The sequence below is a fragment of the Haliotis asinina genome, chromosome 2 (genome assembly GCF_037392515.1).
Source record: "Haliotis asinina isolate JCU_RB_2024 chromosome 2, JCU_Hal_asi_v2, whole genome shotgun sequence".
Classification (NCBI taxonomy): Eukaryota; Metazoa; Mollusca; class Gastropoda; order Lepetellida; family Haliotidae; genus Haliotis; species Haliotis asinina.
In genome coordinates, this window is record NC_090281.1 from 64,336,526 (window position 1) to 64,408,614 (window position 72,089).

A 72,089-nucleotide genomic window follows, 5' to 3' on the forward strand; every position below is an offset into this window, starting at 1 on the left:
AGGACACAGTTTCATCCTATAAGCAGATCGGGGCTCACAAAATCTCATGTTACCAAGAGGACAAAGCCTAATCCTATAAACAAAACAGAGCTACCAAAGTCACACCCTATAAGCAAGTCAGTGTTAAGAAAACCGCATCCTTTAAACAAGACGAAGTTAACAAAATCACATCCTACCAAGACGACGGAGTTAACAAAATCACATCCTACCAATAGGATGGACTTACCAAAATCACATCACAAGACGAAGTTAACAAAATCACATCTTACCAAGAGAAAGGAACTAACAAAATCACATCCTACAAAGAGAATACAGATAACAAAATCACATCCTGCCAAGAGGACGGGGTTAACAAAATCAAAATCTGTGTTTGGAAATGAGTTAACAAAGAAACACATTTCTGCAAACAGCGGGCACATTTGGCCCAATACGTGTACCAACTGTTTCAGACACGACTTCATGTATCTCATACAGAATGAAGACATATGTAACGAGACAAACAAGGACGCAGTTGATCTTATAATACTCATCCTGACAAGACACACTGGTATATACAATAGGAATGTCATACGATCAACGTGGGCTTCAGTCTCCAGGAACAATACTGGAAATGTTCGCTACGTCTTCTTACTAGGCAAAGATCCTCGTCATGAACTGATGGAAAACGTAAAGCTCGAAGCACTGTATTACAAGGACATTTTGATGGAAGACTTCAGAGACTCATATTCCAACCTGACGTACAAAACAATTATGGGTTTGAAATGGGCCTCCTCATTTTGTGACAATGCCAAATTTGTCATGAAAACGGATGATGACATGTGGGTTAACGTGCCACAAATACTACGACTGGTCAATCGGAATCGGTTATTTTTGCAGTCAGGTGTCGCAGGAAAGTGTCTACGTGGAAAACCGCATAGGCGTAAAGAATCGAAGTGGTACATTACATTCAACGAATATCCATTGCCTCTTTATCCACAGTATCTTTTGGGGTCTGGCTATGTTACAAGCATGGCCGTTACAAAACAAGTACATAACATATCACGCAATGTGCCGTTCGTGAAGTTCGAAGACGTGTATTTTGGTATGTGTGTTAAAGCCCTCGGGAAGGTGGACTTCATGTGCAAGCGAGCATTTCACTACACTGGAGAATTTAGGAAAAACCCATGCATTTTGAAATCAGAAGATGTTTTATCATGTCATGGTGTGCCTTTGCCACTGATGCAGGAGGTAATAAAGGAAGAATGTTAATTCATATTACAACTACATAAGTTATTGTTGTGCCTACATATGTTTGGTTTTATATCAATTCCATCTATGACAAATAACAGAAAATAGCGAATTCTAACACAAATATGCTTAGTCTATAATTTAAAAAAACCCCCAGTTTTCCTTATATGTTTATGTCTTAGGGACTCTGGTTCAGTATGTCTTCAGCTACGCCATATGTTACCGTCACAGAGAGAGGAAGCAATGCAGACACACCAATCAACAATGAGAACTCGACGGTAGTAATCACAGTTTATTTTACTGGTAAACTTTTTACTGGTGTCTATTTTTTCTGAATTCTATAAGATACCGTGCGTAATAGTTATGACTTTTTCTTCTCTGTGTTACCAATGACAACTGTCACCCTGTTATGTAGTGAGAGCCTTTGTCACAGTTGGTGCAGACGAAGCATGATGATTGGGAAGAAGCAGGGGCTGCTCCCTCTTTGTGGTGTTTTCTCGTTGCTCTGATGCCTGCTGGGTTCTGTCATGCGTCTGATTATTCCTCTCTGCACAATTTCACGCCACGACCGTCTTCCATTCGCCTTACATGACGGTCTCATGACTCATGAGTCTCTGACTCAGCATGGTGAACATGCTTGGGATATCTGCCTTGGCCAGGGTGTTGCAGTGCTGTACTCTGTAGTGCCAGGTGATGCCCAGAATATATTTGAGGCAGCGCATGTAGAAGGTGTTCAGACAAGGGTTTTGCCTCGCTGCTGAGGACGCAGGCTTGATTACACGCATCCTGGTATTGTCTGTAAGCTTCTTGTCTCACACCCTTTTGGACAGATTGGTCATGGTTTCTACAACCTCTCCTACACGGCGGTTGATTCCCATGTCAAATGACTTTGTTAGGACAATGTGAAAACTAGATACAGTGGCTTCCCCTTCCCACCGCACTTCTCCTACAGCTGACACGCTGTGACTCTGGGTACTCTCGGGCTACCAGTGTCTGGAGGCTAGTGAGGAGGATGGGGGCGAATATCTTTCCGATTATTTTCAGGAGGGAGACCCCTCTGTAGATGTTCAGTCAATATGAGCTCTGTGACCCTCCAAGAAACCAGGTTACCCTCTAGTCGCACTCAGGAAAAAATTTGATTTATATTTAATTTTAATTTTAATTTTTTTATTTTTTATTTTATTTATTTATTTTCATTTTGGGGGCTGCTTTGTTTTGTTTTTCTGGAAAGGGAAACAATCCAAAGAACCTCGAATACACGGAGTTGGCTTTGCAGTAACGAATAGTAATAGTTTACCGCCATCCCAGCCTTCGGCAAGATTGAAAGGAAGAACAAGGACTGGTTTGGTGCCAATTTGTGTGAAATGGAGCCAGTCATTGAAGTTAAGCGTAACCTCTTTCTGTCCACATGTGATAGAATCCCTGAAAAGGCATGAATTTCATCAACATCTGTACCTTCCCATGCCGTGTCTGACTTTCATTCATCTCTAGAAATGTTCTTCAGTCTTTGTAAATCTAACAATACCACTTACCATTTCCTCTGAAATATACAACTGAAACATATCTACAGTGTCTTCATTTGTAACATGATCCATTTTGAAAACTTTTCTGCAGTGGCCCATGCAAAATATTTGTCTGTGCAACACATGTGGTGGTGGACTTAAAGACCAAATGCTGCAATCTTTGCTCGTTAAAAAAGGTCTCTTGATCCACATTTTTTTTCTCATCAGACACAGAATGTTCACTGTCAAATGGTGTTGATTTAAGATAAGAATTATTTGAACATAGTAACTGTCGGAACTTTTGCATACGAGCATCATGCTCTTGTAGACTTGCTAAAAATATCCCAAAGTGCTGCTTTTCTTCTGTCAACGCTTAATAGAGACTGCCTTAGGGAATGTGTAGAAACACCCACATGGACAATTTTATAGCTAAATTGATATATCGATGGGACATGGCGGGGCCTTTGGGTACCTTGGCAAGATTAATAATTTATATACAATCTTAATAAATTGTTTTTAACATGAACTGGTGTGATAAAGGACTCCATGTGGAGGATTACATGGAACCGTAGCGATATCTGATGTACAGTTATGTTTTTATGTTCGGGCCTCTGATGGCTTTGGTAGCAGGACAAGGGCTAAATTGGTTTGTTCACTTGAAAATGAAAATTATCATTTCATATTGTATCTAGAATCAATACTTCTAGCAGTATGTTTGGGTCTTTGATGCTTCCACTGCAGGTTTAAATGGGTTTGTTCACTCAAAAACATTAATATTATTTGAAGATGTATCTAGAATCCACAAGAAAGGAAATAAATGCTTACTACAATACCCCCGAAGTAGTTGGTCTCATGTAGTTCCATTTTTGTGCAAAACAGTTGGTTACGCAATGGTTAATAGTGAACAACGTGTTAAGAAATGCCCTGTTTGATAACGGCACAAAAGTCTGTGAAGACACAGCGCACTCATGAATTAAAGAAACTGTTATCCAACGTTTCGGCGATTGCTATTGCAGCGTGTAAAATGGAAAGAAAATGTTACTTTGCAAACAAAAATGTTAACAAGGATAACTTCAAATTTTCCTAAACGCCTTTTTAAAATATCAAAGACACGTTTTACTTGTTTCACTATTGCAAAATCGGTAGAAAATGTTTTAAAAAATATCAGAATGACTCTTTGTACAATTTCACTGCAAAGCATGTGCAAATATGGTGCATGTTGACATCTGCGTTTTGGTTTAAAATGTTGTTAAGAATTCGCCACTTTTCCATGAGTTTCATCGTTTATTGAACTCATGCCAATAATCTTTTCAGCGTTGCGAATTTGTATTACAAATTTGTATTTGTATCATCAAGTCATGTGTAAACAGTACTGGTAAACGGTATATACAACTTTGCAGAAACAAGTTTACAACAGTTGGCTACATTTGCACTAGTGAGTCTAAATTCTGATGGGTAGTATAAATAGCCAAGTCGTACAGCTTTACCACTTGTTATGTACAATGTTTTGGTTTAAAATGTTGTTAAGAATTCGCCACTTTTCCATGAGTTTCATCGTTTATTGAACTCATGACAATAATCTTTTCAGCGTTATGAATTTGTATTACAAATTTGTATTTGTATCATCAAGTCATGTGTAAACAGTACTGGTAAACGGTATATACAATTTTGCAGAAACAAGTTTACAACAGTTGGCTACATTTGCACTAGTGAGTCTAAATTCTGATGGGTAGTATAAATAGCCAAGTCGTACAGCTTTACCACTTGTTATGTACAATGTGTGTCAATGCTTAAAGTGAGTGGCTGAGTATTCTGCATGTTCCAGCTATGTGGTGGCGGTCTGTAAATACTCGTGCCTGGACCTGACATTCCAGTGATCAACATTAGCAGCGATCTACGCAACTGGGTTTCGGTGACATGTTTCAACTATGTCAGCTAGTCCAACCATCCGATTCCATTAGCCGCCTCTCACGACAAGCATGTGTTACTAAAGATCAGTTCTAACCAGGATCTTTACGGGTGGCCGATGCTTAAACGACCCGGCACTGACCCAGAGACACCTCTCTCGATAATTATATTCATTCTGACTGTATGGCCGCAAGCGGTCAGTAAAACACCTGGTTATATTATGCTATATTGTCATATATATTTACCATATGCTAGTAACATGCAATCTACAGTTGGTCAGTTTTTCAGGCGTTCCTTGGCCAAGTGACGTTTGACCCTTTCCGCTATTCACATATTTCGAAAGACTGTCATTCTTTATGAAGGAGTGAACGAGTGAGTTGGGTTTCAAGCTGCGTTTAGCAATAATCTAGCAATATCACGGCGAGGGACAACGCAAATCTTCTTCACACATTGTACCCATGTGGGGAATAGAACCCGGGTCTTCAAATGCTTTAAGCACTAGGCTACCCACGAGTTTTAAGAAGAAAATACACGCTTTCACCATACTTCCTGTTTTCCTCAGAAACATCAAAGCGACATGTAGATGATTTATTTTGTAATATCTACCATAGAAATAGATATAGATATCCACAATAGATATCCACAATCGACACCACTGGCAAGAGTTAAGACGTTTTCTTTCCGTGCTATTGACCAATAGGAAAGGATCTCAGATACGAAGATTTGACATTCTCTACCTCCCCAACATATGTCCAACAAAACAGCATATGTCAATCAATATAGAGCAACATGTCAAGGAGAGTTATTAAGACTTCATTGCCGGGGTATTACTTTACGATTTACACCTGCGTAAGCCGTCCTCCACTGTTGTAATAATGTTATGCTTAAACGCCCCCAGGCTTGGCTTCGAAGATGTTAATTCTGCGATTTGAGTTTTATTCGCATGGTGTGATGGTTTCCATTGACAAGGCGAACATTGAACTATACACTGTTACTCTGTCTAGCTGTCTAGTTGAAACACAAGGTGATTGTTGCTGGATTTGTTCACGCTTTGGTTGTTACGAAGAAAAGTTAAGGCGGTTTAGTTTCTTGGAGTCTTACTGATTGTATCAGGATTACGGAGGTGGCATGTGTAGTTATGGATATTTATACTAAATGGACAAGTATTGTTTGCTCTGACGTTGCTTAATTCGCTGGAACACAACGGGTGTGCATACTCAAGAGACGGGTGAGGAGGAGAAAGGAATAGATATAAGCAGTTCCGTGGAGAATATACGGTAAGTTTCAAATTCAACCAGTGTTGTACATGTATGATGTGATACTGGTATTGCTATTTTGGTTTTCTGTGGATTGTAGTTCTTTTAAAAATACAAACACATTAAAAATTGCTTATTTTTTTACAATGCTGGTGGTTAGGGAGTGTAGGGAGTAGCTAATGATCCGTCATAAGTGTGTACATGTACAATGTAGTCACGTTGATAATACTGTAACTTCACAACTGGAACGTAAGTCCAGTTTCATTCAAAGGGATTTTCATAGCAATACCATGCGTTTTAGTTGTAGAATATGTGTTATGTTAATGTAAAACTACAGTCGCCAATGGTTGACGAGATGACGTAAATCCAGTTAGGGTCCAGGAAGGTAACAAAGGTACTCTACGTTCCATGGTCCTAGTATGGTGATATTAGCTATCTATAGCCAGTGGTTTATATTACATTGTCTTTCATAGTTAAAACATTATAAATGCTCGTACTAGTTTTAGAATTTTATTCGTCATATTTTCATAGGTTTTCAGAGTTGACCATGGTTTATTAAATAGATAAGCCGTAGCCGGAATGTCATACAGGACATGTGTGATATCCGACAAATTGCAATGATACCCTACAACTACAAATCCATAAAATGTTTATTTAAGTTCTTTACTTTGAATATGTGCGGGATTCTTGTGTTTTCATATGACGAACAGCAAAGGAAACGCAACTCTGTTTTGTCATTTTTTTTAAATAGAAGAGGTACACATGAACGCTTACTTTCATGACATTTCGAGCTTTTTTCGAAACTTGTGTTTTATTTTGTTGTTCAGTATATTATATAAAAAGTCAATACAAGGAAATATTCTATCCTGCTTATCTGTCTTGATAAGATTCCATCCCTGACATCAAGGGCAAATCTGCGATGGATATTAAATGAACACATCATGGAAGATTAGAGGCAACACCTTGCGTTTGGACCCTTTCTACTTCTTTTGATGATTAGGGCTGTGTAAAACTAAACTCATTCACCCTTTCGATAATTAGGTACAGCTTAGTGTTTCGTATGTGAAGCGCCATATCAAATAAGCACAGGCTAGTCTCTCGGTACGACCCCACGACCAGGTTCATGTGTCCGAGAAAAAGTGTCACCGTTATTTTTTCTTTTTTCTTTTCTACATTTTTATCAAAATGTAAATATATAACTAGAGCGGAGTAAAATTATCAGTGCACATTTAGACCTGACATTTCCAAATTTTGCTAGCCTGTCGGGTTAGCTGGAAAGGTTGCTGGTGTGACAGAGATTTGACTGGTGAGAACAATATGCAAATACAGTTGTTCAGTAGCTGGATGTAGTCATCTTTGCTTTGTCGCAGTCACCACAAATATACAACTCTTCTAAAAAATGACGAGACTGTGTCATTTCAGACAAACTAGCCCACAAAATTATTCACTAGCCCGAAATTTCAATGTAGACACAGGTTTGATTATTAAGTTGCTAATGTGATGCACATTTTTGTAGAACCATGATCCTGCATGATTCAAAATTGTATTATAACTTTACAAGACGGAGACTGTGACAGTGACATATTTTACAAAATGACCCCATGAACATTCGCTTACCAGTCTGCTGACAACTGACAACAGATGGTAGCCTGGCTAGATCCTGATGTAAGGGCTTCACCATGCTTGTGTCTTTGTCTGAAAGGTCCATGGTAGAGCAATAGAATATACTGCAGCGCCTAATACGTATCCAGAACAACAAATTGATATTTATCGTTTCGGATGAATCCAGTGAAATTCTATTATCATCGTACTGATATTTGTTTGTCCCTCTGTTACTGGATGCCAGTGTCAACGGCACATCATGTTTTCCATCTCAGTTCCCTGAGGACCATACTACTCTGCACCCACGAGGCGCTCTAAGTTAATGTGACTTTCCATTTCCGTGGTACCCATTCATAGCTGGTGGACTGTAACGCACAGTTACAGTACTTTGTCCACGTTTACTGCACGTTGCTGCACCCGCAACTTGGTGTTCATGATGTCACCACCAGGTCCTTTACGTTCACAGAGTAGTGTACTTTACACGAGACGTTGATCGACACTGAAGGAGTCTGCACTCCAAATTGTGTACAACTGATCACAAGCAGGCTCCATCCCGGCACCTCAAGTTCTCTGGATCACCAGCCTGGACGCCTATATGTCTCTTCCTACTCTAATAAGATTGACAATATTCAAGGATGACAGCACAGATGTGCAAAATTTCACCGTCCAGTCCGTTCACTGAACAATGAGTTCCCTGTCGCGAGTACAGCAGGGTTAAAGAAATGCAGCGCACTTGACTGTAACATTTGTAAGACTCCAGTCATTGAAATGTGTTACGGAAATAGCAGTGCTGACGGGACTGTGTGTCGTCGAGGAAAAGGCCCGCAGCCACAGGCCCTCGCGTCTTTTCTAGGATTAAAGACAACCTTTTCTAGTCGGGGGTCATCAATAATGTTTAAAGGCTGCTTCTACTGATGCTGCTGTTGCTCGACTTTGAAGATCCGGGTTAGACCGGGTTTTCAGCAACCCTATCCATCGTAAGAGGCGACTCACGGGATCAGACGGGTCGATGCTCATGATGTTTGTCACTGGATTGTCTGGTCGGCTGCAGCTTTTTACAGCAAACATACATGCTAATGCTTCTGCTTGTCCAACTGTCACTCCAACTACGATCGCGACTACTACAATACCATGTAAACAACTATTAGCTGAAACAAAGTATAATTATATAACATGTAATAGAAGTAAGACCTCTTGTATAAAAACATTTACCTTTACCTGAGTGCAAAGTAATCACAAACCGAACCACACGACACTGTCTCATAAATATGCAGCATGTCGAGCTCACTGAATACTTTACCCAGCTACCTCCTCTTGCTCTATTACACAGCTCATAAAGAAGAACATAAAACACATGTGCAGCGAGTAAATCCACTCCAACACACACAGGTGATCAAACGCATGGTTACGTCGTCCTGGTGTAAGTTGAGTAGGTACCCGAAACTGCCACACTGCTGACAACGGTAGCCGTCACTGCAGTAAACATGTCAAACCGTGTCTACCGACGTTACAAGTAATCGATTCAAGTTAAAGTGGTATTGATTGTGTCATGCAGAGGGACTCGATTTAGGTTATAATATGGTCAGGTATTCTAGAGTGATGGTCAGAATGATTAATTAGAGAGTGTTTGATAGTTTGTCAAGATGATCGTCAGAGTGAGTGGATGAGTTTGGTTTAAGGCCGCTATTCCAGCAATATCACAGCGGAGAACGCCAGAAATGGGCTCCACAAGGGGTACCCACGTTAGAAATCCAACCCTGGTCTTCGATGTGACGAGAAGAATTTTTAATCATTTTAACTTACCATCCCTGAAAGTCAGATGGACATACACGTACGCTTAGTATACTCATTGTCACATCTGAAGTCACTGATCGGTATTCATCTCCAAGACAATAGCTTTATCTGTCTGAACGACGTAGTTGCATGTCCGGTTTAAACGGGAATTCTCAGTGATATTGTACCAATAGGAATGACGTTTGGAGCCTTTCCCACGACTGAAATGTACAATCCGTCATTGAGTGAGTGAGTTGGTTTAGTTTTAAGCCGCGCTCAGCAATAGTCCAGCTGTATAGTGACGGTCTGTAAATAATCGAGTCTGGACCAACAGCGTGAGTCAACAGCGTGAGCATCGATCTGCGTATTTGGGAACCGATGACATGTGTCAACTAAGTCAGCGAGCCTGATCACCCGATCCCGTTAGTCGCCTTTTACGACAAGCATCGTCGCCTTTTATGGCAAGCTGTTGGCCTATTCTACCCCGGGACCTTCAGGGGTCCTGGTATGTATATTCTGTGTAAGAAATGTTATCATTAGTTCACATACATACCACGATTAAATGTCGCTCCCATTGGATTTCCTCTTCGTCCAGAGCTACCATTTCAGGCTGATGTACGGACTGTGTACTGTATGATTAATCAAGTAAATTTGAGTCCGTGAATCTTGTTCGTTATCAACAGATGCCCGGAATAGACCCGTTCATAAAGACCTTTCGCGTTAATTAATGATGCTTCATGCAGCACTTTATTGAACATCGTTGTTTACAGATAATAATATTATCTCAGTCTATGTATTTATCGTTACGATAACGTGTTTGAAACAGAGTGCACCAGTACGATAATCTGTGGACACGATGCTGATGTTGGGTCACGAGGTTAAGCTAAGATTGACACCCGTGTTAGATTAAACAGAGTAGATACAGTTTATCTTGTAATTAACATAATTAAAGTTAGTGGGTACTGTTTAACGACGCTTCTAGTGATAACAAGACCCGAACTTCAGTGTGACGAGTGAACGCTTCAACCACAATGCCAGTTTATCGCTCCAAGGGCAAAAGGGCCTTGTTCAAGATTTTTCACGTAAATAGAACGGACTCATAGTAGGAAATATAAGCATAAAAATTATTGTCTTTTCTGAGTGAAACCAACTTCAAATGCTTAACAGGTGAAGTCCATTTATGATGCCCGAAACAGTGCTATTGTTGGAGAATTGCTAAAACGGCGTAAAAACATACTCACTCAATCTAATATCTAACACGGAGCGTATACACTTGTATCTATTCTGACCACCTGTGTTTGTCTCATCATGTCGCTGTTAACGGGTTCACACATCCCAGGCCCCACCCGCGGCCAACCCTTATTAGCCAGATAGGGTATACATTTCATCATGTCAGTAACATACCTGAAATATCATAAGTGCTCATAATATTACTTTACCACTACTCACTCACTCCTGCATATCGCGTCTCTCAACAAACCCGGTCTATAATAAGATGACACGTTACGAAATAGCTGCATGCGAATCAAGTGATAAACATGTCACTTTATTGTTTAGTGGAGAGGGTAAGCTTGTAAATGTGCCAGTCAAGAATATTACAATTTATATCAAACGTTTTGTGAGATATGTTTTATGTAATGTATAAATGCTGGAACAGAACAGCGCTTGTCCCATTGTGCTGCCTCATGAAACACTTCATTGCTCTGACCCGTGAAAGTCCCAAAGTAGAATAGGCCTTCAGCAACCTATGCTTGCCATCAAAAGGCGACCGTGCTTGTCGTAAGAGGCGACTAACTTGGTCAGTTGGTCAGACTCGCAGACACGTTGACACGTGTCATCCGTTCCCAGTTGCGCAGATCGATGCTCTGGATTATCTGGCCACTGGACTCGATTATTTACAGACCGCCGCCATATAGCTGGAATATTGCTGAGTGTGGCGTAAAACTAAACTCACTGATCATTCACTTACTTCATTTCTCTGAACATGAGCCTGGCATGTGAGTGACTAATGAGAATCTCGAACAAGGGTCATGCAGACCCAGGTGGAGTATAGAACAAGTATATTTACCAGGACAATTGCAGTTGACAATACTGTGATTGTACCGATTTCACCTTTTAGGATTAGATGACGCGGAGCTTTCTTGATAAATTTGCTCTTGTCCGCTGTCGATTGGTCTTAGCAGCTGTTTTGTCAAGTATTGTACAGAACGCTATCTTCAGTTTAGGGTATAGGTAACAGAAACACTCATACAAGTGTGAATGGAAGTTGCTTCAGTCTAATAAATACAAAATGCATGTGCATTATAACACGACATGGTAATCCAGAGACAAATAACTAATTCGATATTGACTTTATCAAAGATTCGTGCAAGAAAACTGTTAAGACCTCTACATGACGTACCCTACTTGTGTAATGGGTTGTCCGATACCCGTAATAAGTGACAAGCCACCCGAGAGGAGTATTGATTTTCACAATTACTTGGGTATATAAAGGTAGCTCACCCGCAATCCTCTAATCTGCCTTTTGTTATCGGGGTGATAAAAGGACTTGGTTTGTCGGGTAGAGTAAAGTAATGTAAACTGACACCGTATAACCGTTTTGATGTCGCCGTAACTACGTCCACAGACGCCCGGCCACTACAACACTACTTTACTGTCTAGTTCTACGACACCTTGGTTCTTCTTATACCGTACATTACTAACAGTGGATATTCAAAATGGAGTATTACACGAGACCACGTGAGTACGCTGAATAGTGAATGAAATTTCATGAAATCGTTATTATGTAAAGGTGAATCTTGTTGAGCTGGATTGAAAAAAGAATGATCAAGTGGATAGGGTGGAAAGGCCACCCTTCGATCCCTGGCCTGGCCTGTCCGTCCAGATGGGAGAAGGAGCTATGTTTGTTGTAGCCACTTGTTGCAGTGGTGATCGGCGTCAAGGCGAACGTTAGGGAAAGTTTCAGTATATTGAGTGGGGTATTGTAGCACTGTAGAACAGAGAGTGAACTTATTTTTACTTCGTTTTAAGTAATATCACGACGGGGGACAGCAGATATGGCTTGAGACGTTGTACCAATTCGAGGACTCGAACCTGGGCATTACGGGTTACGAGCCAGGCTGTCCCATTGCCCCACTGTATAGAACGAACATTGTTCTGGATTAAAATTTTACGGGTAGCGACTCACACGCACAAGCGCATAATTCATGCATGCATGCACATGAGCATGTACGCACATACGTGTATGTGCATTGCTATATGAGTGCAATGATCTTCAATGCGATCGTACCCAATACTCACCTCAACTCACTAAACCTCACCTCAACTCACTAAATCTCACCTTACTAAAACTCACCTTGCCTCACCAAACCTCACCTCGTTTTGTGTCATACCGCATAGCTGTAGTGAAACAATCTTAGAATGTTTTCCTGTTACTCCCATACGTTTGAAATCAAACGAAACTAATTGACGAAACAGGCGTCCCAGAAATAATGAATTCTGACAAATACCTGAATATAAGGTGTGCTTAAAGTTGGATGGCCGTTTCATTGTTTTCGATGCTTAAATATATGATCTCGTGTTTGTAAGAGGCGTTTTAGCGTGAGCTACATGGAAAGCAGTAATATCTCATCTAGATAATGTGAGTTGATAACATGAATATATATGCTAGCAGTCTCTGAATTACGAACTTCGTCAGAACGAGCTTCCTCACTCTTGTCAGGCTACCGCTGTTTAGTTGTTGACTCTGTGACGTGATCGTGAACAAACTCACTTCCATGTCTACCACTATTGTACTGTGAACAAGTGTACACCTTTCCTTAAATAGGACTATACTCGGGTATAGGTACCTAGACCTTCACGTTAATGTATGTGAACGCGACCCCAAAGGTGGTCCAACACTGTTAAGAGTTTTGTTTATTTGCAGAAACATAAAGCATGGGTCATCTCTCTTTCTGGTCTCTATTATTTGTCCAAATCATATGGTCGAGCATTTTGTCACAGCTGTAAGTTTAGGAACTCAAAACGGTACTTTAAGCCCACTTACACAAGGAAGCACTAAAAGACCAACCTTCTTCCGCTTCTTATGGAAGTTTAGTATCAAAGATTGGAATATCTTTCTTTCATATTAATACGAGGTTGTTAAGCGATAATTCTGGAAAGTATATGCTTATGTTATGGTAAAGTCCTTGTTTAATAATCTCAGACCGACTACATTCTTCAGACACGTTTTACATGTATGCGTTCATCTTCAAATCTGCAAGTATTGAAACTTCATTTATTTTAAACTACATCGGCATACATTCCACATAATACTGCTTTCAACTATACACATACAAACCCAGAATATATCGAAATACAATATTTAGGCCATCTACTGTCTTCGATGGAGACTAAAAGTTTACAAATGCATACGAAAATATTAACAAATCAACAAGTGATATATTGGCACTGACATAACGAACATCTTCTGAATTCTACGTGGATAGTAAAACCTTCTTCTTACCGAAATCCCGTGTCAAGGCCAACCGTGCACAAAAGGTGTACAGACATACATATGAAAAGAATTCCTAATTCGCTAACCCAACAATGATCGATCTTCCACATTAAGGACGTTGGGCTTGACTATGACGGAAGGCAAAAGAAGCGTAACTTTCGAAAATTTTCAATAATTATTTTTACTTAAATGTAAGCGTTCATTTTTACCTCTCCCATTAAAAGCTACACAAAAGAAAAGAGTTGCATTTATTTTGCGGTTCAGTATATTATGGTCAACAACTCTGCGGACTCTTTAGACTAATCAAAAGGAACGGCAAATACCGGGATGTTTGGGGAAAGAATTACTGCCTTGCAAAATAGACCACAAAAATATCTCAAAGTGCAATCTGGCACCCGTCAAGCTTTCACATCAAACGACGAAGGCGGTAGGCTGTACGTAAAGACGCTGGTGTCACCAACGCTATCACAACTTCATGCATGAGGACATTTGAACTTTTAGACAACAGAGTTGCGTACTACACCGGGCGGTAGCTTCAGAAATACAGACATGTCACGTGGTATGTCGAAAACAGATATGTCACACTGATTGCATATCAACATACCATCACTCGACCAGAAAAGTGTCAGTCTTGGTGTTACGTGGAGTATCAACGTGTCTGAAATTGGCTTGTGTGCTAAATTATGCATAGCCTTCCAGTCAAGCTCAACGCGACTGGCGTGTGTACATGTTAATGAATAATCTCTTTGGCCCTACACCGACCCAGCAACTATTTTTAAAACGAGAGGATTACCTGAAATCGCTGCTTGTGTTCTGACTAGTATTTATGATCCACGTTTGTAGCCGATCAGGTGTTCAAAAAAAACCACACCAATCCAGATATATTGCAATAGCCCATGGGTGATGATTATTACTATGTCGAGCTCAGAACAGGACTGATCTTGAGTGACTTGTCTTTGTTCCATTGAGAAGGGCGTCTATGTTGATATGTTTAGGTTCAGATAAAAGAGTATATGTTGTATGATATTCTAATGCACGCATGCTTACAATATGTGTTGGGATAGCATAGTGGTTAAAACGTCCGCTCGTCACGCTGACGACCCGGGATCTAATCCCAATGCAAAAAGACCATTTCTGGTGTCAACCTCCTCGATATTGCTGGAACATTGCCAAAGGCGGCATAAGAATATACTCACTCACTACTATATGTGTCACTTGCCTTAAAAGGGTGCAGGGCTGATGGGCACGATGCTGTGGTTTGAATCCAGCTCTTGCTCTTCGGTTTGTGTGCACCTTCACAGTTGTACAACCCTATTGTGTAAAATCAAGACAAAATGTATAAACTAACACAGTATGTAAAACTCGGATCTTTGGGGTCATTTAACAGCACAGTAATGCCGATAGTTGTGTAACATGCGTGCATAAAGATTCTTCATATAATTATTTTCGATGGTACCCAAGGAAATCATTTTGGTCCTCATAGTATGTTTACATAAATGGTCACATGGGTTGTATTCATTGTGTCCTATTCAAAGAGGTTTTGCCTTTTGGACCCTTTTATCCCACAACACGCATGTAGCGCAAAGCTACAGATTTAAAATTACCCACCGTTCGTCAGTCCACCCAAACAACTGTTGTGCGCGATATCTCATGAAGTGGTTTGTCACTTTTTATCGATATTAGGCACGGTAGCCCAAATTCTGCAGATATCGATTTCTTTCTTTCTTTCTTTCTTTCTTTTTCTTTTTCTTTTTCTTGTTTTTGTTAAGAGACCAGTTTTGTTTTTCAGATATGTCCTATTTTGTGGTGAATCAATAGCAAGTTATTTTTCTTTATGGAATTAATGTATTACATAATATCCTTGGTAGACAGATAGTTCGAGCTCCTTTTTAAATCTCATCTGAAATGCAGCAAATCCTGATAAACTGATAAAAAGTTTGAGTCATCACACAGAGGTTACGAGAGACGTGTTAACATGTTTCAGGAACACATTTTTAATGAATTCTTGTGAAAATATTTATCTTGATGTATCTACAAATAATATATTACTTCAAAATGTGAAACTTACTGTAAATATGTTCCTCGACACAAACAGCTTTGATTTAGAAATGGACGTGCAAGATGAATCACACCCATTCTGATCATATCGTATTTCTTCCAGTCAAGTCACAGCTAATATTGCTGCTAGTGAAAATGAGTAATGCCAGAGACATTTGAGACTGGATCCCGATTTTGATCGTAAATGTAATGAAATTAAGTTATTGTGTTTGATGCAGTTTAAGTCATATTGTGTTCATGTAAATGGTAACAGGACAGACATGCCATTCGCTGTGTATTCTGTAACATTCTTGTGATGAATTGTAGCAGTAGCAAACTTTAGTTCAAATGGAACCGGTTATTCTATTGTTTACCTAAATGTAAATAACGTCTTGTGTAGCTGGACAATTACTGAAATTATGTTTAACGTCATCAACGCATTTATTCACTCGGGACATATAGTGATCACTTGGTTCTCGCGACTGTGTAGGTCAGAGTCTTAATGAACAGTGACACAAGTTCTCCCCAAAGAGATTCTACACGGACAGGGTCCAGTGATATATCTTGGCTGCTTTCCTTAGACATGAGTCTAAGTATTTAACTGACCATTTAGTGTCACACGTAAATGGGAAAAGAGAATGTAGCACAGTTGAGCTCGGCAGTGTGACAAGAATGTTGTCCAGAGCAACCGTACATTGAGACAGAAAGTGGTCCAGAGCAACCGCACAATGAGACAGAAAGTGGTCCAGAGCAACCGCACAATGAGACAGAAAGTGGTCCAGAGCAATAACGCAGTGAGACAGAAAGTGGCTTAGAGTAGAGGGACAGTAAAGCAGAAAGTTGTCCAGAGCAGTTGGACAGTGATGTCATTGTGGTTCCATTTCTCCAAATCTTATTATAGAAAAACAACAACAACAACAACACTTGGCGCATTTTTAGGATAATCATCCGTATAGCTTAACTAGAAAATCGTCAAACACAGCTACCATATTCCTGATATATGATATCCGATACAAATTTGTCAATCTGATTATCATTACCAGAAGTAAAGCACTGCCTGTTCGGCGCTAGAAAGTTAATAGTCTTACAACTTATATGACAGGGTAGCCAGTTTTGCTAGGTGAACAGATGCAGGTTTATTACATAAACTCACTTGCATGGGGTGAGACCACATGTATCACATGTGCTTCGTTGTGGGGCAGAATGGAAGTTTTAAAAACTCTGAGAAGGTAAGCTGACCTGCCAAAGACTCTTGGCGCTCAATGTTGCTTAACTTCAACTGATTGTGACCTGAACTCTGTGCACAGGGCCACACGTCACAACTTAATATATACCGTGCCCAATGCAAATCCCAGAACCACCCGATCCCAGACTTTAAAAGTATTCAATTGTTTCACCCCCAGAAGTGCAACTGACAACCTGTCTCTGTGTCGTAAAATATTTAACAGTGTCAACGTTTTGAATTAATGTTTAGTGAAACAAAAAAATATCAATCCTTGGTGTGACTGAAGATCTACTAAAAGTACCCTTCTCATAACTCTAGATGTAACAATGTTTATTTTGTAACTGTGTGTCAAAGAACATTCTTGTTTGCATAATTGATTGAAATATACATTTCCCATGAATGCACATGCAGGGGTAAATGTAATGTTAGTATTTTGTGTTCTTATGTATTCATTGAATGAAGGAACAAATATATTCAGATAATGACATATACTTACATGACGTGATAGGCTTTGTTTGTCGTAATGAAATGTAACAAACTGCTCATCCGAAGAGATGCTATCAAAGATCTAGTGGCTCGGGTTTGTTTTCGTTGCAACGAATGTGATAACATAGTCATGTGCGTCATGTGCGGTTAATAACAAACCACAACATCGCCAGCACTGTTGAATCTCACAAGGTATTAACACCTAGGCTGCGAAATAGCATCATGTAAGACTCCTAGACTGTTGTACTCACATCCAAGGATACAGTGTAAATTATTCACATCCAATCCACCAACAAGGGTTGAAAAGTCGACCCTCGTCCGTCTGAAGACGTCTTTCATATTAATCACCGCCTCAGATACGACACCTAAGCTACAACTACCCATAACAATACTGAATAATTCACGCTGATGTTCATTTGAGCTTGTAGGATAAGTTTCCACGTTGTTTCAATCATGAAACTTACAGGTTGCAGGACTGTGAAGTGTCAAGATGTTATCTTGTGTTGAAATTGGCGGTTGATTGAGATCAGTTCCTTGAGGCAACAAGACATCGTGAAGTTATATTTGATCACCATTTCATCATGCCACCTCTAGCACATTTCCACCAATTTCTCTTAAAGGATAGATGGGAAAGAAGCGTAAGTAGATATTTTGTATTGCATTCTTATCGCGGTGTTTCATGTTGGTTTTTAGGTATATTTTTTCACTGTTATTTTTTCTGGCAGTGATGGCACGATTTGTAACGTTTGCCGTTTTGAAGAAAGCACCAAGGAATTTCTGGATAATTTCTGCTTTTTGAAATAAATGTGTAATATATATGCCCCTGTCTCAATATTCATGAAGTGTAAACATCTCAGTATGGGGCTTTCTACAAACAGCAAAATCAAGGCAAATGTTGATACTGATCCTCTGCCAATTTACCATAATGCCCTTTAATACTATGACGCTTTTACCAAGTTCTTCAGTCAAACAATTACTGTTGCTTCATGACTTCATGAGGACTATTCTATGGACATAAAACCTCTTTATTCTCGATGAGACATTTCGACATATAGTCTAATGCCAAGTTAAGCAAGTCGAAAGGTCGCCCATACAGAATAAAGATGTTGTACAGTATGGTTCAAAATTATTGAGAATAGCTAAAGCATTTCATATTATTAAACGAGAACAAATCAGATAAAATTGAATGTATTGTGAAAGTGAACTGACCTTTTCATGTTGTGTAGGTAACAATTTAATATTTTATCAAGTCTCCTTGAGCTTCACGGCACAGTCTAAGACGGGTAGGCATACTTCCTATCAGAGAGGTTAGTGTCTCGTGAGTTATGTTGTCCCAGTATCGGACCACTTCTCTCTTCATGTCTTCAATTTTTGTCAACCCCTTTTGATTCACACATTCCTTCATCATCCCCCAAATGTTCTCAATGGGATTTAAGTCAGGACTATATGCAGGAAATGGTAATGCAGTCACATTTTTCTCCTGAAACCACTGCTTGGCATGTTTTGCGGTGTGTTTAGGATCATTATCTTGCTGCAAAATCCAGTCATTTCCATAAAACACATGTGCACTTGGAAGGAGAAAATTATCTAATATGTTAGTGTAGCGTTGACTTGTCAGATTTCCCTCAAACACACACAGCGGGGTCGTTCCTAATAAGGATATCCCTCCCCATACATGAAACTTTGGGCTGTATTTAGGTCGTCGATACAACGGTGCTGACGCAGACTTTGTCCATATTTTCACATTATTGGGATATACCCATATTGAGCTTTCATCAGTAAAAATCACATTTTCCCAGTCAAAGTTTTCATGTGCCAAACACCTCTCAACACACTTGTCTTTATGTTCTTGTTTCATGAGAGGAGAAGGAATTCCAGTCTTTTTCTCCCATCCAAGATCAATCAAATTTATTCTAACTGTAGATTTTGATACAGCTGTTGATCCCCTTTCTATCATTTCATACCTGATGTTGGAGATGCTTGCCCTTCGCTTTTTAGACGCTAAACTTCCCAGCCGGACGCGATCTGAGAAGTCCAATTTTCTGGGTCACCCTGCTCCATTCTGGTGCCCAAAATCCTTTCCCTCTTTAATATTCTTCCTAATCCTATACACAGTAGAAAGAGGAGTTCCTGTTCTCTCTGCCAATGTATTTACATCATCAATTCCTTGATTACACAACTCAAAAATCAACCTTCTTTTATCTTCAACAGACATTGTTGACAGTGCTGAGGAAAATGACGTCTGCTACAAATTCAGGGGAGGTAACTCTAATTGTACTATACTCAGTAGGCCAAGATGAGTTACTTCCCTTATACCATTACTTAGTTTTAAGTATCAGTGAATCAGTTGAGGTGTTAGGATAGCTCAAAGTAAGAAGAAAAATTCTCAATAATTATGAACCAGACTATATATACATAAAAATAGTCTTCATCCTTCGTCTACAAAACATCTAGAATGCCCGTGAAAGAGGCTTAATGTAGTTGTGGGTCATCATGAAATAATGTAGGTAACTAAGGGAGTAAATGAATGAATGAATGAATGGCACAACCGGTTCAACTTTATTAAGAAAAACTATTTCCGAGGCTTAGTAAGTATGAACGGTTTACATATGTATCTAATTCAGTTCCCCCAGTTTTAGAAGACTGTAAATATTGCTCATGCTGGTGATCACTGAATTGTTTGGTCTAGACTCCATTATTTACAAGCTGCTGTCACATAGCTCGAATATTGCTCAGTACAAAAATCAACAACTTCAAACCAATGAACAAATGTAATCCCTTATCACTTTCTCCAATGATTAGTCAAGTATTAGTGGGGTCATTTGACTTATGTTCTTACACTTGCATAAAGGCAGCCCAGTTTACATCCCTCTGGGAAAAGGTTAACTGTATGTTGTTTAAGATTTAAAGCATAGAAGGTTACATTTGTGTAGCGTTCTATATCCTGAGAAATGTCAAAACTGAAGCGTATATCTGTTTATTAGCCACGTGGTCAACGCATGGGTAGTTGCATACTAATCTCGTACGTCACACATGTGTCGTACCGTGTAGACCTGTGTCATAACGACTTGATCTGAGATTCTAACGATTTGATTGGATAACCAATGACCTCTCAGTTACGTCACGTTGTGAGTGAGCTTCGTTTCCATTCATAACAAACACTTGAATTCATTCTACAACCTATATGCATTGACTGTGAGTCGAATCGAGACATTATATCCGTCGAAAGACATAAACGCAATGTTTCCACCAGTGACGTTAGCAAACCAAGAAACGGGGTGCTACGGAGTTTATTGTAGGAGGTTGTTCGAGTCCATAACAACAGACATATATCGTAACGTCGGTTTCAAAGGGGGGCAGACGTAGTCACTACAGTGTGACATCATGCAAAAGGTCTACAGGAATACAACATTCTTTCGCCACGTCTTTCTGAAACCAGTTTCGGTTTGAAACCATAACAATAACAAAAATACGCTATTTTGCCATTTTAATGCGTGTAAAACGTGGGTAATGAATAAAACACCACACCCAGTCTTATTACATACGAATTATACGGAACTTGTGATATTCCTGTGGTATCTGACATCCATAGGAAGGACATTGCTTTCTTATAATTCTTCTTTCTGTTGAAGTCACCTTCAGTTAAGGACACTTGTTTCGTATAATTCGTATGTAATGACACCTCGTGTAGTATTCTCTATATATCACCTCCTGAACATGTCGTCAGATTATTTCCCCCATGCATGGGTTAAAGGAGATTATTGAAGATCAATATTGTATCGATCTCTTTACTCAAACTAAACACTACCTCGACACCTATATGAATAACCTCTTCTGAGGGTGAAATCATTCAAATGAAACAGAGGAATGCACTTGTACGTATGTGCAAAAATTCACTCGACATCACAACCTCTGCACTTTAGACTTACCCAAGAGCAAATGAAAAGAAAAAAAAACACACAGACAATTGTTACCAGAGATTAATTGGGGTTGTTTTTGTGTTTTTATTCTAAAGGCGACGTTTTGACGTTTTGACATAGATTCTTGTTTCGTTGTCAAGCCAGTGAAACGTCGCCTTTCACAGACCTAACAAGTTGCATTTCCAGAAAAGTATCATGCTTCTAAAATTCTCATCAAAGAAGTCACGCGGAAAACGTGTGTGTTTGATCAAGTTATGTTACATCATACAAAGAACGATCTTATCCACTGAATTATTGACCTATTCACTACATTCAGCCACTGGACGGTCAACACGACTGTTTGCACCATGACCAATGCCTAGATTATCTACCTTGGTAATGTAATCCATATGTAACCAGTCATCATATACCTATGAGCTTGTCCTGTTTGACAATGTCTTTTATGAAGAAACAATATCAGTAGATCCCACCTTTGTGTACACTCATACAGGGATTGGTGGCTAGGGGTATATGGGAGATTTGCTGGAGATTATACCGGTCGATACGTTACGTGTCACTGACTTCAGTCCGAGTTGGATAGGAACATGTGAGCATTTAGTCACCGGGGACACACCGTTGTGAGTATCACTGTTGATGTTCGTTTTATGGTCAGGAACTTTATTGAGTGGTTATATGAAAGTATAGAATATGTGGGAAATATACATTTTGCTGAATATTGATCAGAGAGTATGAGCGGCGGCAAGTGGTTGACAAGCCACAAAACTTATCTGATTACCGTGTGTCGTTGTGCACCAGTGATCGCCACTTATTCAACAGTAAGCGTTTATTAGTTGTGATACCTTTGAGGGGACATTGACGGCTCAATGTGAAGTTGCAAAGACAACATTTTTTTGATAACTGGAAATTGTTGAGATGGGATCTTTTATGATATACTACAAGTTTTCATGGGAACAGATTGACAGTTAGACGAAGTTACTAAACTATGTCAGACGAAGGACTACCAAAACAACAAAATAACAAAGGATTTGGTGACTTGGTACTGAAGGATCAACGAGACTAATTAACAGTTGTGATATTTATTTCGGGTTACTTGACGCTCTTTTAATACTAAATGCTAAAAAAATGCGGAATATTTGATTCGTTCATATGACGTTCTCACCAATATTTCTCTCATCATTTTAGATGAAATGTAACGGTCATTAAATGTTTCTCTGTATTACGCGCTTAAAGCACATCGGTCATTTGCAACATTGTGGTTGAATATTGAAAGTATTGATTTAGATTCTCTGAGGCCATGCAGTCATTATATAAATGAAACTGTCAGCACATATGAATAATCAATAACTTTAAGGAGATTGCGTTTTGCCGCAAGTCGATTTTCTATTGGTATTATGAAGCTAAATCAGTAGTGGTACACCGTCTTAAGGTCATTATGCCCCTGCATCATCTGCAGATGTAGCTATTGATGATATAGTTACCAGAACCAACACATCGCACGTAATGGTCTTCACATTGAGCAAATAATGAATTTGACTGGACAGTTCATTTTTAGAAACCATTATAGTCCTGCCTAAGTTCTATATTGGTGTACTGCATGTATGTCTGCGCTGGCAGTCGTTTTACCGACAAATTATTTCGATATGTTGGGAAATTGAGTGCACCGTGTCTGTGGCATGTTTTTACGTTAATATCTGGAGTTGTCCGCTGCGCCTTACGTAACATCGGTAACTCGAAGTTCAGGAGACCATCCAGAAAAATATCGAGTTATCAGCAATTCCAGACACGTCTTGTTCTGATGAAAGAATCTACACCTTTCGATGGTAATTGGAAGTTGATCAGCAATACAGCTCGTTGACAGTTACTCTTTGCAAATCAAATTGTTCTTCAAAATTATGAATTCCATCAATCTACGCTTATTTCTCCTTTTCAGATTTTCCGTGCAGCAGTCATGGACAAGAAGAAGGTGTTATTCCGAAAGGACACCTCTATGTCCCTGGTGTCCAATGCTGATGAATATATCGACCGTTTCAATCAGATGACCACGCGCTTCAGGCTGAAGTCCCTGGTCACTGACGCCCTTACCTTAACCAGACAGAACAAGTCCGCTACTATTGACATGTTGCGTCAGGACGAAGAAAACCGACGGAAGCGGAAGGCCCGGTTTAAACTTGCCTTCCGGAAGATGCCCAGACTCTGTTCACTTGTTGGCGAACTTGCAACGGTAATTCCAAATTTTGAATCCCAAGAACCAATTGTGATACTGTGGTAATTGTATTTATCATTGAATGTAAGTGTTATTGTTATGAATATGACGTCAAGCAAAATAACCTATTTTCAAATAACGGATAAGACATCATGAATGTTAAAGTAAAATCAGGCATTTAACCTATTAAGTGAAATGTGCCGGACGATTGCTAAAGCAAGCGAAAACCACTTCATCATAGTCAAGGGTAAATCATGAGAAGCGCGTCCTTATAATTTTACTATCGAGTACGTTGTTGGATATATAAGCAGACTATAAACTATTCGGAAGATAACTTCAACGAAATGATCGAACTCAAAAGTATAGTATTACAAATACTTGGGGGACTCGACTCGAAGAGTTTAGACTCCGTATATTTTTCACTGGTCACCGTTGGTATTCACACCTGTTGGTATTAAACGTAGATCGGTTGCACACTGAAAAATATTATATGTTGGTAGACATGCGTAAATGTAAAGTTGAACTGGACATTCGACGTCAGGAAGTGTGCAAGCTGCGATTGGTGTATACTTCAAACATTACATAACATGGTTCATTCGTGCTTTACATGAACTTAAAGCCCAAACCACTTTCTCATGAATACGGGTGAGTTTTAAAAATGGGCTTCACATGATGCACCCATGTGAATCCGGGTCTAAAGTGTGACGAGCGAACGCTTTAACCACTCGGCTACCCCATCGCCCCCTCATGAATAATGAAAGGTTTTGTCAGTTTGAATGTGTTTATAAAACGAATATACTAAACCTGATTAATCGAGGAGGAGAAAAACTAGAAACTTTGAAATGAAGCTTGGTTGAAAAAAATTACCACTGCAGTCAATGCTCAGTGGCTATACACGGATCCTATGGTGCTATCTACTGGCCGATGCCAAGTTCCAGTTGGAGCCCTGTCTCAAGGACAATGGGCAATACGCTGAGAGACGTGCTAATCTATAATACAGCTTGTGTACTGTCACAGCGTGTCATGTTGACATCCTACGCCAGACCTTTAAACAAAACTGATCATATTGTGGGTGGCTGACGCCGGTCAGTAGCAATCTTTAATATCGATAACATATCTATGTAACCAAGTGTCACACACACTCAGATCCGTGTTGTATGATGTGTATCGTATAAACGTGAATGTATCAGAGCCATGAGTAATTAATACGTCAAATGAAGCGATTCCATATATCATTGTTCTGTTTCGAAACATAACTATGGTATTTATTATTGCAATCAAACAATGTTTTGAAACATCAGTTGATGAAGTTGCTTTCACTTGCCCTTTACACGACTGTGCTTACTTCCGAGTGTTCATATATCTGCTTTAGTGATGGTATCAGGTGTTCACGAAATGGTGTACATGCCAAGCCATGTCGGTACAACTGTTAAAAATACACACATGGCAACCAAAGTGCATCAGCCAGCTTTTGAAATGCAATCGACGTGCCAGCTATGACATATGTTAAATAAATTACTATTACTGAAAATTGTAAACATCTTTAAATGTCGTGTGATGTTGACTGGTGTCTTCGTTGAAACAATATGATCCATTATACTCAAATGTTATAATTGCGGACACGAAAGGCTGGAATACTTATTTATACACACAAAAGAATGATGTATGATATCAGTGTCATTCAGTCTTATGAATAGTGTTAACAGCGCATGTGTAGTCATTATGACACGTGAACAGACTGATATATGGCAACCAGTAGTGTTTGATAATCATACCCCATGACCGCAGGTGCATGCCATTAGCGAAGCCATAAATCACAACTAAATTCATATTCGACAAAACCAAAACCATCAATAAACCCCTACCCTTGGTTGTCAGCATAACCCGTACACATCGGGAAGCACAACCGCAATAAACATCCATCACTATTAACAAACAAGCGTGTAAAATAGCCCCCCGTAGAAACCCCATAAGCGAGCAATCGTTACTGTTCTCGATGGCACAGTCCACACGAAGAAACAGAACGATACAGTGAACAATTGTGCCATTCATACAATGCCCACTCGCCGTAACCTGAGCTGTGGGCTTGCAATTATCGAAGTATTTTCAGACACATTTAGTTGCGTTATTGATAACACTGTGCGTGATCATGCGACGGTTAGCAGATCACGACATGGGCATTGTTTCAATACAACATGGCGGGCGTGTGAGGCAGTGATTTTGAACGGATTCTATACTAACATGGACGATGAGGATCAAGACGATCACGAGAGTGACACGTTTCTGACGGAACCTAGAGAGGATGTAAGAAAACTAATATTCATCAGTGGAGAGTGTATCCCTACCATATGTGTCATTACATCTGTGCTGCTATTATTTACAGACCAGTATATAATGCATTTCGATGACAATGATAGATGAACGTTGCTTTTTGTCAGCCATTGCTGAATCAGGTATAAATCAGCATCGATGACGGATTGCGATAATTCATGCAGAAGGTGATTAACGAAAGGTTAATTTCATTAATTCAGTTCTGCAAATATTGAATTTTGTATACATAATTTTCGTGATAACAACTTACAGAACAAGGACGAAAACGTTTTTTACATTATCCTTTGGTACGTAATATGGAAAATCATGACCAGGTGAAATTTCATCGTATTCTTTCTGATAGAAAACATCGAATGGCCTTTCTAGCTTTAGAGCAGTTGTGAGAATTTTAATTACATTTACACCTAACATTTTTCCAGTGCTGGTGGATTTATATTTTATACGTTCACGTATGAATACCAGTCCATGCTCATGATATGTCCGAGGGGTATAAATGCTTCGGTAACTTAATTGACTATGTATTATCTTCTCCAGACTGAATGGACCATAATAAAAACTTTTATGCTTACAAGGGTTGTTTGGTAAATATTACAGCATTTTAAGGTGGTCAGTTTACGGACTATAATTCGCCAATCACAGGTGAACAATGGGTATCAACATTCTGTAAAGATATTTTGTTGTGTGTCAAAGTTTTACTTACAAAACTAAGACTTGAAATTATGGAATTTTGTCTGCATGGAAACCTACGTTGGTACACATTACAATGTATTTGTATTATACATTGCATAGTAATTTCAATACAAGAAAATCGCATTTAACATTCACTTGTAATCGTTTTGTTTTCTTCAGCCGTATCAACGTTTCCGGCGGTGTGCAATTGCTGTGATGCGACTTATCCAAGTATGCAAAGTCTGCAAGGAGTAAGTAAGACAACCTAACATTGTATCTCTGCATATTACATCTATCTATCTGTCTATCTATCTACCTATCTATCTATCTATCTATCTATCTATCTATCTATCTATCTATCTACCTATCTATCTATCTATCTATCTAACAGAGGAATCAGACGTTTATTCCAGAAATTCACACTTTTTGACAGAAAAGGTACTGATAATGTTATACATGCATATGGCCAGCGTGAATGTGTCCATGACAAAGAAATACAAATACATACTTTAAAGATGTGATCTGTATAAACATAAACCTACTTTGGTATACCTGCTTAATCGTAAAGTAAGTGGTTTACAACTTTATTTCAATATTGTGATATATTCATGTACTGACAGAATATTACCCACTAAATATATTTTTCCAAGGGTTGCTAAACTTGGGCATCTTAAGAGGAATATTCACATATTCATACAACATAAAATACAACCCTAACTTACTTCAAACACATTCCGAGTTGACTCAGTTGATAAGGAAAGATAAGGTAAACTTTATTGTCTTGCATTCAAAGAGCGAACAAAATGACTATAACAAAATTATTTAAACTATACATACACAATGTCAAGGTAATCATAATATAATGATGAATCATAACATAATCAAAGTATATGATATAATAATCACTCATGTCTCATCGTAGATTTCACCATTGCAATTTTGCAGGAAGATTTAGAAGTTTAATGCTGTGTTGGGCAAGTGGTTTTGAACTATGAAACAAATGAAATTGAATTTTAACCTCTTCTCACACCATTATCACAGGTAAAATATGAACAAAACAAGATTGATTTTTAAATTGATCTATGTTATAGTTCATGTGAAAATATTTTTCACCAGTATTATTCTCATTCATTTTAAGTCAGAGACGCCAAACATTGTTTTACTAAAGTCAATGAAAAGGAACACAAAACAATTGTTTAACAGCTTGGAACATGTACATATAGTGGAATGCGATTTCCGACAGCCGCCTTCCGACTGACTGTCGTAGGCGCTTTTAGTGGGATTACTCTCAACAGCTTATCTACAGTGCAGCCGTCATTGTATATTCCTCTGTAGTTACCAGGGTTGGTTTGACTACCTTTGTTTTCAAAAATAGTTTTTATGTAACAGCCTTGTCATTCTTGGGAGAACACATCTAAAACCAACTTAAACTATTTAACATAAGTTGGCAACATTACGTCAGCAGACATGGGATTGATTGATAGGGAGAAGGTGTATGCCATTAAGGTGACCCGGCTAAAATCTCAGATATAATCTTCGATCTCTCATTTCATCTAATACATGGGTTAATCAAAAATAAAATTTAAATGATATGGCATTATGTCAACCTTTTATCGAAGAGAACGAAGTACTGTAATATAAACAAGATATGACATTTAAATTAAACGGCAGCTACTTAGAGATAAAATGTTACTTCGTGGGAACAATATGTTTATCCAGTTCCCGCCAAATCTCCCCAATTTAACTCCCTAGTGAATGAACTGTACAATTTCCATCACTTTGTTTGTAAACATTAAACTCAAAGCATTAAAAAACATTTATCATGTTAACATGTTTACTGTCATATAAAACACTCGAGGAAATGCATAAACAACATTTTGGTTTCAGCGTTTTAGCTGAAAAAGTTAGAAAGGAATCCTGGTTTTCTCTGATAGACAACCTTGTCGCAACAACGGAGATTCAGCAGAAGAAGAGAGGTCCACGCCCATTTGTCACATTTGTGCCAAACGAAAAAAGAGAACTAGTTCAATTAACCTTTGACATTGGCGAATATAGAAGAGATCGGAGGGCCGAGGTAAGAGAGAGAGAATGAGGGAAGGGAGAAATACAGAGCGAGACGGAGGAAATAGACACAGTGAGAGAGACAAGGAGGAAGAAATGGACAGAAAGAGATGAGAGTGACGGAAAGAGAGATAGAGAGACAGGAGCAATATACCGAGATATATAGTTGTTATATGAGCAGCATAGAAGGAACCTACTTTCACAATATCAGGGATACTCTACAACATCTAAGTAGGCTCCCTGACAATATGTAGGCCATGTGCCGATAGCTATCAATAGATCCACCTGGCGTGCAAACACAATCGATGCTGGTGTTACGAGATAAAGTCTCCTTCCTCCCGTTGCTAGTCCCACGTCAATTAAACATTTATATGGTTTGTCAGCCACGCTAAAAGAAGATATTCTTCCAGAGACTCAAATAAGACGTAAATTCGATATTCTGTAACAACGGCAAAACAAATAACCACCAGACTTATCACATAGATATGTTGCACGACAATAAACATTAGTTCACGAGGTGTATGTTACGATTACTCAGGATTATTCAGTGATGTTTCATTGGCCGTCAGTGTTATATGCATCGTCTATTTAAAAAAAAAATCTTAAAATATTATTATTTCCCTCTGCCTAAAAACCCGTCAATGAGAGATGTGTCCCATGAACCTTTTGTACAACATACGAATGTTGTTCTTTGACAGCCGGGGAGATCATAATTTCATAAATCCATTACAACCATTGTAATCCATTGTAAACCCAGCATTGTCATAATGCCACCTTTCCAACTGGTGTTGTAAGAACACATGGTTGTATTTCAGAGTTTCGTGACGGACGAAGTTCGACAGAGCCTACAGCAGACACCGGGAACAAGGTCACCAGACCAGATCGCTGGGGTGAGGACGCATAGCTTGTGAAAAATTCTGTATTTTAAGGAAGTTATTTTATTTCAGAACACAATTCAATGCACTCGTCAGTATGCACATTTGATGCACAAAACTGCGATGTGCGGAATTGAGGCGTTACAATTAAAGATAATAATACATTTTCTTCCAACACATCAGTGTGTAAAACGTATCAATTCAATGTGCCAAGCTGATCCAGTGGAGCAGAGACGGAGGGGGACCCTTGTTGTCAATGTGTTCAATCATGATGCTTAAGACAAGGGTTCATTTTCCCACATGGATACAATGTATGAAGACAGATTTTGGTGTCCACCTCCGTGATATTGCGGGAATATTGCTAAAAGCGGCATAACACCAAGCTCACTGGCTCCGCAATCGCATAACTGACCACTTAACACCAGCGAAAAAAATGCATAATTATCGCACATTGGCCAGCATCAGGTTCATCATTGATTCTTAACGGATCGCGTGTTTTTGAAGAGGGTATCGGATCGATGGAGGCACAATGTTAACCACCAACAGACCAACCTTCATTAAGTACACAGCCCTGTCCATCATGGGGCTGTCTGGTACAGTGTTCATCACACCATCAGGCATCAGTTGCTGGGATCCCCGGAGTCTAACCTCTTCTTTCATTTCCGCCAGGTTATACGAGCAATGAAAGGAATATCCAAAGACTTCGACAATTACCCCCTGTATGTTCAGAAACAACTCGCACAAGCCGCCTTTTATGGCAAGTAAGTATGATTTGTAAGATTAACGGGTGCTTTTCAGGAAGAAATAGGAATTCCATGAACTTTGGGGTGTTATTTGTTTAGTAGATGTTACAGGACCACATTACATTGGTTGTTTCGTTAAATACACTTTGGGCATACCGTAGTTATTTTCTCTGAAATTTCGTATCAACTTTCCACGTTTTCGTGAATAAAAATCTGACCTTGTGTAACAGAATAAACGTAATCAGAATATCTAAACCCATTCTTTTGAGAAATCTGAATGTCATCATACACAAAATACAAGAATATTGACTGCGGATCCTGAACTTATATGAACCTGAGAATAGTGCTGACACAAAGTTATGGTGAAGGTACTGATGGATGATCGAGAGAAGTAATTGAAATGTATATGTAGATATTTTGCAACATATATAGATGAAATCGAGATTATTGTAATTTTACGTGTGACAATGCGGAGATTGGATACACGACAGTCTAGCACGTACACATACCTAAACAGTTCAAAATATATCCATATAGGGTATTATAACACGTGTTGCCTATTTCTTGCGACGTCTACCATGAAAGACTTTATATAATTAATATGAGGTATCTACACCACAGTCGTCTGGCTTTGAGTTCAGTCTCTCGAGGCTCGGTATCCCTCAAGGCATATTGCTCGCTTATTGCTACCTCGTCCATGTGATGTTTTTACTGACAGTAGGCCCTAAACAATGCTTGTGCTCACTTCTTACCACTGGAAGCTGTATGTTCGCTGACGAATGCAAACCTTTACTTTTACAGAAAGCTATCAATCGATACCCCAAAACGCTGTAAGACCTAAAGTTGCATGTTGCCTTAAAATGTCACAATAAAACCAACTCTTAGCTCCCCAACTCTGTTACAACTTCCAGCAAAAAGGTATGTGTAGCAAAACCCACTGACGCCAAAGTGGGCAGGATGCTGTGAACCTCTAGCAAGAAACAAACAGCGCACGGAATCAATATCTACCTTGAATCTTGCGGGATGGGATATTTTAATGTCTGCAATCTTTTACCAGTTCAGTATCAAGTATTGGGAATGTTTTATAAAATAAAAGAAAACTCAGACTTTACTTACAATACATAATGGGTTTCTGGGGGTATGTTTCAACACTTATCGAATTCATGTTTCTTCAAGCCTTTCAACTTTTTCCCAGATGTGAGTGATTTGGTCATTCTCAACGTCTCATAAAACATTCGCCTCCAAACTGTATGCAATCTCAACAAAGCGGCTTTTTACAAGCTTTATTATTCTTTTCTACTCGTTTCTGTAATGCAACTGCTGCACATTGTGGAGCATGTACTTTCGCTAATATTTGCACGTGGACAGTTAACAGAATGCATCTGTTTCATGCTCTTGTCATCAGAAGACACGCACACGCGCGCAAACACATGTGACTGGGCAAATAGACTGATAGATGAACGGATGTACGACCAGGCATAAGAGCATATATAATTTAAAACACTTTTCATACTTTATGCTGCTCATTTGAGATACCCTTCACTTAGATGTAGAAAACACTTCCCTATCGAAATATCCTTCCTTGTTTGTTCAATAGCTCTATACTGAATATAAACAAAAAAGAAATGCAACAATTTTGTGTCAAGTTTGTAAACAGAATACATAAACATGAACGCTTTCTTTTATGAGATTCATTTGTTTCGAAACTTGCGTTTGTTTTGCTGCTCAGTATATTTGTCATTTAGTTTATTTCATTCCTGCATGAATTAACTATTGGGCGAGAGGGACCCTTGAGATAATACTAGATACGTAATATACATACATATCTAATATATACTGTATGTATACAGTATATTAATGGGAAAACCCGTGAAGATCTGGGATAGACAAGTAAGCGATTCTTGTCGCTAGAGCCCACTAGCGGGATCGTCTAGTCACACTCGTCGACACATGCCATCGTAACCCAACTACGTAGATGGATGCTTGTGATGTTGACCATTGGATTGTCTGGTCCCGATTCGATTATTAACAGACTTATGCCATATACCTGCGTAAAACTAAACTCACTCACTCGCTCTGTTGATGGATGTGTCTAGTGTGTGCTTTTCATGTGTATGCTTTTCATTTTAGTTTCGCCTACAACCGAGTTATCATAAAGAAGGGATTGGTTGCTGACGGATACTACTTTGTCTTGTCAGGGATCTGTGAGTACTGGACATATATCAATCACCTATGATAGCTCCATTCATTTGGCATTTAATAACCATGTACGGTGATAAGCATATGGCTTTCAGGAAGGTGACGTGCAATGGTACTAAAAGGTTTTGAATGACGACGATCGAAATCCTTTGCACGAACCCCAAGCAGACCATACAGAATGGGTATTCGTTCAGGCACCCCTCTTCCAGCAGGAGTTATATCCCTTGAAACGTAACTTGAAAGAGACCTCTGTTTCTTTTAAAATGTTTATTCGAGGCGCGAAGTACATACTATTCAACCAGACCTGAACCTTTTTGAATGTGAAAGCTTCGAGTTTCTGCATATATGAAATCTAGCAAATCTCCTCATATTTATTGTTATCTGAGTAGATCTCATCATATTTATTGTTATCTGAATAATATTCAACGGATATTTTAATCGTGTTTACAATAGATGAAGATGTATAAAGAGCGTCACACCATGAACGTCTCGATATCAGGCCGTCAAGTTACATGTTTATCCTGTAATTACTTAATTAAACATGTTTCTCTTTTTTAAAATATTCCACCTTTTAATTCGTAGTCATTTCGTGTATTCGTGGAAACTGGTAGGTGCGGCGTGATATTTAAAACAGCCGCATCGTTGTCTTCTGGATTTTGTCATGATTGCCAACAGTGATAGGCATGTTAATTGGGTTATTATATAACATTGTCTTTACGAAAGCCTAATGTTGTTTTTTTCATAGCATAAACTATCTTTTCGGCAACAATGCTTGTTACTTCGATCATTTTATGGCTGCATCGAGACATTTCTTGCCACATAAATGTATTTTTCAAGAACTTAAAAGCCTAATTTGTTGTTGCTTTAATTACTGTTTGATTGCTTTGATTATTTTATCGTTCTTCGGTAAAAGTAACGTTGTTTTTAGTTTTCTCATCTTCGAAAATCTATGGAGGTTGTTTCTGGCTATCGGCATTTCAACCTGAATAATCCTGGCGTAATGTCGACATGGCTATAACGTACATCAGCGTGGTGATAACACTGCACCGAATGGTGACATGACGTAGCCATAACACACACCAACAGCATGGTGATAACGCGACATGAATTGTTGACATGACATAACTATAATACACATCAGCATGGTGATAACACTGCACCGAATGGTGACATGACGTAGCCATAACACACACCAACAACATGGTGATAACGCGACATGAATTATTGACATGACATAACTATAATACACATCAGCATGGTGATAACACTGCACCGAATGGTGACATGACGTAGCCATAACACACACCAACAACATGGTGATAACGTGGCATGAATTGTTGCATAACTATAATATAAAACGTCATAAAATAATGACATGACATAGCTGTAACATACATCAGTATGGTGATAACACGTCATGTAATGATGACATGACATAGCTGTAACATACATCAGTATGGTGATAACACGTCACGAAATGATGACATGACACAGCTGTAACACACATCAACATGGTGATAACACGTCATGAATTGATGACATGACATAGCTGTAACATACATCAACATGGTGATAACACGTCATGAATTGATGACATGACATAGCTGTAACATACATCAACGTCATGAATTGATGACATGACATAGCTGTAACATACATCAACGTCATGAATTGATGACATGACATAGCTGTAGCATACATCAACATGGTGATAACACATCATTAAATGATGACATAGCTGTAACACTGCACCGAATGGTGACATGACGTAGCTATAACACACACCAACAACATGGTGATAACGCGACGTGAATTGTTGACATGACATAACTATAATATAACACGTCATGAAATGACGACACGACATAGCTGTAACAGACATCAACATGATGATAACACGTCATGAAATGATGACATGACATAGCTGTAACACACATCAACATGGTGATAACACGTCATGAAATGATGACATGACATTGCTATACCTTAAATCAACATGGTGATAACACGTCATGAATTGATGACATGACATAGCTGTAACATGCATCAACATGGCGATAACACGTCATGAATTGATGACATGACATAGCTGTAACATGCATCAACATGGCGATGACACGAAATGTCGACGTGACACAGATATAACACGCATCAATATGGTGATAACACGACATGAATTGGCGAAAACTTGAACTGAATTGCATGAATTGAGCAACTGGCTGTACTATCAATTGCCAAACTCATTTAAAAGGCAAAACACATGACCTACAATATACCGTAATATGATACTAAACACATTTGAAATACAGTAAAACGTTAAATTCATGAACATTTCTACAAATGAACTGAGAAAATGGCAACCTGGTGCTAAGAAAGCATGTCGTATCACTTGCTACAATGATGCCAAATATAACAAAAATCAAAATCGAATATTACCCTGACTTACATCAAAAGATAGATTAACGTTACTTCAACAACTAACATGAAAAGGAAAATAGAACAATTATTATGCTCCACACTGCTGTGGACATTCTGTGGGCAGACAACCTTAAAACAAATGAAAACAGTGATCAAAACACATATTGTGATGAGCTGTGGTTTGTATTCAGTAACATTGTTACCGGTTATCAATCGTACAATTCGTTTGCCAAGACGGCCTGCTTTGTTCGAGCCTTCTGGTCGATCACACCACAGCTTATAAGTACTTGCTATATGCCGGGCTTTGGGTTGAAGGAAATAACACAAGCACTTGTTGGCTCTGCGTCAGTACAATGTGTCTGTGTGGAGAATCCGTGTGCTGGGCAATTCTAAATTTTGCTAGCCGGTCGGGCAAACTACGTATGCATGAAAGTTAATTCCCATGCCCGAAATTAGAATGCAGACACGAGTTCCATCATTAAGTTGCTGACATGATGCACGTTTTCATCAGGCCTTAATCTTGCATGGTTTGTACATGTATTATAACTTGACAAGACGGAGAGAGTGGCATATTTACACAATGTCTCCATGACATTAGCCAGGAACTGTGGAGATTTAATGGCCGCGACTGGATTTTTACTACCCAGTGGCTAGCGGGCGTGAGATTATTCCACACACAGTGGAGAATCCATGTCAAACTAAAGGGCTTTCACTGAATAGCCGATATAAGCCCACATTATTACAAGCATCCACAAAAACGCCCGGATGAACGTCGTTATGTTGGGGCAGTCATCTTGAATGCTATGCCGAAATCCCTTTTATCTAACGTTACCTCGCGAACTTTGTATCATGCTTCGGCACTTTGATCCCGGGCATTCTGTAGCGGTTACTTTGCGTTTGTTCGTTATTTTCTCGGATGGAATCATTTTACTGCCGTTGATACCCGGACCTCGGGAAAGGAATTAACATAATCTCTTAAACTACACTGATTCTTTGGTTCATAAACATCATATGTTGTTTACTTTCAGTGATAGAGAAAGTGGAAGGGAGAAAACAACCAGTTGAGATCACAACAGGACAGAAATTTGGCGTAAGTATCGTTTGCAGTTTGTAATGGGGAGTAAAGTCAGACTGACCAGCTGTTCTATGAAGTTTTGGCCGAACCATCAAACACGACGTTTTATACTAAGACAACATGATTGAATGAATGAGATTAGTTACACCGCACATATTCCAGCTATACTGAGTCAAAAAAGAAGCTTCAAATTCTTTCTCAGGGGCACTAAAAAAGAACAAGAAATGCTAAGATTGTTAAATTGTTATTATTTCATTGCTGAGATCTGTGTGATCTGTACTCGATACACCGAAAGTGCCACAATCAGTAATCCATTAGGCTAAAACATGGATATACAGAATGTCAAGTCACAAGAATAAAAAATCGAAATTGCTCAGTTCAATATTGTGCTTGACCACCTCGCGCATTCACCAGTGCCAAACACCGTCTCCATATTGACTGTCTGATGTTTGTGAACACGTGGTTTGGGATTTTGCATCTTGCAAGGCAGTGCCAGGTTCTTATAAATTCTGAGGTTGGTTCCTGAGACTACGAAGCCTTCTCCCAAGTCCATCCCAAACGTGCCTTATTGGATTAAGGTCTGGTTATGTCGATGACCAGTCCATGTCATTGATTCCAGCGTTTTTGAAGGAAATTTCGAATCAACATCTCGGTATGCGGCCGAACATCATGCTGGAACTGTAGACCTGGGCCATGAGCCGCCATGAAAGGAACGAGTCTAGTTCAGGGATGAGCACCTGGTCGTGGTAAGCAGCAGCTGTGAGGTTTCCACGGATGACCAGACGTCGGGAACGGTTGTTCTCACAGAAAGCACCCCACATCGTGCAACTTCAGCCCCCGAATCTGTCGACTTCCTGCACACAACACTGGGCATATCGTTCACGACGTCGTCTCCAGAATGTATGCCTGCCGTCCGCGAATCTGAGGGTAACCTAGATTAATCGCTAAAAACGACTCGATTCCGGTATTGACGTCGAGAATGGAGACTGGCAGCCCGCAACCGATTGCGAATGGACTGTGAGGATAGTCGACCTCATCTCAGCCCTGGTTCGTGTAGCCGGCAGCATTCTGTCATGTAGGTGACGTAGGACGATTTGACGGTCTTCTGATCGTGACGTCACCAGTGGATGACCGGACCTTGGGCGGTCAGAAGTGGTGCCAGTTTGTTGTAGACGACCTCGCAAGTCATACACAGTACGGATCGTGCGACGTCAATAACTGACCTTCCCGCTTGTAACATGCCATGGACACGTTCACGGACATGGACACAACTGACAATCGTGACCTTTAAAGTACCGTTAGAACTGTGGTTTAAAAGTGCTTTTATTTAGTTCTTGAGCCAATGCAAACATGTGCAAATAAAGAAAAAGATCTTGTGATCGACTGCACGTGCAAAGAGTGATTTGTCACTAACGTCATTTGCATGACGAATGGGTTTTGGTAACGCTTTTCTTGAGTCGAAAGACTCATTCGGATGCATAGATGTATCATTAGAGAATAATTATTCATTATTTTTAAAAAATACATCGTGTGAAGTTTTTTTTGTGACTCGTAGTCTGTAAATAATCGAGTCTGGATCAGACAATCCAGTGATCAACAACATGTGCATCGATCTAGACATGATGACACGTGTAAGCAATGTCAGCTAGCTTGACCACCGATTCTGTCAGTCGCTTCTTACGATACGCACAGGTTATACTGAGGATCAATACTAACCGGGATCTTCACGGGTCCGTAGTTTATAAATATCATTAGAATGATTAAAAGTATTTGTCTCTAGAAAATCAGACATCAGACATGATGACACGTGTAAGCAATGTCAGCTAGCTTGACCACCGATTCTGTCAGTCGCTTCTTACGATACACATAGGTTATACTGAGGATCAATACTAACCGGGATCTTCACGGGTCCGTAGTTTATAAATATCATTAGAATGATTAAAAGTATTTGTCTCTAGAAAATGCTACACCAGTCATTAGCCACAACGTAATAGGTCGTGAAGGTAGAACAGTAACTATACTGAACAGAAAAACAAGTTGTTTTAAATAGACGACATAAACACGAACTCTTACTTTTATGAGCTTTCATTTTTAGAGACTTGCGTTTCTTTGTTTGTTCAGTATATTTCGATAAGTATGAACCACACACGTTTATTACACTTGTAAATTGTGTACCAGTTTTCGAAGCGTTCATATTGATTCACATCGTTGGACGTATGCCGTGTAGTATCGTCCTGGTTGCGTGCATTCCGACGTGGATGCGTGTCCGTATTAAAGGTATACTCCGTTTGTATAACAGCCAACTTATGTAACGGGATCGGGCAGTTCTTGAAATCGGATTTATGTGTTGTATCATACCTCGACCCTTAGACCCGTTATCTTTAATTATTGGTATGTCTGGGGTAGACTCGATAACCTTGAATATACGCTGTGAATATTGCGGATTATGCCCTAAAAACAACACTCATTCGTGTTGATATCATCTGCTATATTCAATGTACGACAAAAGGTACATATGTATTCCCTGTACTGGTAATTCCCCAACAGAGATAATTACATTTTTAAGTTGTTGACCTTATGTTCACTTTTCATGCTATCATCGATAAAAATCCGTGTAGAAGAATGAGAAAAACATATACGTTAAATCTTAGAAAACATTTCATTTGTAAATGAATATAAACAGTGTAAACTCTGGAAATCGCTGTCATCATTTGGCGTGAAGTGTAGAATGGAGCTTATATAAAACAGTGAAATCGGGTGTCCGAGTACAGTTAACGGAACATTTTGATTGTCCATTTGGTTCACTGCAGGGTTCCGTGTTGAGTCCAATGCTATTCTGGTTGTTTATATGTTAACTTTCTGTAGAAATAAGAAATTGTAATGTAATTCTTTTGTCAGATACTGCTGGTGGTCTTCAGTGTGAGTTAGTCACTTTTGAATTGCATGCATGTAGGTAAGGATTAACTGTAAATTTAGACAAATCTAAAATTAGCAGTTAAAGGAAAACTGACTGTACAGTGGGAGAAACATGGAAAGGGTAAACAGCTACAAATATCTAGAATTTGTGTTCATCTGTAAATGTGGTCCTAGGAGCCCATAATATAACTATGAACTTAAGCAAATTAGGACCAGTACCTGTGGTATTTATTTATCAAATGTTTGACAGCCAAATTCAGCCCATGTATTTGTGTGGGCCACAAGTTTGGGGGGTTAAACGATACGACAGCATTGAAAGAATTCACTAGGAAGTAAAGGCATTTACTATGGTGCACCTAGATACTAGTGAGTTCTACAATGGGCGTCTGAACCGATAATCTGTGGTCGTGATGGTGACAGGTGATCGCGAGAAGGGTGAACACGTCCTGCTTTGGTCTGTTAGTTGTGTTCATGATTAAATTACAGGAAGACGACTTGATATGCGGTTGTAAGAGGCGACACACAGTGCTCACGAGGACGAAGACAGAATTGTTCTACATCCACCGAATTGTAAGTACTGGCATATATATAATAAAACAAATGAATACCATATATGCTGAACAATAAAAGAAACGCAACTGTGGCTTTTTGGCAAGCTCTTAATTAGAATATATGAACACAAACCCTTCCTTATGAGATTTCATTTTTTTAATTTGCGTTCCTTTTGCTGTTCAGTATAGTAGAGCGAATATGTGATTAATTTTTGCAGCTTTTTGCAAGATTGACGCAATTACACGCGGGGCACTCCACAAGGGGCTTTAAACATCGTGCGGGATTCGAACCTAGTCTTCAGTGTGACTTACGGACGCTTTAACCATTACGTCAACCCACCACCCACAACACAGTAGAGAATGGTGACTCTGTCATAAACTCACTGGCACATGTTTCACCAACGACAAATGTTATCATTAGCATTATCATCATCTGTTGAATATAACTCTGCCCAATCATTAAATGGTTATAATGGTAGTTTTCTACTGTGTATGGTGATAATGACCTAGCAGCCCCACATTACATCTATTTAACGTAATATCTAAGGAAGTTGGTATGTTATGGTGAGCATGGGTGACATGGTTGTTGTCGTGTGAATGTTACAGGCAGATTGTTAAATCAGCCATTTCCTGAAATGACTAAGAGAGTCATCCATTTCGCGTCAGTTGATCTGTATGTGGTGAACAGGGTCTCGTGAGGTGTGGCTGCTTTGGACCCAGCACGAACAAACGGGTGAAAATGCCTCAAACCCAAACTGAAGTGCAACAGTTGCTGAAGCAATGTTTCTAACTGTTAGTGACAGTAAGAGAGGTTGAAACTGTGATCCGCATTGTTAGATTAAGTTATTAAGTGAAATTTCATGAAGAGACAGAAGTATATTGATTGATGTTACACAAACTCACGTGAAATGGCTGACCTCATCGTCATTTCACGAAATGACTGGTTTCACAATCTGACTGTTATATATCTACATCATGCACTAAATCGTATCAGGAGCCAAAATGGAAAGACGATAATCAAAGTGGATTTGATACTTTAAATGTTACCATATACTGCTATAGGTAAAGAGGGAAACTGCGGAGTCTGCATCCGCTGTTTTGAGGTTTCTTGGTATTTTTTATATATTTATTGTATTTTTATTTTTATTCTTTCTTTTCCAATGTCGAAACACGTAATCTGTCACTAGCAAATATATCCATTTAAAGTAAAGTTCTATCTGCCCCTAGAACCAGTGTGATGGAAGAGAACGCTACGTATGAAGTAAGCACTCATATTAAACGAACTTTGTGGACACCACACGAAAGCATGTCAAGAATGTGTCTCATTCAAGTCGGAATTGTATTGCCAGTATTACCTTAAATCGCTGCCAGGGCTGAGCTGTTATCTCGACGGTTATGACTATCATGCATGGTTTGGCAAGAACAATATCAAGTCAATATCATGTTAATCCTGTTACTCCAACGCCCAGAAACACGAGGCGTCATGCGACCTGGAATGTCTCGTTCCTATGTTAATGTTGGTATGTTACAGATATTAGCTTCATGACTGTATCTCCCTATCCTTGAAATCAATGGTTTCTTCGGAGGACGTTGGGCAAGATAGGAATTCGACTTTTCGGGCACATACTTTATTAATAATATGCGCATACAAGATCCCGTTACCCAAAAGTATACATGTACTCAATTTCTTTTTCGCATTTGTCCATTTGAGCGTATTTACGCTCATCCGGATTAACGCGGTGAATTTTGATATTGTATCAGAAAAAAAGCACCATAACTTATATATATATATATTAATTATCGTTCACTTTCTCGGTCATGTCCGCAAAACGAACAAGTCATTATCAATAATGATAATGAAGTTGTTACTAATATGAATACGATACGAATTCAGGATTCGTGTTTGTGGAGGTCACTTGATCCATTGTACAAATATTCAGCGGGCATAATACAACCTAAGAAGACAGGAGGAAGCTCATTGTTTAAAAAAATACTGATTTACTCCAAAATAAAATCATACCGGAAAGGAAACAAATGCCAAGAGTCAATTAAGAGCGGTGCTCACCCAGGAACAACTGAGTTGAGACCAATTAAGAGGTGTGAAAATGCACAGTTCATTGCATGGGTGGCCACTCAGGGCATAAATCAGTAATGACTGACCCAATTTGTTCAACATCTATCTGTGATTATGAGGGAAAAAATGCTGTTTTTGAAATTTAGAGGTGTATGAAGAAATTATAATAATTCTAAATTTGATTTAAACCGAAAGCACCTAGCGCGAATTCTTAAATTAAAAAAGAAATCATAAGAGCTATTACAATTTCGTTATATACCCAACAGTATGTTTTCGCCATTCTACCATAACCGTGTTATTAAGACTTGTTAAAAAAACACATACTGTGTTGGAAAATCAAAGGTATGTGTCGTGATTGTATACATCTGTATGTCTTCAAACAACCAGTCACAACCCTGTATGTACTGAAGTCATGGTTACCAACATAGAATGTAGTCAATATGGTAAATAACACGAAAAAGAAGGTTTTCGACAATCCTTGCTAACATCATAACATATCCTGTACCCGAAATAAAGTAAAATTAACAGACCTTTCTGTGGACAATTTCGTTGCACTCTGTTTTCCCGCCCCTGAATTTCACCTCCGTATGTAAACAATGGGTAGAGTCTCTCTTTCAAATATGAAAAAAATACCTTATAAGAATTAGGATTTTAACCAGTGCTAAGTAGTTGTGTGCGTTAAAACTTTCCTTGCCGTTACCATTTAAAAAAAATTATTTAGATTCTAAAAGGTAACCTCCTATTGTTTTACTATAAAAAAATGATGTTCCCGATTTACATTTGTTCAGACGTGAACATTCCTTCAGAACCTAATGTACCTGTCAAAGTACATTGTACGTAAATAAGAATATGTGTTAAAAAATTGTGAAAGGGGAACGTTGAAGGTTTTGTGACAGATCATAACTGATTGCAATCATGTTTTGTTTAGAAATGTGAGCTCGCAGAAGGTTTATATGAACTGACTGATGATATTCTGTAGCTGTAATTTAATTAGCTGTAATTTTAATATTGCGTATGTACGGGTGAAATAAACTTTGATGCGACTAGTAGCCGATAGCTTGCTTGTACTACACGCTCTACCCCTGTTTTGCGCATGCGCTGCACATACACTACCCACGTTGTGAGGAACACGTGGATCGTACTGACAATCTCATTCATCTCAGCGATCCTTGGATAAAACCGCAATACTAGCTAGTTTTGCATGTTCGAAACCATGTATCACCTCATTACATCGGATGTTCATAATAATGTGACATTTTACGAGCAAGCCAAAGTTATATCAATCTTTAAAACTATTTAAAACTATTCAATGTTAAGAGCTATTCCTCAGAAATTGCCCTGGCTGTGGGCATATCTGTAGAAAATCATAGGATGCGGGCACTTCTTTGAAAAGTACCCGGAATTTTTTTTCCAGGAGAGCACCGCGAAACTGCATGTAGAGGTTTCATCGGTAAAAGGAGAAACTGGCGTGACAGTTTAGTGACGTCACTTGAGGTTCCAACGACTGGAAAAAACGATTGTAATATCTTTTTTATAGCGCTGCAATGTTATTAGCAAACCTAGTTCGTCAGTTTTCCAAGCTCTGTTCTCTGAAACGTTTATTTATTCAAATAACACAATAGGTGATAAATATTAATTACCACCAAACAGCGTCCATGAATATGTATGATGAAATGTACACCGTGTCATGTTGCTGAGAAGCCTCATTTATATTCCACACTGTTATTTGATTGACATGTTGTCGTTGTCCATTGACTTACCGCTATGATCCACATGGGACCGTTGGTGACTGGGTAATGATCCGTGCTTGTGTGATTGATAGCACCCCGTGAATAAAGCTACATTTCATGTACATTGCATGTTCATTTCACAAGACGAGGACTGACGACCGTTTGACACAGGGGCGCTGAGAATACATTGCGCGGCTTATCTCCCTGATATTTCATGATTTGATACACATGCATAAAGGTAAATATTTTGTTCAGTTTATGAATGTAATCTAATCTGTTCCAGATTCAGCGCAACAACGAAGGAATTATGTATTAATTATTTGAAGACGTGTATTCATATGACACATTACATTTCATTCGGACTGTCTGATCCAACGGATACATGTCAGGTGACCGCTCTGGCCATTCAATGTTGACACATCAGTCAAGCGCTTGTTTGCAGTCGTGTGGGTTTAATAATGCATGTGTATGCCAACATGATATTCTGCAATATATTGATTTTACCCTGAATAGCGTAGTGACATTTTGTTTCCAGGACTATAAGAAGATTTTCGACATGTCGGAGGATGCTAGCAACCCCAAGAACCTCGAAATATGCAAGTAAGTATCGAACTGAAACAGAGTGACAAAACTGCATGATATTCCTAGCGTGTAGGACAACATTGGTCACGTGGTTTAATGTATTTTATTGTCTTTATAAGGTGCCTTTAATATCACCAGCTGTCTGTCCCAACGCACTGTTATTCTGTACGCATAACAGGACTGTAAGTAAACGTGCTTTGTTAAAGAGTGATCAAGGACTCTAGTGTAGGAGAGGTGAAACTGATGAAGACTGAGTTTTGATGTCGCGTCTCAGAGTATTACACAAAAATAGCGATGTGCACGCATATGGTTTTCGTGTTTTCACCCAACTGAGACACTATGCCATGGTTTAACATGGACCTGTTACCTATTCATAGTGTACGGAATGCGAGATAACGACACATGTTGTGTTCCCTTGAACAAGGCAGGGCAACAAAGAGTATCAGTATGAACGTTGTTCGGAATATGTGTCAATAGTACATCTTGTGGGGGTTTGTGAAATCGATTGTTTTAAACGGAGCATTGACTTGTCTGTCTAACAGAGTGTTTGAAATCGTATCAACGTTGTTTTCCGTTATTCAAACTGGATTATTTATGGCGAAACCTGCATACGATAAATATTGAAATTGTGCAACGGCTTTGTCAGTGGTACATATTTAACGTTCACTTTTTCTAAAACTGTTTATTTCTCGTGTCAACTTATGTTCTCGTTCTTTGCAGGCAACACATTGTGTTCCAACACTTTCCCATGGCTCGGCTTGCAGAAAATCCGGGGATGTGGAGTGCTTTGAGATACAAGTAAGCTGTGTAGGGGTTTTCTTAATGTTCGACTGTTGTAATTTTGGGAGGAATGGCCATTTAATACATTACGCCCCTCAATAAATTGCTTTTAAATTGGGACGTGCGTCCATTTCACTCGAACAACATTGCCACTTGGATAATATAAGCCACAACAAGCACTGGTGTCGCTCTCCTTGGACCACACTCACCCGAGTCGCTGGTAACATATAGTGACGTCACGGCAAAGAGTGAGTGACTGAGGTGTAATTCATATTAACAGCGTCCACATGTGACATAAAAAGTCCTAACTTAACAAGAAACGCAGTTTGATTATTAAAACCCCTGTCGATAAAGGACAGTAGAATAACTAGGCTATCACAGAGAATTAAAACTAGCAACTACTTTTTAAAAGTTAGACAAATACAAAATTAAACTGTCAGTGAAAACAGTGTGAAAGCGACTGGAGATCACCAGCAACTGACAGCAGATCACCATACTAGGTAGGAGGAGTACTTACAGTACTTTTACTGCCTGCATGGGTACTATATCTGGATATCCACCTTCCCTTCAGCCACGGGTTATTGGATACGGCAAAGACATCGTATCCATTTATGATAGAGAAATGTAGTGCATACCACCCTGTGAATTATTGACGATATCTCTAAGCCTACATATCTATGTTGACATTTTACAACAACGCCCAAATGGGTCGGCATATCAGACATACACCTGGAAGATATATTTTCGAGAATCACACAAACACAAATGCTTTGGAGTCTATGATAAATGACCCAGCCACATATCACCGTTGCCGTTTCTAATCATCAAAGCATTCTTCTGAATGAAATGAACAAAGGAAAATAATACTGTTGTATGGATTTAGCAATATTCATTATCATTTTGAAAAAATGGACTTTCGTCATTATTATAATCAATGTACGCAGTGTAGATACGGCAATCCGTCATATAGGTGGAATGTTGCTGAGTGTGGCGTAAACCTAAACTCACTCACCCAGATACGGCAAATTGACAGTTATTGCGACAAGTACAGTTATTGCGACATGTCGTGACACATACATAGATTTCTAACATTTCATTGAATAGTTGATTATTACAACGTGCTATCTGCAGAAATGCTGTTGTACAATAATGTATAAGATTACTAACTACGTAGAACAAGAATCCCACAAGGATAACATCGGTTTTGTTTACTCTTTTTCCTCCTCGTGCGGATGCAAATTAAATCATCTGACTGCCATATCGTCAACATTTGAAACTCGACTCATATCGGTTTTCGATCGATTTCGACGTTTCTGCGAGTATTGGTGTTATTCAACTCCCAGTATGTCGACACAATCGACAACGAGGGAGGGATGGCGGTAGTCGCCTGTGACTACCCATTTCCTATTCATTCACCTCGGTCTTTGTGAGCTTGACTCGAAACACAGTGGGGACACGCAAGGAGGTGTTCTACGTCCAGAGCTGTTATAGGAAACTCATCACATTGTAAATCTCTCCATAAAAGAGGTGGTATTGATCTTAGAACATTAATCGAGTGTTTCAGCCCCGGTGTCAATACCCTAGCAATACACAGACGGTGTCGATTACCTTGATTGACATGCTATTGATCTCACATCAAACCTTGGTGTTGACAGATACGGGAGGTTAATTGCACGAGACAGCAACGAACTGGATTGGATCTACGTCATTAAATCGGTAAGATACACGTATTTTGGAAAAAAAAGATATTAACAATACCGATTAGGAGGAGAAAAAGCAATAGAGAAATTTGGGGACGAGGTTTATAATATTTCATTACCAACCAATACAAACGGTGCTAATTATTTCTTCTTTGTTAGGTCATTGTGTCGCTGATTTATCATAGTGGATTTGTGCACGCTAGTACACATTCAGTCCCAAGCTTTCAATGTTCCAGTGTCCATCATTATCTAGCACAGAAGCTGCTCGGCAGCAGCATAATATGAAGTTTAGTAGTGGTAGTACTGACGCTAGGAGGAGCAATGGTAGCTGGTAGGGAACTGACTCTAAATATCGCTTTTGCTGCTAAAAAGATATGAAAATATCACAAAGTATCACGTTGTAGAAAAGAGATAAGCTATCGTAAAGTCATTATTGTGTCAGTTACTGAATGAAAATCATCACCAAAGAGTTATTCATTTCAAATAAGTATGTCCCTATTGAACCTTATAGTATGTTCTTACGGGCAAAATGACACCAATTCTCAAATTGAATAAAATAATTGTCAAATACCAGCCATTTTGTCTGTGATAAGTACCAAAGCATATGTTGTAATATATGCTTTGAAAATTGATTTCCGCGAATTACATTGATAGCTTGACATTATTGCACTTAGAATAAAACAGAAACATAGCAGAAACTGAAATATTATCATCATGTTCAATGTGTGCTTTCAATGTGAAAGGAATAAACGAAACCGTAAATGTCAACAATGCTGCCGGGAAGTCTGGTGGCCATGACTATACCATTAATATGATTGTCACACAGGTTTAAAACGATGATCAATGTTATTAGACGTACCAGCAGTGGAGCGTTTGCCTAACCTGATCTTTTCTAACCTTCTTGTGACGCTGCAGGGAGAGGCCAGAGTATTGAAGTATCTCCAGCCGGACAACATCGACCTGAAGGCCAGAAGGAGGAAGGTGGCATCCGCCCTGGCTGCACAGTCCCCGTTCCACAAGAAGAAGCAGATACTCAACTTCATAGAAGATCGAGACTATAGTGAGGCTCATTCCCAATGTTGTGATCGATGTTTTGGGTGTTTTTTTTAATCATTCCCCACGCAACAATAATCCAGCCAGGTTTCGGCGAACTAAAATAATCGAGTCTGAACCGGATATTCCAATGACCATGAATGTTCGCAGTTGGGATATGATGACAAGTGGGTTATGATGACAAGTGGGATATGATGACATGTGGTGACATGTGGGATATGTTGACAAGTCAGCGAGTCTGACCACCCGATTCCGTTAGTCGCCTCCTACGGCAGGCATACGATCTCGTATGAGAAGGGTACTTCAGTTATCGCATTATGAATATTGTTTTTTGAGAGGTGTTGAAACTTTCACAACTATCACATGAATGACCAGTTTATGCAATGCTACTAACAGCATTGCTGTTTCACTAGTTGTTGTAGGTAGTGAGTTCTACGCACTTTTTTACCTCCCCTCGAACACGTATCAGCAGATACAACATCTGATTAGAACTGGTCTGGTCAATCAGAATCAGATTCGTGTGTAAGATTATACATTACATGACACTCGTCATCATTGTAGGTAGAAAGCCATATGTATATGTCTTGCTGTCGCCTTGTTCTGTCATCTCCATTGCCGTCACTTCGGTTTTCACACTTTGTTTCCTTAACTTTATCTGTATCAGTGCACACAGCAACATTCCAGTTACAGTCAAACACAACTGTTCCGAATTTACGGCTGTGTCGAAGTAAAGGCTTGTTCTCGTTGTATGCCTTCTCTTTGCTCATTGTTTGTCGTATCGAACTATAACTCGAATCATTTACGTAGTTTCGACACTGCCGTGTTTGACAGTGTAAGAAAGTGGTCAGGACGTAAAGGAAGAAACTTGTATAATGAATAACGCGCGCTCCGTCGGGACACTATGACACATGGTCAAGCCACAAGCTTGACAAACTTAACCTGTTCATCACCTTGTAGGGGCAGTACAGTAACCTGGTGGTTAAAGCGTCCTCTCGTCACTCCGAAGACCCGAGTTCGGTTCCCCATATGGGTGCAATGTGTGAAGCCCTTTTTTAGAGACTCTCGCCATGATATTGCTTTAATATTGCCATAAGTGGCGTGAAAATAAGGATGTACACGGGTAGAATGGCTATATATGAATACATAGATAGAATGTAGACAGATAGATGAGATTAATTTATCAATAAGTCCCAGGCACTTGTTAGGTACACTCCTTGGTCACGGTTGATTGCTGGTTTCTGTCTCCGGATCTCGATGGCCTCTTGCAGTTTCCTTTGGCGCCAGTTGTTGTTGTTGTTGGTAGAGAGTATCCTAGTGTCCTCCCACCCCTCAACCCTCATGTAAATCATGTACAACATCCTTAATCCACTATCATGTGTTATGTATACATCATCCAATCATGCGTAATGTATTACCATTGGTTCCCATCATTGTTATCATAACTGTCGGCTTCCTATCAGTGCTTGTTTATACTGACTTCCAGCTTTCGTTAATTCATTCCACTTGTTACTTTGTTATTGTTTTACCTGTACATATAAATATAGCTCTGTACCACATTCTCAATCACCTGATGAAGGAGTAAGCATTAATTCCGAAACGTTGTGTTCTCATATAAAGAAGTTGATATCCATAAATCTTCATTCTTATGTACATGTATTTCACTTCTAAATGCCCTTCAAAGACTTAATAATCAAAACCTTTTTCCCTCAAGGAAATCTTTGACCTTACGATATGCGTGGTCACTATGACCACTAGCAGAGATCGTTTACTAAGCCACTATATAATTGGCGCACATGGATATCAATAATTTTGATTCGGTTTCAGTAAAGTCTTCATACAGACCTTCATCATACCACCCAGGTCGCAGGGACGGGGCAGTGTCCGCACCACCGACAGGGCGGCGTTCAGGTGGAGGTACCTACCGCGATTTTCTCAGTCTACCAGCCACACCCCCTTGCCGAGATACAGATGATAAGACCCTTGTCAACAATTACACGCAGCCTGTTGCCAATGGTCCAGAAATTAAAGAGAAACTTCCTCAGATCGTTGTGTGCGAAGGCAACGACGATGACGAGGGCGGCAGCAAAGATCAAGATCAGTTAGAAGATGGGGTGGAGGTAATTGACCTCAGGGACAAGCTCAGGCAAGGAAGAACAGCGATGAGCAATGGAACAACTAGAGGGCAAGATTCTAGGAGACAGTCCCTTGGCATGGGACGTAAATTAAGCACATGTCGCTCACAAGCAAGTGGTAGGAGTTCATCCAAGACCAGCCCGATAACAATAGGAAAAACAACTCTGCCTGCCTTCGTCCAAGTGGAAACTCTGCATCCTGGACAAGTGTTTGTACGTGGAGTATGTTAGCGCTTACGAAAAATCACAACGCAGTTGCTATTATGTATCCATAGAAACAGAATGTACGATATGCCTGCGTATGCGTGAATGCTTGCGTGTAAATTGGGTTATTCACGTATTTACAAGAATATTTTAATTATTATTAGTTATATTCATTATGTCTTTACCTTTTGTTCCATCAACCTATAAGTAAAGACATTTGTTCCGAATTGATATAAAGAAGATAAATGTATTACGCACTGGATATGATATTTCGTTGAACAAGTATTTTCTGAGGCAAATTGGAGTAATACTTTGCGTCTGACAAACTGCTTTCTGCGTTCTCCAGAAAGTGATTAATTTTATATTAATTATATCATAACATTATGTCATTTCGCAAGTCTGATGGTATGGTATTTTAGATATCTTACCCACATACTCTTATATCCCCAACATGTGTATGTGTGATGCTGTGGTAAATAGGTTTGTTCATCATTCCAGGGTTTACGGGCATGTTTGGATGCAGAAGAAAGAGGACCCGCTGTCAGTTTAGTGAGTTCAATACAGTACCTCTTATCATCAAGCCCCCTAAATAAACAAATATTTAAATAAAATATAAATAAAAATGTGTCAGTCAATGTCATCCATCCTGTCTGCTTATGTTTATGAGAGAGACGATCCGAAAGTTATACAGTCGTAGCACCTTCACCCGTGAAGATCCGGGTTAGATCTTCATCACCCACGCACTTTGTAAGAGTTGACTAAAAGCATTGCATGATCACGGTCGCTCAATCCTTTGGCATGAACCTTCATACACCAAATGCGTGGCTTGATGTTTATGCTGTTGAGTTCCCTGGCTCCGGCAGGAATATGTATGGCGGCGTATAGCTGGAATATTGCTGACTGCGGCGTAAAGAAAACTGACGTTACTTGAGCATGAACACATATACACATCGTATGTTAGTGGCATTGGACAAACCTTCACCAGGATAAGCTTGGACTCGAAACTACGACCATTGGATAATGACAAGTCTAAAGAACGCAACAAATGAGCCGAGTGTAGCTTACCGTTCACCGTTCAAGAACTCTTCCTTACGAAATTCATTTAATTGGTCAATTAATTTAGTTGTTTTAAAATATTTTCTTATTGCTTCAGGTAAGCGGGGAGTGTGAGATTCTACAGCTCAATAAAAAGTTCTTCATGAAGCATTGCGATGATGCGATCTACGGACTGATCCGATTGAAGGTAATAGCTTTTTTGTTTCGAAGAGCGATATACTTGGAAATAAAAGGATTTAAAATTACCAATCAAGTGGTCCCAATCAGTCTTCTGAGACATTCTAAGTTTAACTGAGGATACATTTTCAAAGTTACATGAGACCCGCCATACGACGGCTTTCGTGCAAAGGTTATTTGTGATGGGAATTGAAAAGCGCAGTGGTTCCCAGTGATTCCACTAGGATTTAACATAACGAAAGGATCAATATGTATTAAGTTAACTCTTAATTTAACACACCGTCAGTTTACATGGACAGTAAGTGCACTCTTGTGTATTTTTTGCTTTGAGAACATTATGACACAACGTAAATCTCACGTTATAAACGGCTATCATGTGGTCACGTCATTCAGCGTGGATGACGTCATATCATGTTGTCCTCAACAGCAATGCAAGACAGCATATGGCTTCAACTGACCTGTCGCTTTAACTGATAGATAATATAACATTTTGAATGTTCGAAAATATTGTGTTCAACAAACGTGTTTCAAGCACACTCGATTTATCTCTAATAATTTGTACAAAGAGGATAACCCATAAACAGGCCCTGAGGTCATAAAACTTTCCTGAGTACGATCTCGTGCTCTAACCCGCTTTTGTGGGCAACTCAGAACTCAGACTCAGTAAATAGAGGTTATGAAAAATTCGGAGTACGTTTTCGTGCTCAACTTGAGCATGACCCAGGTGTTTCAGAAAATTCACTCTGTTTAATTACATAGGCTAAACCTTTCCCGTCCGAAGAGGAGCTGGTGGATCGGTTGGACGCTAACCTCCAATGGGAGGAATACAAACACCGGACCTTGGAGGAGTTCTTAAAGGAGTGCCGGAGGCTGGACAGATAAATAAAGCTGGGGTACTAAGGAAAGGGTGCGGGGTGAGGTACAGCTGCCAAGAAAGGACATCAGTGATGCATGTATTCTGATTCATGAGTACCTCAAGTGAACTGATGAGCTGGTAATACCAGGAAGTGATCACTGTGATGCGTTGTGATTCGTGGAGTACATACAGAGAGGTAGGAGTGAAACAATGTACAAAGTGCAATGTGTTCTTGTCACGATTATGCTAAACTTATGAAATTTCATTATGAAACACGAGGGGTGTTTGACAATTGAGTTAATGAATGTGTGTGGAGATTAGATCTCAAACATATCCTGACAATAGAAGCTGAGATACATGAACAATGTATGCACAGTGCTTAGATGTATACGTGCCCCACGCAGTACATTGGAATAATGCATGTGTCAGTTTTTGTTTCCATGATGTTATCCTGAATAGTTGAACTGGATGTGTGAACAAACAGACTTGGAGTTGTTGGATGTCTCATCAACATGGCTGTGACAGTAAAGTTATACTTCATAAAGACATGTATTCGCCCGTCCACTTCAGGTTGATGTTTCATCTTGTATTACAATTCATTGCTTGTGTCGTGAGACAACAACCAAGTCAGTGAGTACCGTTGTACCGGCAACAAATCAGCAAAAGGTATTCTGCATTGTACCCCTTAATGGTGACTTTATACACCTTTTTAACACTGCGGGTTAGCTAACTGGTTACAGCGCTCGCCTTTCTCGACAAAAACTCGGATTCCCTGCACCTGTAACATGCGTGACACCCATTTCTGGTGTCCCCCACAGCAATAAGCTTCAAATGTTGCTATGCGGCATAAAACCTCACGACTGAATACGGAGATCGCAACCTCTGGGAGCTACCCATTGTAAGCATGTTGGGGTTTGAATTCTGGTTATTGGGTTTCAAGGTGACTACAGAAAGGTATATGGTAAACGGAGGTCGATACAATGTATGCACATTTCAAACGATTTGTTGTTTGTTTGTTGTTTAGTTCGGCACTCAGTGGTTATCCTGCTATTTGACGACATCCTCTAAATAATGACATAATGAACATCGTTCTGCGGAATTAGGATTAAAAGACGTGCATCAAATAAATCAGCAAGTCTGACCAACTGATGCAGTTATTCGTCTCCTTGTGTTTAAAACAAATCATCGGGTTCCGGAGGCGCCAAGTGGATGTGAGGTGTGAATGAGTTTAGTTTTACGCCGCCTTTGGCATTATCACGACGAGGGACACCAGAAATGGGTTTTATGCACAATACCAATGTGGTCACTCGAACCCGATTCTTCGGTGGGACGTGCGAACGCTTAAACCACTTTGCATGAAACATTATCGGAGCAACTCCTGATTACGGCAATCATAGTTTTCCAAGGGATGCAACTCGTCGAGGCCATAAACCACGGAAGCAACATCACAATGCCCGTGAACAACAAACCATTTGAGAAGCTGAGATGGGATATTTTATGTCCGTTTCACAAGGTTCATAATACTAAACATTTCCAAATCCAAAGACTGTCCCTCCATCAAGAAGTCCAGAGTGAGTAGTGTGAGTGACTTAAGATTTAACGGCAGTATCTAGACATATAGTTACGATACAAATTTGTACTCAGTGATTAACTGTATAAAATTCTGCTGAAAAGAGCAGTAAAGTAAATGGATGATCACGTATAATAGTGTGAAAACACATCGCCCAAATGCATCAATGAATTTTGTACTTGGAAGTAACGTATGCAATACATGCTTTCTCACCATATTTTCCAAACATGGTTTTCATGTTTTTCACTCAAAGCGAAAAATTGAATAAATGCCAGACGAGTTAATAACCAATACCAATAGGTTGTCGGATATTCACTCTGTTATAAAATCCACCAAGAGAGTGGCTCAACAATGAGATAGTCAGTCGGAATGATCTAAATGAGAGCCTCCCACACCCACGTTGGAAGACGAATTGGCTGTCCTCACGTAACTGTCACTGGACTCATGCAGCGATACCGTCAGATAGGAATGACGTTCAACTCAGAAACTGCTCCTAACGGTGACGTCATAAACTGCGCATTTCCCGACTTAACCGATACAGGGCAGCCAGACACTGAGGTCTTATGGAATCCGGGCTTACAGAACTTTACGGGGTCAGCAAATGACAGGCAAACATCGTCGACGGAGTCTTAGCTGGGCCCAGACGGTTCGCTGTTGAACGCGACGTGAGTGGCAGAGGGTGCTAATATATGTGTTCAGACACAAGAGTGCGTGTTTACCGGCGTCGTGTCCATTTATCTTTTGTGCTTATTTCACAATGGAGTTTTAAGTCTATGGTTTTTTAACCAATCACTTTATGTTAAATCTAACTCTAGGAAAACTGGAATATTGAAATCTAGCGATACGAAGTCCGGCTGTTCCAGTGAAAACAAGCTGCAGTCTTAGTAGACATTTCCCGTACGACTTTCGTGCATGTACTCTCTACGTTGGTAGTTTAAATTTCCATTTAAAAGAATGAACATTTGAAACAAGGTCCCTCTCAATTTACCTTAACAGCAAATGGAATTTCTAACTGACGCACATCCTTATCTTCAAGGATCTCTGAAATGTAGCTTTAAACACTGGATGTCATGAAAACAACAAAGCCACTATTTGTATAAATATGCCTGTACCGAGATACACTTTTCAATCATTCGGAAGGACTGTTTGACTGCTCGTGGAGACTATTGACTGTTTATATATGAGTTCTTGAACCAGATTAAAATGAGGCTTGAATGAGTGCATAGCCTCACCTCGTCCGGCGCAAGAAAAAATAACTGCAGCTGCTTCCATCATTTCGACTGTCTAGAGTTTAAAACGAATTTTCATACCAGTGCACTTCCTCCTCATGGTGCTTATAAGAACCAGCATGTCAGGCACAACTATAACTGCTGCTGCCATTACCAGCATAACGACGCCAATTGACCCAATACTCCTTGCCGATGGCCGGTTGTCGTCAACACTCTTAAACTTCAACAAGGTCTTGGTCAGATTAGCAGTGTCCACCAACAGCCTCTTCTGAATGTTTTCTCTCACGTTCACCTTCGTTTCTTCAGTGACGACATAAACCTTTCTCTCATACCCAATACACATGCATTGATACTCCCCTTGGTTTGCGCCTTCAACGTGGCATGGCATCTCCGAGACTTCTTGACTAGGGTATGTCCTCGTGTAGAATGTTGCTTCTAGAGTAGAATTCAGGATATTAAGACCAGGTACCCTATGTCTCTTATTTCCCGCATCAGCTATGCGTGTAAACGCGGACGTGTAGTCTTGTATGTACTGACTGGTTTGTAGCATGGGTGTTAAGGTTCTGGTGGCCTGTGTTGTCTTGAGGCTCAGGTCAGGTTCTCTGGAAGTCTTCAATGGGAGTTCGATAGACGTTGCTTGATACTCGGCAACACTTGTCATCCCGTTCGGTGTAGCTGCTGACAAGGGATACAGGGAACTACTTGGATGAAAGGATGTCGATAATTCAAATCCTGCAAAAAGTAATTTAATCACGTAATCAAATTCGCCATATTTAATCCGAGATATCAGGGTGAGGACATTGGAAAATGGATCAACAGACCACGTGTCATGCTAACAATTGAAATCCAAAGCTTTGTCGTCTGTGATAGTTTGTTACCTTTCGCATGATATAGTTTGTTCCACGTTTACACAAAAGCCAATTCAAGTCTCATTTATAAGACGGCTGATCACTTGATACCAAGAACACGTTTGAATATTTATCGGGGATCAAACCCGAGCTTATAGGATTATACATTCAAAGCAATATTACAAAGTATTTCAAAACCTACTGGTCGCATGTTGACGTTACTCTCCTTAACTACAGTATATTACTACAGTTTCTTAGCCTGATTCAAAGACGGCATCACTAAGATTTAATTTACCATTTTCACAAGACTAGCCGAAAACATGTAAGTACAAGATGGCAAGTTATTGTCACATAGCTCAGAGGTATCCTGTCGCAACAATGGTGCCGACTTGAATATTAACCAGTGAATAGTGAATAGCTACCTGTTTCACCTTTTGTGTTATGTTTGTCATTCTATAGATCGATATACCTGTTTCACACCGAAGTCCTGTGTAACCAGGTAAACAGTCACATTCATAGCCAGCAACAAGATCTGTGCAGCTTCCACCATTCAGACATGGAACGGAGACACACTCGTTGGTCCCTGTCCAAAGAATGGACATTTTTTGGACAAAATATCAAACATCAAAAATAGTATTAACTGGAAATTAAATATTCTAGCCATCAAACAATGGTTAGTTAAAAACATCAGTAAAATGCATAGCATCTGTCCAACGTAGGGCGGTCAGATAGCAATAGGAATGCACAGATTATTATGTTCAAATGCCATTCTACATGATGCAGGCATCATTTGAATCTTCGAATGACCAGACAAATATGCAGCAGTCAGAGGTGCAGCGCACACAAACCTAGAAATACAATGGAGAAATATACCATGTAGCATAAGATACAAGACTTGAACTGACCGTACATTACTTGCTTACCAGATTGACACGTGATGCCTGTATATCCTGACAGACATATGCACAGGAAGCGACTCAGGATGGAGAAGCACGTGGCGTTGTTGAAGCACGGTCCTCCCAAACACGGATCATCCACTGAATGTAAATTTTGAGTGAAAGTGTTTTCTTTTTTTTTCTCTTTTTCACTTTGTTTTGTTTTGTTGTTGTTGGTTTTCTTTTGTTTGTTGGTGTTGCTGATTGTCTTGTTGGTTTGCGATATTAATCTTTAATTTAATAATAACATCTTTAATAACAACCAAGGGTTATAATCGATCTTTGGTAACACAGGATTGCCTTCAGAGGCGACTAAGGGGATCGAGTGGTCAAGCTCGCTGACCTAGTTGATGCAATCCAGAGGCTGATATTTGATTAATTCCATACATACTGAATATATAAACCAACTGCATAGACAACAGGCAAGCTATTTCTTGGCTGAAAACTTCATAGTAAAAATTAATATGAATTCCAGGAGGTATTTTTTTATGATTCGTAAAGTAAAAAACAAAAAAAATTAAAAAAAACATTGTGAAGAACAGACATACCTGTCTCACAGACTGTTGCTGTAAAGAAGAACAAATCCAGTTGAGTGAGGCAGTGGGTTAATAAATTAGCACCATATCGGCAATATTTCAGCAATTTCGAGACGAAATCAAGTTAATTTATATCAACGTAAAATCAGTAAATGTAGTAAATGTAGAACATAGAAACCTGTCACCGAAGGACAGGTAAAATACTAGAGTATCACAGGTGTGTACATTTATAGCTCGTACGCCAGAGGCACATGAGTGAATCTCCGGATATGACACAGGCCCCGTCACTTTAACGTGCTTCAGACATTGAGGGGCGGTGCTGTGGTCAAAATATTTTACCAAATGAACCAGCTTATAAAACATCGGTACCACGGAATATTGTGGGTGATTATAGCGGCACGGGTTGCGTGGAGATTGTTTCTGGGCTGAGATAGGGGATCGAACCCGGATCTTCAGCATGATGAGCGAAAGTATTGGCCACTGGGCTAGCCCTTTACTCGTTATAACAAGTTGAAGATATTGATTCTATATGCATACCCAGAGTTCCTGATAGGATGATCAGGAAAAGGACCTGTAACAGTAATACAAGTATCAATGTACACTATTGTCCAGACAGGTCACAAAACATTAATCCCAGGATCCAAATACATCTTTTATTTGTTACGTGTATCACAATGGAATTTCATAAATAAATCTTCATAGTGTATATTTCACGCTTCAGTAATCATGACTATTTAGTATATTATGTATAGTTAATACAGCACTTTTACACCAAAAGTTGGAGGCAGCTGTCAGTTTCTTCATAAGAAAAGTATATAATGCTTAATTCTAATGGCCAAGCCTGGGATAGTGCCATATCAATACATCAAAAGCACTTTAAATTCCTTCCTCGGTATTCATATGTATGTATGTGAGTGAGTGAGTGAGTGAATTTTTAACGTCCCAATATATGTATATCTAGAACAAGTCGTACTGAGTCATTTAATACAGTGGACATTCAAATATACTCTTAAAATGTAGGGGATCTTCATGTTTGTTTTATTTAAGATTAAAACAGATGTATCCGAGATCTATCGGAGTCAGTCAATGTTGATGTGATATTATTGCATGTTTTAAGAGTGCATCATCATTTGCACTTCCTTACAACCATAGTTATTTGGAATGTAATCGCTTTTGAAAGACGATTGGTGTATGACATGTGATTTGCATGTATACGATTTTCATTTTAAAACAAACATTTTCCACACACTAATATACGTTTAACTCTAAATTGTTAGAGTAGTAAGCTTTAACAAGGAAACATCAGGCAAAAATGGACAATCACAGAAAATAGTAAACATTGTTGTACATACCCCCATGTTATCCATCCTGTTGTTGTCAAGAAGAGAAGGAATGATCTTTGTCAGTCTCAAAACACATTATCAACACGAAGGTGGGAGAGACCACTTTTATGACAGAATTTAATCTTCCATGAACTCAAACCAAGATTTATTGATTATTATCAACAGCAACGGGCACAATCAGAGATGAGATATTGATCATCATGTTGGTGCCTGTAAATAAAGCTTCCACAAATGAGTCCAATAAAACATCGTACCTAATGCACAATATAATTTTATTATTATTGCTGCTGTCACCAACCATAAACTTTGACAAGAATAAAGTCATGTTTACCCCCAAAACATTTATGAATAACACTTGTGACTGTCGACATGCCTGTGAGTGTGTGAGTGAGTTAATATTTAACGTCACATCGGCAGTATTTCGTGACGTGAACATAACGTGGAAATGGAATATATAAAAACCCGTGGACAAAGGACAGTAAAACAACTAGAATATACCAGAAAAGAATGTAAAACTAGTGGTTATACCTAGAGTAGTTTATCTATAGAGGACAATACAATATGAAAATGGACTATAGATTGCTAACCACTTAAGGCGGATCACTAGGGACCATGGGGACTTACAGCACCTTTGTTACCTGCATGAACCCTAGTTGGATTTACATCATCCCCTCAGCCGTCAGCAATTTGGGAAGTCTAGCCATACAATAAAATGACACTTTAATGACGATTAAAAACGTTGAAAGTTTGAATTTACATTGAATGCTTGTAGACTTACATACCCTCTCAGGAGGACAAAGGTTTTACAGTACTTCAACACCCCTTTGAGGATACAGCCACTAACAAGCACAGTTACGAATTTAAACTTCCAATCATAAAATATTTATCTATTTACAATTCAGTTAATAACTCTAATTCTTTTAGAAAAACAATGATTCAATGAGAACTTGTGTTATTAAAAAGATCCTTCATAGTTCGGGAATTAAAATGGTTATACCTTGTGATGGAATATTCAACACAGTCAAGCACAACACGCTTGACTATGATTCTTTCATCACAAGGGATACAAAACGGAGGATCTTCACTTTTAAGCAAATATTCATGTGTATATCTTGTGTGACCAATACGACTCGACATGTCTGTAGGACGGGTGTCATAATCATGAACAAGACTGTTAGCCACGTCAGAAAACTACCAGAGCCAGGTTGACACTTTGAAAACAATGCAAGTGTAGGCCTCCTTCTCAGGTCTGTATTGTTGAAGGTTACATTTATCGCCGGATGGACAGGGTATTTTCAAATTATATCATGAATTACCGCTTCGGCGTGTTTGAACAATGATATCCTTTTCTTGCCTTACATGACCTATGTAACTCCAATGCCAGTTTGCTGTACTGTGACAATGGGAAAACTTCCCCCTTGTCCGCGTATATGTCCCTTTTTCTTGTTTCTATTTGACAGCGTCTCCCGGTAGAGGTCTCAACCCTAAAATGAAATGATAACGTGTCCCATGTTGCATTCATAATAACATATACTTCTTCATTAAGTTATACTTACGTTTTACTTTTTTGTAAAGGGTTGGTATGGGTTTGTGGTCTGTTCTCATTGTATTCTTGAGGTCGACAGGAGATATCCGTGATACTTCACGTCCCACATGTACCTCGCTGTCCACGACGGAAGTAGTATATCCTTCAAAGTCTTGTCCAAATGTTTTGTTACTTGTTCACTAAATAATAATAATAGTCCACTTTTAAAGCGCCATTCCTGGATGAATATATTTCTAAAAAGCACCAGTGTTATTGACCAGGATACCACGAGCTGCCTGTGACACTCCATAAGGTTAACAGACAAATGAGATCCCACCGGGTACCCATGCTCTGGTGAATAAAGATAATTTGTTAGTATACACACTAGCCGGATGTTATAGCTCATGCATCAGATGCGCTTTAATTTAGGGACAGGATTGACGTCATGGAAACTCACATGGGTCCAGCTGCCAAGCATGGCCATCTATCAACGTTACTTACGGATAAGGATAAGGTATACATAATATAAGCTATACATTACTGAAGAATTCCTACGAAATTTTGATACGAAATGTGACCCATAATAAATATCACTCAAAACTCTAAACATTGTGACCAAACAATGCTTATCACGTGATCAATAACAATAGAAATTACAGAAAATACGCTCTTGTAACACTTGTACTTGTCTCTGCTTAATGCATTACGTATACATTCATGGATTGGGTTTCTTGCCTATCTCGCAGCACGTACTCGTAACACGGTGCAGTAGCAATTGCAGTCATATAGTCATTCCAAAAAGAGCGCAATCCAGCTAGAGAACAGAATATAGACAACTTCATGACTGTATAGTATACAAATACTGATACCAAACTGAAAATGAATATACTGTCGACTCGGGCGGGCAATTATTCAGACCGTCTTGTTTATGAAAGTTGACTGAATGTTATCTATACACATAGCAACCATTTGTTTACTTGACGCTTACCACATCGCACATGAAATTAAAAAATAACAAAACAAAACAAAAGCTAAAAACAACAACAACTAAAAGAAAAACCAGAAATAATAAACAAAACAAAAAAACAACAACAAAATCAACAAAAACAAACAAACAAACAAAACATGCTGACCAATGCTAACCTACAAAGATGTACTGTAAGTTTCCTCTGTTTGAATGTAACGGAAAAGATCTTGTTTCGCTTAAGAGATTCATGCATATCAGTCATCTGTAAACCTACTTCAGTTAGAAGTAAGACTTTATTGTTAATGGACGAAAGTGTGATAACTAAAACCGGTTCTCTACTCACGATTGGAAACATCGAATGGTCACAAAACAGTGCTACTAAAGACGCTAACTGGAAAGTAACGATGCCGTCTGGTTGATCTTAATGAACAAGCCACTTGATCATGTGACGTGAGCCAGACCACTGATTGGAAACTGACTGTAAACAATGCAGGCCAAAAACCGAGTCCAGTAAACACTTGAAGGACATCAGCGGCTGAACAATATTAGCAACTGATATTGTTATTTAAATGACGAGGGAGGTTCTCTGCCTCATTTCGAACGATTCGAACGATTCGAACGATTCGAATGAAAGTTATATGTTATGGTGTTGGTTGTGCATGTCTCCATAGAGATTGAGTCACAAGCACCGAGGCAAGTGATGTAAGGTAACACATTGTTGTTCCTTCAGGCCTATATAATATCAAACAATAACAACATCTAAAATAATGCAAAGTAAACACAGGGTCTGACAAAACAGACCTGACATAGAATAAAAGTGCGAAAAGCTTCTTGTGGGCAAGTCCACTGTCTTCAAGAATCATCATCAGTTCCTTCATCGCGTACCGCGGTTCAATCGTTCCTTCGTCACATCGAAGATCGGGGTTCCATTCTCAACGTGGGAAGCCCATTTCTGGTGTACCCCGCCGTGATATTGCTAGGCTATTGCTAGAAGTGGCGTAAAACTGTACTCTCTCACTATTTTCCTATAGTTTAGGCGTTCACACTTGTTTACGCTTAAAAACACAATCAAACAGAAAGTTCAACAAACCTCGAAACATCAATTGTTCTTTGTGGTTTAAAAATTATCAATAAGCCGGATATCGTTTAGTATTGTCCGGTAGATATTCTGGTCCCTTGCGACATGTCGTTAACGAACTAGGTCATATTCTGCACGATCAGCAAGATAGGGTCCGTCGCCATTTGGTGCAAAGACATCAATATCTTATCAAAGTTTGTGATGCGGAAAAAGGAAACCATATTTAAACGTTATTTTCTGTTTACACCACCCAGCGAGAAAACAGATAGACAATACAACACCGATATATCACGCAAGCACGATGCTGGTATAAACGAATAGCCATTTGATGTTTTTAGGGCATGAAAAATAGTTCAAGTAAATGCTGACGTGATTTTAGAAACAAATGTCTTGATTATCAGGATTATGGTTGCATGTACATAGGAGTATTGTACAGAAGGATCACAATCCTGTGACAAGAGGAATAACAGTATGTCATGCATGCTTGACTGTACATTCAAACATGTATGGGGTGGGCGGTAACCAACTGGTTATCGCTTTTGTTTGTCGACCATTACGGTTCGAGTCTCCACAAGGATTCAGTCAGTCCCTTTCTAGCGTTCCCCACCGTGATATTACTGCCAGTGGAATATTATTATGATATAATAGGATATAGGATACAGGATATTTATATAACGCACATATCCACGCAATAGTGCATGCATGCTCAAGGTGCTGGTATTTTCCCTCAATCACTGGATGCCAATCTTAACGGTACATTGTATTCCAATCTCAACTCCCTGGGGAGTACACAAGTCTTGCTGCCTCTTAGCGCACCCATTAAAATGGGAATACAAATAACACATTCACTAATCCAAGCATCTGCAGCAAGTGCAGTTCTTATACAGAACATGTACACATCATTTACACATCAACTAATTGGATGGTCATTTGATGGTGTACAAAGCACATTCCATTCTAGCGAGTATATGCCAGACGGTTATTCTAATAGTTAAAACGAACTTTAATGACTTCTATGTTTTGTGAATTTTGCTAATTGATAAGACCATACATACTTTTATTCATGGCTTACTTTGGCTAACGGCCATCATCGAAACGGCTCATCAATGAGTGTCAAAGTTTTATGAGATTCAAGGGGAAACATTTCAGATGCACAATGTATGTCTATTGGGTGTCGTCTGTGAGCTTGATATTTCGACTCGTACGGGTTGTTTTCATTTACACACAAATACACACTTACGTTATGAAACCAGCTCGACGTTGATCTCAGTCTGTCAACATGTTATGCATTCCAGGAGATCGATATAAACTCACCCAAACATTTCCTGCAACGACGTCGACAACACATTCAAGGTGGAGGCAATAATTCCCAATGAAGCAATGGATGAACACTAACAACGTCATGGTCATGTTGATCAGGACAATGTAATACATGAAATAAATTCTGCTGATAGTGTTTATAGTACACCCTGTAATAGCCCCGACGTGGTCATACAGATCGGTTAATCAATAGCGGTTTGCAGGTTTCTTATTAAACGGAGTATTTAGGAAATTAAGATCAGTAGTGCACCAGTTGTTAAGTGATGTTTTCTAAAAGTTATTAGAAGAATGGATTGATTCATGTAGTGTGACATTTCGCTTGGTCTTGTTGAATCAGAGGAGCGTACGAGGCTGGTAAAAAGATTCTAGGCCTACATAACTCGAGACTGAAGATTGCACCATCAAATCTTGGGGTTGTTGCTGGACAATGTTCTTCCAGTTATATCAACTAGTTCGAAAGCAACAGGTCCTTGAAGCATACAGGGGTATACATACGAGTACAGCAGATATAAAGCACGTCATTATCGGCATAGCGTTTTCCATGGAGATGTTCCTTCAATTTTGGAAATAGATGAAAGTCGTTTGGGGCCAGGCCAGGTGAATATGGAAGATGAGAAAGTTCTTCGAAGTCACATTGATGTACTGCAGACTTTGCCAATCGAGAGGTGTGTGACGAAGCATTGTCAGGTACAATCTGAACTCCAGCCCTCAACACCTCTCACGCTGTACTCGTATGTATACCCCAGTATGCTTCAAGGACCTGTTGCTTTCGAACTACATGTACTTGATCTATTTGAGTAAAATAACTCGAAATGCTGAAGAACACTGTCTAACAAAACACCTAAGAGTAGGTGGTGTCACCATTCTAGAAGTTATGTAGGCCTAGAACGTTTTTGCAGCCCTCGTAGCTATGCAGAACCAGCTGTGGGAGATCTAAAAAAAACCATAAACGATTCGCCACGGGAGAAATGCAATTGTAATGCCCAATTCAGTGTTGACTTATTCAAACGCTCGTTAAATATATGGTGAGTGAGACCCGTGAAGGTCCCGGGGTAGAATAGGCCTTCAGCAACCCATGCTTGCCATAAAAGGTGACTATGCTTGTCGTAAGAGGCGACTAACGGGATCGGGTGGTCAGACTAGCTGACTTGGTTGACACGTCATCGGTTCCCAATTGCGCAGATCGATGCTCATGTTGTTGATCACTGGATTGTCTGGTCCAGACTCGATTATTTACAGACCGTCGCCATATAGCTGGAATATTGCTAAGTGCGACGTAAAACTAAACTCACTCACTCACTCACTCATTAAGTTGCTGAAGGCCTATTCTACCCCGGGACCTTCACGGGTCTTGAATATTAAGCGTGATGAAATGAGATTAGATGAGATTTGATCATAAATACAATTCAAAATGTATAAGATGTATACTCGATTACTTTGTCAAACAGCTCTTGATTAGGAATGCAACAACCGCAAAATGCGATGAACTGACCTAGTTTGTTTATGGGATGAAACAACTCGGGTGAAACGACCCGGAACTCCACGACGCTCTATCGGTTGCAGCTCTTAACTACCTTAAGAGGCAAGTGCATGACAATCAACCATGACTGATCTGATTGCGTGTGTGTGTCTGTGTGTGTGTGAGTGTGTGTGTGTGTGTGTGAGTGTGTGTGTGAGTGAGTGTGTGTGTGTGTGTGTGTGTGTGTGTGTGTGTGTCTGTGTGTGTGTGAGTGTGTGTGTGAGTGTGTGTGTGTGTGAGTGTGTCTGTGTGTGTGAGTGTGAGTGTGAGTCTGTGTCTGTGTGTTTGTGTGTGTGTGAGTGTGTGTGTGTGTGTCTGTGTGTGAGTGTGTGTGTGAGTGTGAGTGTGTGTGTGTGTGTCTGTGTGAGTGTGAGTGAGTGTGTGTGTGTGTGTGTGTGTGTGTGATCATGGTCATTTGACTTCTTCATCCTTGATCATGCTATCAATCATTGGTTGTGCACAGCCATGCCGCAAATCTTGACAGGACAGCATGCTATGCCCTGATATATATTCCAAGCTATGAAGCAATCTCAGTACGAAATGTTTGTAGCACCAAACCCTGTTATCAATAAATACAAAATTGTTTCACCACCAGCTGCGGCAGTGTGGGTTTGCCAAACCATTCTTTAACTTGATACTCATTAATGCTTGATTAGTAGTAAATTCATGGGGCTAGGGATCACTTGAAGAGAGTCTTCTTTGCTAAGATAGAGAAATGGAACTGCAGTGAGTCACTGGTATATTGAATAAATGAACCACAAAAACAAATAAATGTATCAAAGTCTGTGGAATTAATAAGGTACTTTGAGAGACGGCTCAAACAAACAACAATCAGAAGTATGTTTAGCTATAAACTGGAATCATCCAGAGTTCCAGTTTTACATCCCCAAAACTTTACACTTCACAATCTTCCACGACCTTCTGCCAATGCACAAGGCTTCAGTGTTTGGGAGTCTACAAAATACCCAGATAGGTGGGTTCGACTAGACAGCGTTTAATGATTGAAGTCCCATTCGCTACCTGGGCTCCGCGTGGAGGGGGCAAGGGACTTGAGCTGATGATGAGCCTTGAAAACTTGATCGTGCCAGGGTCCCCCGCATCCCCTCTGCAGAATTTTCATTTCAGTCTGTGACACGTGAAGAACTCTCACAATAATCCCACATAATAGGTGCAGTTAAATAAGACCCATGCAAAAATCCAAAAGATTAGGAAATTATAAACGTATCCTCTTGCACAGGTTCAAATATTTTTTCATGCTAAACTTAACTTAATTCAAGTGACACAGTATGTATTTATAAAAGTTAAACGTATCTTTGTTTAGTTGGTTTCAAAGTAATATACAATAAGATGAAAATCTTATCCTGGTTTTCATCTATGTTTGGAGAAATGTGCTACTGCACTATGTCGCAGGTTTGTAGTTGTGAGAAAACAAATCACAAAACAAACTGCCCTGTGTTACCTACCATATAAACTACTGCAAAGTACGATAATGCCACGAATGAAATGCGTTTTTTACTTTGTCCTCTTTGACCTGGGTACACACACATATTCCATTTTTGGTGGACTAAAATGCGTACTACTCTCTGTGGTCTTGTAATATGAGGAGTTGGTTGGTTGGTTGGTTTCAGAGTTTTAGGGCGACATAGACCAGCAAGAGGCACATCCGCGTTCAGCACACTGCCTGCGGAGATGAAGCTGTGCGGAGTTATTCCCCTTTATCCCCGGTTTTCACAGGCTCAGTATTCATTTTATTCACTTGGTTCGTGGACATAAAGACTTCATGTTACATGGCTTGAACATTCAGCGTTGTTTCCCGAAATTTAAAGATAAACTTGGAAAGAAGATGTGGTTTTCTGATAATGAAATAATGAAGCTGACACACGAAAAGAGTCCAAATCTTTCGTCCTACAGAACATTCATACACATACAAAATCACTAACTGTGTTGTTACAAAGTCTGAGTTTTGCTGATCACATGTCCGCATCATTTTAAAAATAATCATGGGATCCTGCACAATGACCGTCGCTGTCATGAGTGTGGGCAAGTTGTGAATAATGCTGTCTTGTGGAATTTCTGTGAGTTAAATCAGTGATTGTCTCTCATGATGCAGCATCAGGTTCTTGGTATTTCGAAACACTGGTTGAAAGAAAAATCCTGTAATTGTGTGACAGATGGTTATGTTTAACGATCCGTTTGCCTGTCACACAAATGGCTTGGTTCCAGCAATTTCACGAACTTCAGTTCCAAGTGGGTGTGTAGAATAAGCAACTTTTGTGTGTAGAATAAGCAACAAGTGGACTAAGACGGACACTGCCCATTTATAGTATATAACCAAACAAAAGGCTTTTCGCGGTAGTACCTGAAAACATTCAGAATGATTTCAGCACTCATTGTTTTCGGGCATCACATGTATTGAATGGTTTTGAAGACGACTGTTAACCTACCCACTTGTATGTGAACAATGAATGATTCTCGGCGGTCACTAGAACTGAGATCAGTGTTTGCGAAAGGAAGCATTTGAAAGTTGGCATTTGTTTATGGGTAAAGCGTACGCTTTTACAGACGCTTCACTATCAATGAACATCCGTGATGCACGCGATGAAAGCAGCAGGTCTTGGTTTGATACTAAGTACCCCTATTTCACCTGTCCAAGGTAGATAAGTGTCTTGCCAGTATGCTGTCCTTGCCTACACTGCTCGCAATTTCGAGCCATATTTTCATGTGGTGTCAACAATAGGACAGTTTCATACAACTATTTCTTATTATATTGACGTAAAAGGTAACTGCAAAATTGCTTAAAATAAGAGTTATAAATGAAATAAAATTGATGTTCTGGAAAACTCCATAATTTCAATCTAAACTGTCCCGATGTTACGGCGTGCCGAAAATCTGCGTGTGGGCGCAGTGTGTGAGCTGACGACTGGAATAGCCAAACATAAAGTGACCAGACATGTTGGTGTCCGTCAAATAACGATTTCATCTCTATAGAGACGTTTTCAACAGAACAAGAAGAAGAGAGATTTGCCTCGAACCGGCAGTCTTCGCATGAAACATTCTTCTGATCCATTCAAGGAACCGATTCAAGACTGCCAGTTTGACTGTGCGGACTATACCTGGATAACGTCCTGTCAGTTCCAGGAAGGAACGGAACAGATTGACAGAGCCCCAACATTAGCCACAGGCACGTCTTGCCAGGTGGAGACAACATCTTGTACAGGAGACAAGATTGGTATGGTGTATGTGTTCAGTGACGAGTCGATATTTAATCTTGACAAATGGCAGGGCGAGGGTGTACAGACATTTGATCAACGTCGACAGTTTGGTGGTGGAGTCGTTATGGTATGAAAAGACATCACATCTCATTCGGGGAGCAGACACAACGTGTCAGTATCATGGCAATCTGACCTTTCGATACAGAGATGGGATCATTGGGCCTCATGTGCAGCCGACCATTCGAGGTCAGAGGCGCTCTTTCATGATAGCAGACATGCCTATGCAGTTTTGTATGTCTGCCTGATGTGACGTTCGTAGACCCAGGAGAGCGAGGTCGACCACTAATCGGGACGACCCAGCCGTATTCATCAGACAAAATACAATCCACCGATTCGCACCGAAGAGCTGTGCCGGCGAAGGAGTGTGAGGGTCCGCCTCACTGCCAGTTCCATCACAAAGAGGAAGTGAACTATTTACAAATTACGCAGTTTTTAGCACCCTCACAGGAGAAATAAATTTCAACATTGTACCCATGTGGTTAATCGAACGCCGGCCCTCGGTAAGATGAGCGAATGTTTTAAACACAAGGTTAACCCACCACCCCATCACAAACTGGGTTCATTGATGTGTTTAATGCTATTATCAGGGTTTTTCATAGCTGGAAGCCAAGTCTCACTTCATACCTGTGGTCATCGTCAACCATGGTACTTTTGTTGGGATGAGGCCTACCCGGGATTCTAATATACATTCTAAGTAATTTTTTCTGGTAAATCCTAAATCGGAATATTGTGTGTGTCGCGTTTAACCACTTACTTTCTAAATGACATTTTGTATTCATACAGTGACACTTGTCAAAAGTACGTATCCGTGAAGGTTCGCGGTAGAATAGGCCTTCAGCGACCGTTGCTTGCCATGAAAGGCGACTCTGCTTGTCGTAAGAGGCGACTAACTGGATCGGGTGGTCAGGCTCGCTGACTTGGTTGACATGTCATCGTACCCCAGTTGCGCACACTGATGCTCATGGTGTTGATCACTGGATTGTCTGGTCCTTAGCCTTAACCAGAAAGATTTGAACGAAATAAACGATGCTTTTTTTCACATCTTAATGGACTTCAGCATTTATGTAGTTTAGAAGGGATTTAAGCGAGTTTTATAGATGTCTCATTTTGCAAACACAGTTTCCCAGTGAATATTTACGTTACGGTTGACATACTGTCTGAACACTGTCTCTGGTAGGGGAAACATGCCGATGCCACACAGCAACAACACGCCCAAACTGTACAGACTGCTCCTTTTCTGAAAAAAAACATCTTTAGTTCGTTCCAAACTTTCAGCATTATATCCTTTTTTATTTTTGCTAGCTACAAACTGAAAGAACACGGGGTAAACAAGAGCGATTTTCGTTTGTATGTGGAAAAAACACTCGTATGTTGAAAAACAAAGTACAAAAAGGCCCAAAATGTCTTGCAAGAATACTATTTAATACACCTCTAAACACTGTTCTCATTAGTATTCCTTAGGCTTTCTACATCTCTTTCATTTAACTTTTTTCAGTCGTCACCCCTATCGTCAGTCGTCATCATCATCACTATCTCGAACATCTCGGTCATCGTCATCATCATCATCATCATCGTTCACATCCCTGTCATCATCGCTTTCGTCATCAGTATCACTCCCATCGTTATCACGTTCTTCACGTTCTTCTGTTAACTCTTCTTCTGTGATCATCCCGCTTATCTCCAGAGCTTTCTTCGTCACCTCTTTTGCTTTGTTGCTCATTCATCTCCTAAACTTCACCAGTGTTTGCTGTAAGAACATAATGACAGTCTAGTTGAATCCGTGCTACGAACATTAAATTTGCATATACCAGAAACCTAACCTGCTCTGTACCGAAATACAACCACCTGTCAAATGAAAGTTTCTGGCTATTCGGGGGCAGGGGTGGTGGGGTACCTTTGGGGTTTAAGTGTCCGCTCATCAAGTCGAAGACCCATGCTCAATTCCCGACATGGGTACAGAGGATAAAGTATATTTCTTGTGATATTGCTGGGGTATTACTAAAAATATCGGCGTAAAACTCAGTCACACTGCAGTGACCTCAGTATCAATTGTAGTGGTTTACTCAAATACCGAAAGCAACAGAAAACGAAACCTTTTAAGAACAAATGACAGGAAAGACGACAGTGAATTTTTTTCCGTCAACGAGCTCCATACTACAATTGAAAAGGTCCACAATACAGAGACATTTTGAATTATGTTTAAACGAAATTAATAAATGGTGTCTAGAACATGGATGTAATTATTTCCAGAATTGACAACTAATTCTATCCGGACATATTTTGTAGAGATCATAAAGCTCATACCGATACGGATTTACTTTAGATGGGACCCATATTAAAGTTGCAAAAAAGTGACATTATTCATAACCCTTTACGTAAGAAAAAAAATCACCATGACATTCCCTCACTATTGATGAAAGACAAAAAGTAAGGCGTTTAAACTGGTGTAGGGCTCAAGAAACAAAACTTAGGATATTTCTTCTTTCTTTTATAAAAGTTGTATCTGGCTTTTTCCATACTGTTTGACAAAATCGTTACACTATGATCTACCAGCCTGAAACTTCACATGGAGGATGGGATATCATTGACGCAAATGTTTATTTCCATTGGAAATCTGACGAAGGAACGAAATGTTGATATCTTCAAATGAACACCTCCTTCCACTGCGGGCTACACAAAGCAGTTGAGTGATTGTGGGACGAAAACTGGTTAAGATTTAGAAACGTCCATCTACAACCCAGACTTTAACCCTTTTGAGAGTATGTGGAGATTAATAAAGGACAGAGTAAACCTAGGGGCATTCAGTTTGTATTCCATGACCAGGGGGGTCTAACAACGCGCTGAACAGGCGCATAGAATGTAAGAGAATCCTATCTCAACATATTCATTTAAGTAAAACTTCTATAGTTACAGTATTCCCAGAAGTTATTGAGAATCATGTTGCGTCATGTAACTCATTACGTTTATTAACTTCTGGCGTTTTACTTACATAAACATGTTAAAACATCATCCTTTTACAGTCTCAGTCTTGTTTTAGTATTTTGTTAGACCTCCTCGCTCAGCAATGCATGCCTGAATACGCCTAGGCACACTACCCATCAAAGTTTGTAGGTAATCGTGTGACAGGGTATCCCAATATTGGACCACCTCGGCCTTCATATCTTCAATATTTCTCAGTCCCTTTTGGTTTATTCTGTCCTTCATGACTCCCCACACATTCTCAATTGGGTTTAGGTCTGGGCTGTAACTGGGCCAGTCTGAAACTTGAACATTTTCGCCCGACAACCACTGTTTTGTGTAGCGCACAGTGTGTTTTGGGTCATTATCATGCTGGAAAATCCAATCATCTTCATACAATGTTTGTTCTGTCGGAAGAAGGTGACCATTTAGAATGTCAACGTATCTTTCTTTTGTCAAGTTTCCCGTGAAAACACACAATGGCGTCACTCCGCGAGCCGATATGCCACGCCACATGTGAAACTTGGGGCTATGTTTTGGTCGCTGGTAGATAGGTTTCACAGTATCTTTGGTCCAAATTTTCACACAATTAGGGAAAAGCCAAACAGAACTTTCATCCGAAAAGAAAACATTATCCCAATCTTGATTTTCATGAGCCCGACGCCAGTTTAAACGTTTTTCCTTTTGTGCATCGTTCATCAACGGCGAGGGAATTCCACGTTTTTTCACCCAATTAAGTCTCTGTAATTCCTGCCTAACTGTTTCATTGCATACCTGAGGACTTCCTCTGCTAATCATTTCATTTCTGATGTTCTCAACACTTTTCAATTTGTCCCTACTCACAATCTGCCCAAGTCTTCGGCGATCCACAACACTGAATTTCCTAGGCCGATCTGCCCCTGCTTTGTGCTCTATCCCGGTTCCTGTTTGAATATTCTTCTAAGTTCTGTATACTGTAGACAGAGGAATACCATGTCTACAAGCTAACACTTTAGCATCAGCCTCACCCCTTTCAAAATCATCTAGAATGAGCTTTCTTTTCTCTCTTGCTGTAAATTCTGCCATGTCAACACAGGAAGCCGTCTGCTCAGACAAGGGAGATAACTCTTGACATAATGAGCTGCCTTCTAAGCCTTCAAGAGTTGTCTCCCTTATTTATTATGCTTATTGCAT

At 39.6% G+C, this 72,089-nt stretch overlaps 2 protein-coding genes across 4 annotated transcripts in view; both read left to right on the forward strand.

The window, feature by feature from the left end:
• LOC137271954 (beta-1,3-galactosyltransferase 5-like) overlaps positions 1–1,248 on the forward strand; it is a 16,241-nt gene extending 14,993 nt beyond the window's left edge. Inside the window, exon 5 of the mRNA XM_067804336.1 lies at positions 411–1,248. Coding sequence (XP_067660437.1) covers positions 411–1,248 — 838 coding nt within the window. The remainder of the gene's footprint in view (positions 1–410) is intronic.
• A 10,484-nt stretch (positions 1,249–11,732) lies between these two features.
• On the forward strand, positions 11,733–52,963 carry LOC137272797 (uncharacterized). 3 transcript variants are annotated; one of them, XM_067805194.1, is made up of 17 exons: positions 11,733–12,007; positions 23,362–23,652; positions 26,815–26,885; positions 28,522–28,708; positions 29,511–29,585; positions 30,240–30,331; positions 32,444–32,517; positions 35,959–36,020; positions 39,408–39,491; positions 43,812–43,876; positions 44,579–44,656; positions 46,294–46,354; positions 47,254–47,398; positions 49,216–49,736; positions 50,226–50,276; positions 50,881–50,970; positions 51,720–52,963. In XM_067805194.1, the coding sequence occupies exons 2-17, from the start codon at positions 23,380–23,382 to the stop codon at positions 51,840–51,842; spliced, it is 2,052 nt and encodes a 683-aa protein (XP_067661295.1). In that variant the 5' UTR covers positions 11,733–12,007; positions 23,362–23,379; the 3' UTR covers positions 51,843–52,963. The 3 variants fall into 3 exon arrangements, with proteins under 3 accessions (XP_067661295.1, XP_067661296.1, XP_067661297.1); XM_067805195.1 differs by lacking the exon at positions 11,733–12,007 and adding an exon at positions 21,990–22,048; XM_067805196.1 differs by lacking the exons at positions 11,733–12,007; positions 23,362–23,652 and adding an exon at positions 25,820–25,938.
• Positions 52,964–72,089: the final 19,126 nt, after the last annotated feature.

What these genes read in the sequence shown, in the direction of transcription:
- LOC137272797 (XM_067805194.1), top strand. Translation starts at nt 23,380, where the DNA reads ATGGACAAGAAGAAGGTGTTATTCCGAAAGGACACCTCTATGTCCCTG. An exon ending in GTATGCAAAGTCTGCAAGGA is followed by an intron (nt 26,886 to 28,521) that starts GTAAGTAAGACA and finishes TTTTGGTTTCAG; the next exon opens with CGTTTTAGCTGAAAAAGTTA. An exon ending in GAAGAGATCGGAGGGCCGAG is followed by an intron (nt 28,709 to 29,510) that starts GTAAGAGAGAGA and finishes GTTGTATTTCAG; the next exon opens with AGTTTCGTGACGGACGAAGT.